This window comes from Brachyhypopomus gauderio, chromosome 15 (genome assembly GCF_052324685.1).
Source record: "Brachyhypopomus gauderio isolate BG-103 chromosome 15, BGAUD_0.2, whole genome shotgun sequence".
NCBI lineage: Eukaryota > Metazoa > Chordata > Actinopteri > Gymnotiformes > Hypopomidae > Brachyhypopomus > Brachyhypopomus gauderio.
The window spans coordinates 438,150-510,238 of NC_135225.1; the positions used below are offsets into that span (position 1 = coordinate 438,150).

At 42.9% G+C, this 72,089-nt stretch overlaps 1 long non-coding RNA gene across 1 annotated transcript; it reads left to right on the top strand.

Moving 5' to 3' along the window:
- Nucleotides 1-18,105: 18,105 nt before the first annotated feature.
- On the top strand, nucleotides 18,106-38,394 carry LOC143476865 (uncharacterized). Its single transcript, XR_013121403.1, has 3 exons — nucleotides 18,106-19,114; nucleotides 19,191-19,483; nucleotides 36,152-38,394. It is a non-coding gene; the product is annotated as an uncharacterized LOC143476865 (long non-coding RNA).
- Nucleotides 38,395-72,089: the final 33,695 nt, after the last annotated feature.

The following is a 72,089-nucleotide window of genomic DNA, read 5'->3' on the forward strand; positions in this document are numbered from 1 at the left end:
CTGAATATGTCCTCTGTGTGTGTTTGGCTTGTTAAAGTGGAAATATTAATGCTTTTACCATATTTAAAATATTACAAACTCAGTGATATTCCAGATTCATAATTAAATCTGGATTATTTTGTCATTTGTGTATTTTTTCACCCAAAGAGACTTTTTAAGAGTAACACAGGTGCCATTTTCTTGAATATGCATTATTTTAATTTTATTATACGAAGTGCACACGTTATGGACTTTTTTGACCACTAGGGGGCAGGGTTGCATTGTTCAAGTCAATGTAAACGGTCGTTGGGGATTTTTACATCTAGTCTGTGGTGTAGATGAAGAAACAACAAGAGACCTGTAATCCTTATAATCATAATAATACTTTTTTCAGTTGATAGGCTGTGAAGTACATTAGCAACAAAGTCATATGAAATCGAAGACAATAACTTTACGTTACCAGAAATGTCACATATTTAATGTTGCTAGCATGTATAATCAGGCATACTATGACAGTCTATTGAGTAATATGAATAAGAATATTGAGTAAAATGAATAAGTGAATACAACTGGATTAAAGCATTTGATGTATTGAGACAAAAAGTTGAATAAATAATAGCGAAGACCTTGAGGACTGTACACACAACTTAGAGAGTTCGTCATGGATCTGACCAACGACTCAGTTGTGAAAAATCATCAGTTATTAATTCCTGTCAAAAATGTGATGGTTATGAATTACTGAAGAATGAATGTTGTTTTCGTTTGAAGGTTGTTGAGATTGTCGATATGATGAAATAATGTATTATGGAGACACAGCATCTACACTTATTTGTTTAAATAAACACACACACACACACACACACACACACACACACACACACACACACACACACACACACACACACACACACACACACACCAGGGTGTTTAGAGCCTGAAACCTGATGTCTTTCTGTGCAGTATTTTTCTTAATTTTTCTTATAGCTGTTCATTAATAGCTTCAGAGAGTGATTGTTTGTTCAGGGTCTGTTCAGTCCTATATAGCAAACACTTATATATCATCCACACACAAGCGTACATAACACTTTAATTTATACATTAACCACAGACATGTTCTGATAACATATTACTGTGGCCTGTTATTGTGATAAGTCCCGTTGTGATAACTTGTTTTTGTGAGAAATGACATTATTGTGTTATTCTGGCTTTGGACTGAGCTGTCTGTTTGAGTCCATGGAAATTATGTTTCAATAGCAGAGACAAACATGTGATCTAGTTGCACCACCATGACAACAAGGACATTTATAATAATGCCTCAATATAAGAGGAAAATACTTCACTGTAATGTGATTTATGTTTTATGTGTTAATGTGATGAAGACTCTTCATTATGTGATCTTTGCTGAACTCTGTAACTGAGTCTCTGCATATCTGGCTGGTAGAATTTTCTTTTATCTACTTACAGTTTGACAATCGACAGCTAAACAATTACAAAAATATAAGCAAATAAATAATTCAACTGTGTCTATTCAATCTGTGTTGGAAGGTGAGGGGTTAAGTAGAAGCCTGTGAGCCTGTGTCTCCCCCTATCAGGACTGTGATGCCTCCGCAGAATGTTGGTGATTGGTGGTCCCGCTGTTAACGAGTTAACCTTGAGTTGAATTTCATGAGTGACCACATTTCACTGGCTGGTATGGTCTTCCCGGGTTCTGTGTGATGTGAAGACGTTAGTACTGATTGGACAGTTACCCGGTTTGTCCCGCCTCTCCGTGTACGCTAAAATAGTTACGGTTGGATCTCTTCTTAGCTTATCCCTACCTTTCTCAAAACTAAATCAGGTCTGATTGGATGTCGTCGCTGGCCAATATTTTCATCTGTTTTATTCGTTGACGTCCATTAATTTCAACATCGTTTTTATCCCTTCATATAGTTTTTATTTATTTATCGTCTCGTTTTCGTCATGAAAAAAAGGTTTGTTGACGAAAACTATGACAAAAATGATTCATCACCGTAATTAACACTGGTGGAACCTTATTTTGTTTGCAACCTTATTTTGCTTAAGAAGTTATCTAGTACAGATGTTATTGTTTATTGTGTTTCTAAAGTTGTACTGTCGTCTTAGTGTTTTCTTTATTGCAGTTCATTAGGAGAGGAAACACATTTTTTCAGGGAGGGTGGGGGGGTGTGAGCAGGCCCAGGTTTAATGGTCACGGTTTGCTACTGGTGTGTAGTGTTTACTTTCTGTGTGTAGTGTGTTTTTTCTCTATGTGTAGTGTGTGCTTTCTCTGTGTGTAGTGTGTTTTTTCTCTGTGTGTAGTGTGTGCTTTCTCTGTGCATAATGTGTACTTTCTCTGTGTGTAGTGTGTTTTCTTTGTGTGTAGTGTGTTTTCTCTGTGTGTAGTGTGCGCTTTCTCTATGCGTCATGTGTACTTTCTCTGTGTGTAGTGTGCTTTCTCTGTGTGTAGTGTATGCTTTCTCTGTGTGTAGTGTGTGCTTTCTCTGTGTGTAGTGTGTTTTCTTTGTGTGTAGTGTGTGCTTTCTCTGTGTGTAGTGTTTTCTCTGTGCGTAGTGTGTGCTTTCTCTGTGCGCAATGTGTGCTTTCTCTGTGCGTAGTGTGTGCTTTCTCTGTGTGTAGTGTGTGCTTTCTCTGTGTGTAATGTGTGCTTTCTCTATGCGTCATGTGTACTTTCTCTGTGTGTAGTGTGTGCTTTCTCTGTGTGTAGTGTGTGCTTTCTCTGTGTGTAGTGTGTGCTTTCTCTGTGTGTAGTGTGTGCTTTCTCTGTGTGTAGTGTGGGCTTTCTTTGTGTGTAGTGTGTGCTTTCTCTGTGTGTAGTGTGGGCTTTCTCTGTGTGTAGTGTGTGCTTTCTCTGTGTGTAGTGTGTGCTTTCTCTGTGTGTAGTGTGTGCTTTCTTTGTGTGTAGTGTTTTCTCTGTGCGTAGTGTGTGCTTTCTGTGCGTAGTGTGTGCTTTCTCTGTGTGTAGTGTGTGCTTTCTCTGTGTGTAGTGTGGGCTTTCTTTGTGTGTAGTGTGTGATTTCTCTGCTGCATCCTGTGTGCTTTGTGCACCTGTGATGAAGTGCCCCCACACTATGGGGCAAAGCCCTGCTAATGTTACAGAACCTTTATGCAGCAACACTGTCCTTAACAACCTGCCATAGCCAGTGGGAGATTGTTTTCTTAGAACATTAAAAAAAGCACATCACCCCAGGTAGAAGTTCTCTTTCTTAGTCCCTTCTCTCTCTCTGTCTCTTTGTGTGTGTGTGTGTGTGTGTGTGTGTGTGTGTGTGTGTGCGCCTGTACCTAGTACACTCCCCCAGTGCACTTACAGGGTGCAGTGTTCTTGCTTAATGGAGCCGGCGCTACAGAGTGAGCTGCAGGTAGATTGAGCCTCCAGGGCAAACACACATTAGCCTATTTCCAGGTGAATTCTAAATGATGGCATTAGAGATGAGTCTGGCCACCTTTAGCTCGGCTGCTCGAGGAGGCGAAACAGCCCTGTTGTTAGATGGGTTACAAGACCTTTCTTCTTAGGAAAAACCCTATAGTTATGGCAAAGCCAATTTAACAGCTAGAAATCGTGTGCTAGTATGGTGGTGTTTGAGTTACACCTCAAAGTGCCTTTTTGTGACACTGCTATTGAAAAGGGCACACTAGAGGATGCGGAGTTCTCAGGCAGCACCGTAAGCAGCATTTGTTTTAATGTGCTTGAAGAAAGCCGTTCTCTCCCTGTGGTGTAGTGAAACTCCACAGAACTCACTGGTTCTACGTTCGTGGGAAAGGTGATCTGTGGGGGAGCCTCAATCACAACAACCATGTATGCCCAGAGCTCCTGAACGCAGAAGCAACCAAGAGAGTTTCTTTACTGTGGGATCCTGCTACAATGAAGATGGATCTCTTAAGGAACGGAGGGCCCTGTGGGACCAGGGCCGCTAAAGGGACCAGGGCCGCTAAAGGGAGCATGCAGTTAAACCTGAAATCTCAAATAAGAAAATTAATGGAAAAAAGAGTTTGAGATGTATTTAGTGTTCAGAGGGAACTGGCCATCTGAGCACTTCAGTGGTTCAATGGCCTGATGCTCTGTCTCGGTGTCTCTGTCTCGGTGTCTCTGCTCTGGAGATAGACATGTTTCATGTAAAGATCACTGGACAGACACAGAGTTGCAATGTGACGTTTCCGACATAATAAATTGCCTAATATGTGGCCTAGGCTAGTGTTATAGCTTGGGAAGCATGGTGTTAGGGAACTATGGTGTTAGGGAACCATGGTGTTAGGGAATCGTAGTGTTATGGAACTGTGGTGTTAATGAACTACGATGCTAGGGAACTATAGTGTTAGGGAACTGTGGTGTTAGTGATCCATGGTGTTAGGGAATTATGGTGTTAATGAACTGTGGTATTATGGAACCATGCAAAGTGAAGGGGATCTAGCCTGATGGGTGTGACGATACCCTTAACACTGAACTAACACCCTTAGCAATGGCATTATCCCCAGTTTCAGGTCCCACAGATTCACGAAAACAGTAAGTACTTCTGTGTACTTCTTCCTATCAATAATTTAGTGAGCAGAATTATTTATCTAATATATATTTATTATTCATATTTAAACAAGAGGGTGGCCTTCTGGGACCAGGTCTCATTTTCACACTCTTATTTTGTAAACATACATCCACAAAAGTGACAGTTCCACAGATTTAAAGAGACAAGCTTATGTTTTGTGAGTTTCAGGCCCACCTTGAATCAAAATGGAACTATATCAAAATTTAATGTTTGTCACAGTTTGAATCAAGTGATATCAGATTCTCCTGTTTTCTCTTGATAATGGACAAAGGAGAATGGAGAATTCGCGTTTCAGATTCAAGTGGTGGCAAAAGCAAGAGGAAGAGAAAGCTACTTCATCATCATCATCATCTTCATCATCACTAACATGGGGACACAAGGAAGCTGCACCCAAAGTCTGTAATTGCAAATCTCATGTATTGTAACACTCATGTAAAACATTCATAAGCTCTTATTTTCACATTTTCTCTGATGTGTATGGATCTGCTCTGATCTCAATCAGTCAATCAATCAAATTTTATTTATATAGCGCATTTTACAACAGTTGTTGTCACAAAGCAGCTTTACAAGTGCCGAGTCCTAGCCCCCAGTGAGCAAGCCAACTGATCTACAGGCATTTAAATCACCACTGCCATTATAAATGAAAACAGATAACAGATGTTATGGTTATACACTAAAGTCATGTTGACTTGTTACAGGGATATGTTCACACATGCAGACAGTAAGGGGTTAAACAGCAGTGCTGAACAACTGTTAGTCTAGAAGGAAACTGGTCAGCATCAACAAATCTGTTGTTACAACGTTCAACCTTTGAACTGTGCAGTGGGTCAGTGGGCTGTTGGTCTGAGTTAAAATCTCTTCCAACACAGGGTCCACACGCTCAGATGCCATTAAATACACACCACACTGTACATCTGCCTACTGTAATGCCATTAACCCTAAACTAACCCCCTAACCCTCATCCCTTAATCCTAACCCAAACACTAACCTGAACCCTCATCCTAACCCCTTAACTCTAACCCTCATCCCTTAATCCTAACCCTAACACTAATCTGAACCTTCATCCTAACCCTAATCCTAACCCGAACCCTAATCCCCTAACCCTCACCCTCACCCAAACCCTAACCATCATCCCTTAACCCTAACCCTAATCCCCTAATCCTAACCCTTGAAGATTTTTCTCAAGTCTCTGCCCTCTCAGCTCTTGTCTCACTATCCTTAAAGCACCTTCAAACAGAATAATGTTGAACAACATGTCAATATATATATATATATATTGACATGTATAGAATATATATATACATACATTTTATATACATACATATATATATATATATATATATATATATATATATAATGTATGTATATAAAATGTATGTATATATATATTCTTCTCACTGCCATTAAATTTAAAGCAGCATTCTTAAGGAGGATGTCAAAGAAAGAAAAACTTCGAACTCAAAGTCAAAGGGAAAACAGACAGACTAAAGTTATGCAAATGAGCTTGACAGATTGAAGAACTGATGAGGACATAAAATTGAAAATTGAGTCTGGATTTGATGGCTGAATGGACTGGTGGACACATGTCTCAGTGCCTTCCCATGTGCAGGGAGGTGGTTTGAGTGATGGTTACTGCTCCAGTAGCTGTGTGTGTGTGTGTGTGATGCTCCTGGATTAATTTTAATGCCCTGCTCTGTGGGCTGTGTCATTCTCCCCCGTCTGAGGAATCTTCGTGGTGACACTGGAACAGGCTCTTTTCTTGGCTGGGAGAAACCTCAGTGCTGAAAGTGTTTATGAAAGATTCATCACAGATGTCGTTCTAATCTGCCATGCATTGTCAGGGAGCCGATCTGTAGCACACACTGTAAATGGATCCTTCCACAGGCTGGCTCTAGCTGTGGCTAAGAGGAGTGGATTGAGAGGAGATTGGTGGCAGAATGGATGTTCTGTGTGTGTGTGTGTGTGTGTATGCTCGTATGTGTTTGTATGTGTGTGTGTGTGTTTGTGTGATCACTAATGTGCTGCTGGTCGGCATGTCGGTCCATCTCCGTCGCCTAACGTGTGTCAAAATGACCTGAGTGGAAGTGACAGACTTTACAGTCGTCAGGAGGAGTGTGAGCAGTGCTGAAGCAACAAGCTTCATTACCCATCAGTGCTTTTGGGGATCAGAGAGTGGGAGGAAGAGGAAGAGCATAGAAACCAGCCCAGCTTGGTTCATCCACACTGTCTGAGGATGAAGCCTTTTTGCACCCTCTCTCTCTCTCTCTCTCTCTCTCTCTCTCTCGCTCTCTTTAGATCTGGACTCTGCACACACACTTTTTACATCCAGTTTCTTTCTAGAACGGGTCAGCTTTTGCACATACACAGAACAGTGACAGTTTTGACTATGATCGTGTGTAATCCAACATCTAAAATGTCTTTTGGGCTGCTTAGAAATGTCTGTATGTGGCATCTGTAAACATTTCCTCATCAGACTGCTGCTCTCTGCTCATTCTCAGCTATATTAATCTCCAATGTTTCTCAAAGAGAAAACAGTCAGAATTGTTCTTTGTGAATGTTGTAGAGTCCAGAGAGACAGCGCTGAGGAGCAACCGTGCCTGTATCTCACTAACCCAAATCCTGTATGTAGAGTCACCACTCAGACACCCTCACTAACCTTAACCCCACTAACCAGGATCCCGCTAACCTTAACCCCACTAACCCTAACCCTGTATCTACAGTAGGGGGGTCAAACTCAATGGCAAAAACATTAACTCGTGGGATGAACTTCTTCTTTAACTCTTCTACTCTCAATATCTTCTAGTTTTTCGGCTTGTCCTAAGGTTTTTCTCGAAGTGCCGTCTTAGATTAAATTACAGCCACATTTGCTCCACAAATAAGACACACAGGTTTACCAGAAATGTCGATAAACATATTATGGCAAAGAGAAGAATCCAGAGGCAGGAAAACTGCTCATTCTGTCTGTTTATTGAACCCACCATGATACCAGCTCCTTGAAACAGACCAACAGTATTGGGGAAACAGAGGGAACTGCTTTACAATGAAAACACACTGACTTCTTAAACCCAGCCAGCAATCACCATAACAGTGACGCAGTTGGAACCCAGAAGCATTCTGGGCAACATGAATACTCTGCCCCCTAATTAACGACTGAAGTGCTATGAACACGATGCCACAGTGTACTCAGATCTGTTTTCAGTATCAACGTTTCTTTGCACTGTTGTTAAGGGGCATTTACGTTACAATAGTGTTGCAGACAGTAACAGACGTATGACTTGAATGATGCATTCAGCAGCTGTTGTGCTGCATTATGGGATCTGTAGTTCTTTGTGTTATCAGCACTTCATACCGCTGGGACATTAATACCAATAATAATAGATCAATGTAAAATGACCCCTAACCCTGTATCTACAGTCAACACTCAGCAATCATCACTAACACTAACACACAGTACCACACAGTCACACCTTAGGAGAGGGTGTTTTCAACGGTACTGCAGTAGATCACCAGAACAATCACAGGATCGACAGTGCTGAGGTAGAAGTTCACCAGGAGTTTTTGTGGTAGTTGAGTCTTTTTGCAGCGTCCTTAAGCGGTGAACTCTCAGTGTCGCCCTCCGTATGAAGCACGAGGTGCAGATCTGAGTATGAATGTACCTGTGTTAGTAATGTGCTGTGGTGTACGTAGATCTGAGTATGAATGTACCTGTGTTAGTAATGTGCTGTGGTGTATGCAGGTCTGAGTATGAATGTACCTGTGTTAATAATGTGCTGTGGTGTACGCAGATCTGAGTATGAATGTACCTGTGTTAGTAATGTGCTGTGGTGTACGCAGATCTGAGTATGAATGTACCTGTGTTAATAATGTGCTGTGGTGTATGCAGGTCTGAGTATGAATGTACCTGTGTTAGTAATGTGCTGTGGTGTACGCAGGTCTGAGTATGAATGTACCTGTGTTAGTAATGTGTTATTCCTGCAGCAGAGCCAAAGTCTAATCAAGAGATTTGGGAGGATTCCCAATGGACTGGCTCATGTCACTATCGAGTTTGGGCCTGTTGGATAGAATTTTTTTTTTTTACACTTATCTGTAATGTATCTAATCTTCTTTGTGCATTCACAGCCCCTATATCACAGCTGATTAGATGGGTTCTACCATCTGAGGGAATTCTCCCCTCCCAAATGTTTGAAGTTGGTTGGATTCAAGAGTCATCTTTTCTGGAGTGGTGAAATTAAACAACAACAGAATAGCGCAAAGCAACAGCCAGTGGTGATTGAGGGCAGGAATAGTCCAGGTGAAGACGAAACGGCTGGGATACAAGAAAGACAAATAAATAAAGAGAAGGAAAGAAAGAAAGGCAGACAGGCATTAGTGTCACGGTGAGGCGGCCCCCTAGCGGCTGTTGTTGTTGTTTTGTGACATCATGTGCGTCCCTCAGGTGGGCGGAGCCCGTGATCCCTCTCACCTGAGGGTCGTTTGTTTGCCTATATATGTCTTGTCTTTGTACCAGTTGACCGCTGGTCATTATATCCTTAATTTGGAGATATTGCACAGGTTTTTGGTTTGCACACTTTCTATTAAACCATCCTTTTTACCTGAGACTTGGCGTGATCGTTTCCTTTTAGTTTGCTCACCCCGCCCGTCACAATTAGAAGGTGATGCCAAGTGCAAAATGAACGGACATGTTTTCCAGAGGACAGTCCCCAGTTGCATCTAGTAAGGAGATATAGAAATAATTATGTATTGTCAGTGTATGGCTATTGTGCAACATTTGCCACATTAACTTAGCATATTTTATTTTGTAGAGCCCAATACACATTAATATCTTGTTTCAGGCTGAAAATAATAAACATAATTTAGAAGTGTAATATATTAAATAGCCTAACTTCAAATTCCTTCTCCATGGAATAAGTGGGCTGGGTTTTGGCATGACAATCAGACTATGAATGAACCTGTGTTGGTCATGTGGTGTATATCTAAATCTGAGTATGAATGAACCTGTGTTGGTCATGTGGTGTGGTGTATGTAGATCTGAGTATGAATGAACCTGTGTTGGTCATGTGGTGTGGTGTATGTAGATCTGAGTATAGAGGCTTTACTCTGAGAGTCCAGTAAATATAATGGCTGTTATGTAATGGAAGTCCCTCGGGTTTTCAACAGTAGGGGGTTATTGTATGTTTCTCTGTGTTCCATTACTGTAGCCGTGGCTTTATTCAGTAGATGTGAAGTTATGTGTAGCGTGGGGCCAGGCAGGCACACTAATATCAAACCACATTACCTGAGGACACAGACTGAAGAGGCAGCTTTCATACTCACAGCTTTTGGCTCCAGGAAGCTGAGTGAAGGTGAGCCTCTTCATTTATCAGGGGGTAATTACACTCCCTCCCAAAGTACACACAGGCACCACTGGAACCAGTTCACCTAAAGGACGCTGATCCGAAAGCACAGTGACACAGCCAGAGACTCAACTGCCCCCCGACTCAGAGCAGCACACAGGGCCGTAGATGCTCACTCTGTCACTCTCTGTAGATGCTCACTCTGTCACTCTCTGTAGATGCTCACTCTGTCACTCTCTGTAGATGCTCACTCTGTCACTCTCTGTAGATGCTCACTCTGTCACTCTCTGTAGATGCTCACTCTGTCACTCTCTGTAGATGCTCACTCTGTCACTCTCTGTAGATGCTCACTCTGTCACTCTCTGTAGATGGTGTCACTCTGTGAGTCCTCATTGAGACAGTAATGTGTAAAACACACAAGCACACACTGCTGTCAGCTGTCAGAGCTGAACAAGAAGGACAGGAACATTAATGACCATAATAATAATTAGTGTCATTTTCACGTTGGCATTTAGATTTTCTTTCAGATTAATGTTAGTTTTAATGTAAGTCTTTTCTAAACGTTTCTAAAATAAACGAATCCAGCACAATGTGAAGATATAATTTACTATATAAGACTTCGATGGAGTTCATATATTCCTGTGTATTCATTAAATGTCAGTAATGAGATGTGCTTAGCGCACTTAGACTGGTTGGCTCTGCAAATGTAACATGAAAAGACATGATAGTTACATTTACACCAGCCTTTAAGAACTGTACACAGGTCAGTGAGGGCCGTGCAGATGGAAACATGGATGAGTGTTTCAAGGGCTTTGTCCATCAGCTGAGTGTGTTTGTGAGGGTGGACTCAAAGGTTTAAAAACACATAAACTGGATTCCTTAGTCACCCCGTATCTTAACGAGAGTCTCTCACACACACAGAGTTCACACACACGCTTCAGTCAGTCAGGTGCTGGTTAGTCAGATCATCTGAACCATGTCTCAGTGTGACTGGTGTGAGCAGTTTGACAGCATGACAGATGTGACCGGGTTCATTCCACCCAATACTGCAGTATGAAATCTTTCCAGGCATAAAAACAAAAAGGAGGTTTTTTTTATTTGAGGTCTGAAAACATCACATGGTAATTTGCTGACAATATATGCTCTAAATGTCAATATTATATTTGGATTTTGGGAAAAATATTGCCAATAATTTATTAAATATTAATATTTAAATATATTTAAAATATTAAATGTTTGCACACGCTTGGCATTAGCCATTGTACTGACACCTAGTGGCCAGGATGTTTCAGTCTGTACTAAATCTGTTGTAAACATTGTAGCCTCCATATGGACCATTGATTGGTTCAGTTGAGAACTACAAAGAAATACGATTCTTCATCTCGTTCGAGCCGCATTTAAATCAAACGAGATGAAGAATCGTATTTCTTTGCAGTTCTCAACTGAACCAATCAATGGTCCATATGGAGGCTACAAAACAGTAGCTTTTTTTTTTACAAATAATGTTTGCTACTTTATAGTGTTAAATATGACCTATTGCTCTTTTAACCATAAACTATTAGATTAATATGAGTATTAAAGTGATTTATTTATTGAATAGGTTCCAACATATTGTAAATTGTTATATGAAACAAAGTTTAAAAGATTAAAAGTTTGTAAGCATAGTCCAGGGTCTTATCAAACAGGCAGTTCAAATATACATACAGTATATCCAACATGGAAAGACAATAATAATAATAATAATAATAATAATAATAATAATTATTATTATTATTATTATTATGAATAAAAAGATTCACAACAGAAACTTACAAGACAACAAATATAACATTATCAACCAAACAAGTATAAACCAGGTAGGTACAAGAACCAAGGGTACTTAAAAACAAACTTAATGAACAACACAGAAGACCATAGACTGGGTTTAAAAACAAGACTAAACAAGAAACTAAGACACAGCTGGAAATGATGAGAAAGCAGAGTTACAAATGACAAGGGTGTGGCGGGAGAACGTGGGGATACTAGAACATGAGCACATGGAACACGAAAACAAACACACATGACAGGAGAACACAAGATTGACGGGCGGGGGCGGAGCCAAATGTGACAAACGCCTCAGCCTATCAAGGGTCCCTGACTTCCTTTTGACAAGAAAAACTATCTAGTTAAGTAGCAACTACCCATATCTTAAGTAATTAAAAGTGTAAATGAAACTATCTTCATGTCTAAGCACATACGTTGGACAGTTGTCCCCTTGGCTTCCAAAGCTCTGCTGTTGAAGGACACACGGCAGCCTGACTAAACTAGGGGCAGCCAGATGGAAGGCCTGTCTGGCTCTCTCTGTGGTATCTGTGTCTCCTACCAAAAGGCTGATTGGATGGGACACTTCTCACTCGACTGAACTCAAAAAACACTGGTTCCTCACTTTGACTCAAATCTAAAATGCACTTCTCTCTCTCCCTCTTTTCCTCTCCCTCTCTCTCCCAATCTCCCCCTCCCTCTCTCCCTCTTTCCCCCACCCCCCCTCTGTTTCTCTTTCCCCTCTCTCTCTCCTCCTCTCTTTCTATCTTTCCTCTTGTGTGTGCATTTGCATGCCCTCACATGCTGCTCAATTAAAGAAGAGTGAGTGGGCTGTTGGGTGCAGGAGGAAGAACTAAAGGGGAAAGAAAGAAACACATAATGTGGTTTGTATGTCAGCTCCAATTTCCCATGCTGACTGAAAGTTAAGCAGACTGCCTGAATTATTTGACAGGGAGTACTGGAGGGGTGCAGCCGTGACAGAGTGGAGAAAATGACATTGTTATTCATCTGTCTTTTCGTCACTGAATTCGGAACCAAAAGACACATGAAAAAACATCAAGCCCAAGCGTGCGTGCCTGCCCCCTCCCCCGGGGGGCGCCAGCCAACACGGTTCAAACAAAGTAAACAACTCATTTTTCTCAGATGCTCTCTTTAGTGTTGCTGCAGGCAAACTTTGCTGCTATCCTACAGCAGCTGTGGCACTGCGGGGGTCTGTGAGGTGTGTGTATGGTGTGTGAGGTGTGTGTATGGTGTGTGAGGGTGTTTGTGGTGTGTGAGGGGTGTTTTTGACGGTGTGTGTGTGTGAGGGAAGTGTGTGGAGGTGTGTGGTGTGTGCAAGGATGTTGTGGTGTGTATGGGGTGTGTGAGGGGTGTGTGTGGTGTGTGCAAGGATGCTGTGGTGTGTATGGGGTGTGTGAGAGGTGTGTGTGGTGTGTGCAAGAATGCTGTGGTGTGTGAGGGGTGTGTGTGGTGTGTGAGGTGTGTGCAAGAATTTTGTGGTGTGTATGGGGTGTGTGAGAGATGTGTGAGGTGTGTGCGAGGATATTGTGGTGTGTATGGGGTGTGTGTGGTGTGTGAGAAGTGTGTGGGGTGTGTGTGTGGTGTGTGATGTGTGTGCGAGGATGTTGTGGTGTGTATGGGGTGTGTGAGGGGTGTGTGTGGTGTGTGCAAGGATGCTGTGGTGTGTATGGGGTGTTTGTGGTGTGTGCAAGGATTTTGTGGTGTGTATGGGGTGTGTGTGAGGATATTGTGGTGTGTATGGGGTGTGTGTGGTGTGTGAGAGGTGTGTGAGGTGTGTGCAAGGATGTTGTGGTGTGTATGGGGTGTGTGAGGGGTGTGTGAAAGGATGTTGTGGTGTGTATGGGGTTTGTGTGGTGCGTGCAAGGATGTTGTGGTGTGTATGGGGTGTGTGTGGTGTGAGGGGTGTGTGAGAGGTGTGTGAGATGTGTGCAGGGATGTTGTGGTGTGTATGGGGTGTGTGAGGTGTGTGCAGGGATGTTGTGGTGTGTATGGGGTGTGTGAGGGGTGTGTGAGGTGTGTGCGAGGATGTTGTGGTGTGTGAGGGGTGTGTGTGGTGTGTGAGAGGTTTGTGTGGTGTGTGATGTGTGGGCGAGGATGTTGTGTGGTGTGTGAGGGGTGTGTGTGGTGTGTGTGGTGTGTGCGAGGATGTTGTGGTGTGTGAGGTGTGTGTGTGGTGTGTGTGAAGATATGTACATCCACATGCACACATACAGACCATCGCAGTAGAAAACAATAGAAAAATACTCTAAAACTTTGTTTGTAGTCTATGCCATCTTTAACTATTCTACATAGTTCATACTCTATAGTTAGTATTAGTATGCAATTGGGACAAAACCTATATACGTGTTTTCCAGGGCTTTATACAATACAGACACAAATACACTCCGTGTTTAAGCAATATTTGACCCCCATTTATTGTCCATCAGGTTTGGTTTGGTTCTTTATCTGGACAACAAACGGGGAACTGCCCTGTGTTTAATCACAGCAGCAGCAAACATGAATGCTTGAGTATTAATAAAATGTTCTTGTATAAAAAGCAAAAAAGACATTAACTCTGAACTGCACTTGCTCACTGGCAACACCTTGTGGACAAAACCTCCATTGGGCAGTTAGTTAAAATAATGGTTAATCGCAGATTCTTGGCCATGTAATTGTGAATTATACTGTTGTGGACTGCAAAATATAAACATTAATATAAAGATAAACAAACACATAAAGATAGACATAAAATCAGCACAAACACAAAGATAAATAAACAGACAAACACAAACACAAAAATAAACACGGATGAACAAATATCAACAAACAGATAATCATGAAGATAAAAATAAACAAAGTTAAACAAACAAAGAAAAACATAAACCTAAAGACAAGCATAAAGCTTGTGGATAAAGGTGATTCGGCAGATGTGTGGAGCAGCAAAACTAAAGCTTTTTGCTTTCCTCTTGTTTCTGTCTGTGAAGTGATGATTCCACACATACTGTAGATAATCCAGCTATGGAACAACGGATTGTGCATGTTGGCTCTAGTGAAGTTTACAAACAACAGTCTGAGATTCTGAAACATCTGATCAACATTTTGGAGTTCTCCCCATCTGAAGTGTTAATCTCTGGACCGATACCAACTGCGCACATCAGGAAAGTGGACATTTTAGCAGAGTGCTGGATCTAAACAGCTGGCTTGCTACAGCCTGTCCACATCAGAAGGTAAACTTCATTGACAATTTCAACATATTTTGGAAGTGTCCTGTGCATTTGAGACTCAAATGCTTGTGGATAATCTGCTATTTGGCATCACTCACATGAAGAACCTGTACCCAACCACCAGCAGTAATGTCAGTCACAGGAGCTCACAGTCCCCCATCAGAACTACAGGAGATTGATGAGCTTCTGCAGAACTGCAGTCTGGTAGGAACTCACCCACATCTCCTGCACACAGATCTGACATGCCGGATTATTCCTCTGAGTCAGTGTTACATTCCAGTGCTTTTATTTTTTTATGATCAGCATTTTATTTAACATTTTCATATTGGTACAATTTACAAAGCCCACTCACAATACTATATAATACAAATAATATAGTAAATATCACCAAGAGTGACGAGTAGGGAACATTCCGGTGCTTTTAAATAGCTGGTGGCTCTCACAATAAAAATGTATTCAAAGGCAGAAAACGTAATAGAAAACAGTAATGTTCACTATATTGATAAATCACATCAGGTCTAATTGAATATTAATGTCTTATTTTTTAAAAACACACATTTTTAATGAAGTTTCCCCTTCTAATTTTAACTTCCTAAATGCCTCTTTAGTAAATAAGTGAGGTGGTGGTGTTGCATGTTTGTACCATAAAGCATTTATTTGTACTTTGCCAGTCCCCATATAACCACAGATGTTACACTTCCTCATTGCTTGCTGACTTTTGTTTCCAAGTATCTCATACTTGAGTTAAAGATAACCAAGTTGAAACATTACTCCAGTACAAGTAGAAGTCCTCCCTTTAGTCTTCTACTTGAGTAAAAGTACAAATGTATTGGCCTTCAAACGTACTTAAATATCGAAATTAGAGGCTCTAATATTTTGCGCAATGCTATGTTTATTATTTCACAATGTCAACGCATGTAGGTAGCTGGAAGGTCCAAATACTATGAACTATGGTAAAACAAATAACTAGCTAGCTAGCTAACCTAGCTAGCTACATGCTAAGGCAGTTTTTGGTTGTGTACTAGCAGTAGACTACTTAGCTAGGGTTAACTACAGCGCCGCGCAGAAGCGCGTGTTTTACTTGTAGTGCGCATCAAACTGACAGTGAATAAAACAGGCAGATGATCTGAGAACACAGGGTCATACGTTTCCACAGTGGTTAGCTAATTAGCTATGTTTACAATGCTAATGTCAGACTAATTTTAGCATACACAAACAAACCGTTTACTGCAAGATATTGTTAAGATTCTCATTAAGATCAGGGCTCTCAAGTTTTGGATTCATGCCAGAGTGTGAGAGTTGTTGAGGGGGGGGGGGGGGGGGGGGGGGTTGGCGAACGTCAGTTGTTGTGGTAAACTTAAGTATATTTCCCAAGTATACTTTATGTAGTAAGTATACTAATATCTAAATACTACTAATACTAAAATAAATCCTCCTCCCATTCTGTATGGAAGTAGTAGTTTTTAGGCTTCTTGGACCACCTACGGCACTCATTTTTATACCCTTTGTTGTAGTTAGTTTAAATTAATTGGAGGCTAGCTACATTTTAATGTCATGCGATCTACCCACACTTCCTTCGCGATCGACCAGTAGATCACAATCAACGTATTGGGCACCCCTGCTTTAAGTGAAAGAGTTGTAAACTTTGAGTACACAACTAGTTTACAGTTACACTGTAAAAATATTACCAGTTTCAACTTAAAAACAATTTCAGATCTGCCTGAAAGTTAAGTTAAATCAAATAGAAATTAATAATTATTTCAACTTATGAATTTGAGTTCAGATTGGCTTTGAAATCCTCTCTTCAAGTTGTTTTGACTTTAAAGCATGTGTTATTTGAATTTAGCAATGAAAGTTTATAATACTGATGACTTATTAACTTGAGTTTTGTTAACTTGTCTTACTTATTGACTTCAACTTACATATTTAATGTCAAGAAATTCCTGACAATATTTTTGATAAATAAATATGATAAAATGAATATGAAACTATGATCATGCTCTTATTGTTGAAGATTTTGATATACATGTATGTTGTCCCGATAAGCCACTGGTAAAGGACTTCTTAAACCTTCTTGATTCTTTTAATCTGGTACAGGCCGTATCCGGCCCTACACATGAGCATGGACACACACTGGACTTGGTTTTTTCCTGCAGTCTGTTTGTAACCAACGTGGAAACTTATGACCCTGTGTTTAGAGGTCTGCACTTCCGCGGGACCCGACAGAATATCTTGCGGCGCGGGACAGAATTAAATTGTTATTGGCGGGAGCGGGAGTTGAATTAGTCCAGGCGATGCGGGAGCAGACCACATATACATGTAGAAAAATCCCGCAAATTAATAGTATAGAAAATTATAATAATAACAACGCAATGATTTCCATGCATAAGGAACAGGACGAAAACAACTACTCATTCAGTAAGTAAGCAATAAACTAATTCAAAATATTGGCTAAGCAACTGATCACGTAAACATGACGTGTGAGTCATTTTGTCATTTTGATACAGAAATGGCAGAGACTGTAGACCAGGGGTCGGCAACCTTTGAGACATTGAGTGCCAAATTTAACATGTCCAGTCAATGAGTGTGCCACTATGGCGGCGAGTTTAAATTGTTGACCGAGGAGAGGAGGGAGGTGTGTGTGTAAATGGACACAAATTAAGTATTATATCGCGATCGATCGCCAAGTATAAACGCCTCCGCCGTTCGCGCGAGGTGTGCGTGCGGAGTCGCGCGCTACGGTCACTCGCGAAAGTATATCCATTAATATAATAATTTATATTAAATTATATATATTTTTGCTGATTCTGGTCCAGCGTGTCGCGTGCCAGTGACTATGCCTCGGCGTGCCAATGGTGGCACGCGTGCCATAGGTTGCCGACCCCTGCTGTAGATGGTCAACCAGTTTCAGCTGTGGAAAATTCTATTAAAACAGGCGAATACACCACAATTAAGCCAACTACAGGAAAGTCTGATGTATGGAAGTCATATTCCATTGTAATTAATGGAGAGGGAAATCGGCATGTTGTGATAGATGTCAGAAAGTGTTGGTGTACGTCACCTGACGGCATGTGTTTGGACTGTGGTAAGAAATGGGACAGCGCGATCCATCGCTATATTGCTGTTTTAATAAATACATAAGAAAATTTCAAGTACTAAATCTAATTAATTCAATTCATATTAGGATTGGGGGCGACAGAAATGTGTATGTGGCAGGCGGGTGCGGGATTAAAACAAGCGATTTTTGGCGGGAGCGGGTCTAAAACAAGCGGGAGCGGGATTAAAAAAGCAGTCCCGCGCAGACCTCTACCTGTGTTCACGGGCTTCTGCGCGGCGCTGTAGGCTTATTAACCCTTCCACTGCTCTGCTGTCTTTAACCAGTTTGAGCTTGTAACTCCCGCACTGTTAGACACTGTGGTTGGCCATATTAAACCAGGTTCCCCCCATTATCCTGTCCCTCCACGTTTTTTAAAGAAATTTTTGTCAGCATAAGGGAACCTGTTCTTGCCATTATAAATAGCAGCCTGTTAATTCATGTTGTGGTGGACTGAATGACAAGTTGAATTTAATAGCAAACATGCAGTAGTGCAGCCTCTGCTTAAAAAACCTGGCCTTGACCCAACAGTGCTGGCAAATTATCGGCCCATATCCAAGCTGCCTCTTCTTTCTAAGGTCCTAGAAAAAATTGTATACTTGCAGCTGAAACAGTTTTTAGATGAAAATAGCACCATGGAGGTTTTTCAGTCAGGTTTAAAAAATCTTCACAGCACATCCTTCTGGCATGTGATTCTGGTAATCATGTTGTTTTGGTCCTACTTGACCTAACGGCAGCATGTGATACAGTTGACCACACCATTTTATTAGCTTGTCTGCACGATTTGGCAGGTATTAGTGGCACTGCTCTAAAGTGGGTTAGGTCTTATCTTGAGGAGATAACTTTTTTCCGTGAGCATGCTCAACAATGAATCCTCGGTTGCTTCACTCTCTTGTGGCATCCCGCAGGGCTCAATTTTGGGCCCACTGCTTTTTTCACTATACTTACTGCCTCTGGGCTCTATCCTCAGAAGACATCCTCGCCGCAGTAGAGGCAGAGACTCTCTCGAATCCGACAAGCTCTCTCTCGAGGGATAAGTGGAGATCAGTCCAACTGCGTGCGTTCTGGGGAGTCACGCGACGTCTCATCTAGGGAACGGGATGACCGGCGGGACCTCCCGGAAGCAGGACAGTGAGTAGTCAACACTTTATCTACGTTTACTGCTGCTAGATTAAAGTCCGTAAGTGACAGGTTGTTGTTCCGACAGGCTAAATCTTGTTGGATTTCGCAAAGTTGGGTGCCGATATCACGTCCGGCAGCGGGATGATCAAACACAGACCTAAACAGCGTTGAGAACTGACTTTCTGACGCTAAGGAGGGATCCCCACTATCCCAGAGGGCAGTGCCCCAGGCGCCCGCCTCTCCAGTGAGAAAGGTCAGGATGAAGTCAACCCTTTGGCGTTCGGTCTGGAACTGGGCAGGATGATACATGAAATACATTGAACACTGCATTAAGAAGTTACGGCAACGTTGGCAACACTGCAGTCACCATGGGCAAAGGTAAGGCAGTATTTATGTTCTGGGTGGGTGTGGTGGCTTGCAAAATGGCCTCAGAGAGAGCTAAGATGGTGGTCTCCTGATGACGAGTCGTCTCGGTGAGCTGTTTGATGTTCTCAGTCATCGCAGCGATGGTAGCCTCCTGGTCTACTAGATGTGTTTGGGCTTCCGCAGGATCCATGTAAATGGCGAAGTATTTTGTAACGATTGAAAGACATGGAGAGGGATCCTTGTACGAAAGCTCGAGGCTTTTATTTAAATAGACAGGCACAGTAGTAGCATACGAGGAAGCAACGGTGGTGTGAAGAGCAACTCTCGCAGCTACGTAGCAGTGGTCAATTCGGTCCGAGGTCGGGTAGGCAGAGTCCGTGAGGTATCCGAGGGCTAGGCAGGAGACGAGGTCTAGGAAACAGGCAGAGGTCGGTACACAGGATAATCAACACTAGGGAATAACGCTCTGTATGCAACATGGTTGGCAATACTTCGTGTCTGGCTGGTGGAGCGGAAGGGTATAAGTATGTGAGGAATGTGGGCGTGGTGATGGGGAACAGCTGAGCAGGGTGGCAATCAGGTGACATTCCTGACACTAGGCGTTTTATTCATGCCATTTTATTCTCCAACTAACACAACCACTACACATGTCTTCAGCCACGCTAAAACTCTCTCTTGTTCTCGCTGTGTCTCCAATAAGCATATCCTAGTCTGGGAAGGTAGCTTCCTCTAGAGGCAATTACTATAATCGTTCTGACTTGTATTTCAGTCTAACACATCCCTCCCCTCTAGGTTTAATGACCTTAATTACTCTTAGCCATTTACACTAGACATTCTGGAACTCCCAATTAACCCATAAGAGTTACTTTTTTAAATAACTTCTGCCAACCTATGTGCCATAAATATAATTTCTGTTATATATACAACATTTCTAACTAGGGATTTGGGTTGACTACCGCATCCCAGTGAGGTTCCAGGACACATTCTTGTCCTGTGGCTGGGGAACTCAATAGTATAGTCCTTCAAGTAATCTGGAGCTTGTCAGTAGATTCAGTGGAGACGGCTACCTCAGGTTCTACCTGAAGTGGTGGTTCAGCGACGTCCTCCTCAGGCGAGGAGTCAGGCAACAACTCTGGTGTCATTGCCGGTGGGGTGGAGCTTCTACCACGTACTTGGTCAATGTGTCATCTCACAATTCCATTACCTAAAGTCACTTGGAATAACACAGGGCCTGTCTTCTCTGTTACTACTCCTGGTACCCAGGTTGGTCCTGAGCCAAAGTTGCGTGTGTAGACCAAATCTCCCTCTCCCAGTGTTCTCACTTGTGCACGTATGTCATGATAACCTTTTTGTTTCTTCTGTTTGTCATGTACTCTGTTTCTAAAGTCTGAATGTATTAGGTCAAGGGTTGACCTCAACTTCCTACTCAGCTGGTGTCTTGCCAGTTGTAGATTGGGGTGTTATGCGATAGCTGAACAGGGACGGGACATTTTAGTTTCAATGGAGTCTTTGGCCATTTTCTTCATGAGTGACTTGAACATCTGCACAGCCCTCTCGGCTAAGCCATTAGAAGAAGGATGAGATGGCGCAGTCATTATATGATGTATGCTGTTATGCGGATGACACCCAGCTCTTCTTTTCCTTCCCACCTTCTGACACACAGGTTTCAGCTCGAATCTCTGCATGTCTGAAAGACATTGCCTCTTGGATGGCAGCTCACCACCTAAAGCTTAACCCAAGCAAGACAGAGATGCTGTACATCCCTGCAAGAGCCAGTCCTCATCGTGATCTTTCTATCTCATTCGAGAACACCGTGATCACTCCATCCATGGAAGCGCGTAGCCTTGGTGTCAACTCAATCAACTCTCCTTCACGGCCCACGTTGCTAACACAACACGATCATGCAGATTCGCCCTTCACAACATTCAGAGGATTCGGCCATTTCTCTCTAGGGAGGCCACTCAGGTCCTTGTCCAGTCCCTTGTTATCTCAAGACTGGACTACTGCAACTCCCTACTGGCTGGTCTTCCTATGCATGCCATCAAACCCCTGCAACTGATCCAGAACGCTGCAGCTCGGCTGGTCTTCAACCTTCCCAAGTTCAGCCATGTCACTCCCTTGCTGTGCTCCCTCCACTGGCTTCCGGTAGCTGCCCGCATCAAATATAAAACCCTGGTGCTGGCCTACAAAGCAAAGAATGGTCCAGCTCCTCCTTACTTGATGGCCATGGTAAAACCCAGATGCATACCTAGAGCCCTCCGCGCCTCAAGTATGTCTCGTCTTGACCCTCCATCATCCAGGACACATGGGAGACAAGCATCCAGACTTTTCTCTGTCCTGGCTCCAAGGTGGTGGAATGAACTTCCCTTGTGTGTCCGAACATCGGAGTCACTTGCTGTCTTCAGACGCCGACTGAAGACCCACCTCTTTCAAGTGCACTTTGCATAATTATTCTTTGTCTATTGTACTTCATCGTCTCTTTCCTCAGGTGTTAGTTACAGGTATTGCTTACTGTCTTTTTCTCAGGTATTGTGCATAATTGGGTTATAGGAATTGTTTACTGTCTTTTTCCTCAGGGGATGTGTATATTCAGGTATAATTGTTAGGTATCATTTGACTTTCGTCTAGTGGTCTTTCCAGCTTGGAGTACCTTGTGTTCAGGACTATCTATTCTACCTTGGAGATTCCAAGCAACTACGTAGCACTTTTGTAAGTCGCTCTGGATAAGAGCGTCTGCTAAATGCCATAAATGTAAATGTAAAATGTATGCCATTCTTTCCAGCAAACTCTTGGAACTGTTCACTTGTAAAACAGGTACCGTTATCTGACACTATGATTTCAGGTATGCCGTGTTGACTGAAACTCTTTCTAAGACATTCAATGGTAACTACAGATGTAGGGCTACTCATAGAATATGCATCGATCCACTTTGAGTACGCATCCACTATGATCAGGAACATTCTTCCCATCCATGGACCTGCATAATCGATGTGGATTCTCTTTCATGGTTTATCAGGAACTTCCCAGGGATGTAATGGGACCACTGGAGGACTGTTCCGGTTTTCCTGGCATGTCACACATGCCTTCATAAAGAGCCTCCACCTCTGCATCAATGTTTGGCCACCATATGTAACTTTTCACCAACCCTTTCATTCGGGTGATGCCGGGGTGTGCTTGGTGTAGTTGTTTGAAATGAAATGTGCCATATTTGTCAATTGTGATTTTTCACCGCAATCGAAATTTGTCCTCTGCATTTACCCATCTGTGCAATTAAAACACACACACAAACACACACTAGTGATTACTAGGCGGCTGTGGTGCACACATTCCCAGAGCGGTGGGCAGCCCTAGCCAAGCCCTCACGAAGCAGTTGGGGTTATGTGCCTTTCTCAAGGACACCCCAGTCATGGCCTCAGGCCTGGGAATCAAACCTATGACCCTCCGGTCACAAGACCAGTTCCCTACCACTGGACCATGACTGCCCCGAGTAAGGCATTGCGTCCTGGTGATGGAACAACAACACGGCCTCCCCACAGAATACATCCTTCCTGGGTACTGAGCTCATCATGGGCCTCTGCTTTTGCCTTTTTGCCCTTTGAACGTTGCCTTCTGCATATGTGAATTTCCCACCTTCTATCTACACGCTTTCTTAATGTGCCCTCGTTTGCCACAGTTATGACACAGCTCCATGGCAAACTTGCATTCAGCGGCCTTGTGCTAGCCTTTGCAGCGATAACGACTGGGGAATTTGCGCTCAGTTTTGTCAGCAGATACTTTGTGGACACCTACTTGGGACTTTGGTATGCATGCATGCTGTGTCATGTCCTCAGCTAGCTTTCCTTGCATTTCTTTCACATCCTTTGACGCTTGGCATAATTCCAAAGCCTTATCAAACGTAAGTTTTGTTTAAGATAAAAGTCGTTAGTCACAATGCAGTGCTAGTTTCCTCAATTCAGCCACATACTCAGCTATTGACTCACTCCTCTTCTGTAAGCATGAATTTAATTTAAATCTTTGCACAATTTCACTCGGTGTGGGGTCGAAGTGCTTCTTAAGCTCAGCAGTAAGCTGGTCATACGTTTTTGCTTTTGGCAATTCTGGACTGATTAAATTCCTCAGCAAGCTATAAGTAGTAGCACCAACTCCACTTAGAAGTACGGCCTTACGTCTTTCTGGCTCCTTAATATCATCCGCTTGGAGGAAAAAAGTCCAACATTTCACTATACTCCTCCCAAGACTGACCCGATTACAGCTGCCATCTTTTTGCTTGCTGCAGCAGTGGTGAAAAGAGGCAATTACTATAATTGTTCCAACTTGTCATTCAGTCCACCACAAGAACCAATGAATCAGTTTTCAGTCATTTCTTACAGGGAAATTCGATTTGGAACTCGACAGCATCAGTTGTTGACGCGAGTTCTAGTACAGATTACTGTTGACTTCCGGGGTTCTACTGTATGTGGTTGACTTTGACATTTTGGATGTTGTGGAATACTGTGTTTTAGAGTATTGTGTCACAATGTATTTCAGAGTGTTGTTGGTTTGTTCTTTATCTGTTCCAGATACAAGTATAGGAATGAAGTCTCTGCAAATATATGGCAGCAGCACGTTGTACTACACTTGGTTGTAAAACACCAACATCTGTCCCATGATCCTGTGCTGGTGCAGATCAAAGTTTTCTTTCGTGTGTTTGTGGAGTGGAGACCTGAGTGGTAGTTGTGTTGGATGGACTCTCCTGGCCAGGGCCTCTTGCAGGCTGTCACCTCAGGTCTGCGCTCTGGAGAGATGTCACCTCAGATCTCTGTGCTCTGGAGAGATGTCACCTCAGGTCTCTGTGTTCTGGAGAGATGTCACCTCAGGTCTCTGTGTTCTGGAGAGATGTCACCTCAGGTCTCTGCACTCTGGAGAGATGTCACCTCAGGTCTCTGCGCTCTGGAGAGATGTCACCTCAGGTCTCTGCGCTCTGGAGAGATGTCACCTCAGGTCTCTGTGCTCTGGAGAGATGTCACCTCAGGTCTCTGTGCTCTGGAGAGATGTCACCTCAGGTTTCTGCACTCTGGCTGGCATACTGTTCCCCGCTGCCCCCTGGAGGGCTGTGAGGGCATAAATGCTTTTAATGTGAGGGCACTGTCTCAGCTCTCATTAGCACTCCATGATGAAATGAACTGTAACGCATGTCATCGGTCCACAGCCTGTGCTAAGTGAATCAGACAGCCCACCTCCTGAATCATGGATGACCCCTGTCTGCAAGGATGCCACTGGTCAAACCACATGGGTATGGAGCCACACACTTCGCTGGGGGCATCAAAAATGAAGTCCCTCACAACCCTCCTTCCTCCTCCCTCCTTCAGCATGGGACCTGTACTCCTTTATGAGATCTTCACTGTCCTCACAGGACTTCTGTCATCTTCTCTCACTGCTCTAACTCTCTACTTTAGCTGCTTGCTTCCTTGTTTTCTGGTTCTCACTGCCATGGTCTGATGAAGTGGAGTTGGAAAAAGAGAAGAATAGACGAATGCATGAGAAAGAAAGAAGGAAAGATATGTAGAGAGAGAAGACAGTGGGAATGTGTGTGTGTGTGTGTGTGAGAGAGAGAGAGAGAGAGAGAGAGAGAGAGAGAGAGTATGTGTGAGTGAAAACAGAGCTCTTGAGATTACATGAGTGTTACAGCAGTGTCATTAACATTTTAGTGTCATTAACATTTTCGGCCCCAGAATGTAACTGTCCATGTGGAGCTACGAATGTCTCGAAATACAACTCAACACCCACCCACATACTCTGCATATTCCACATCCACCCACATACTCTGCATATCTGCATATTCCACATCCACCCACATCTACCCACATACTCTGCATATTCCACATCCACCCACATACACCCACATACTCTGCATATTCCACATCCACCCACATACTCTGCATATCTGCATATTCCATATCCACCCACATACTCTGCATACTCCACATCCACCCACATACTCTACATACTCTACATCCACCCACATAATCCACATCCACCCACATACTCTACATCCACCCACAAACTCTACATCCACCCACATAATCCACATCCACCCACATACTCTACATCCACCCACAAACTCTACATCCACCCACATAATCCACATCCACCCACATACTCTACATACTCTACATCCACCCACATCCTCTACATACTCTATATCCACCCACATAATCCACATCCACCCACAAACTACATCCACCCACATAATCCACATCCACCCACATACTCTACATACTCTACATCCACCCACATACTCTGCATACTCCACATCCACCCACATTCTCCACATACTCTACATCCACCAACATCCTCTACATACTCTACATCCATCCACATAATCCACATCCACCCACATACTCTACATACTCTACATCCACCCACATCCTCTACATACTCTATATCCACCCACATAATCCACATCCACCCACAAACTCTACATCCACCCACATAATCCACATCCACCCACATACTCTACATACTCTACATCCACCCACATACTCTACATACTCTACATCCACCCACATACTCTGCATACTCCACATCCACCCACATACTCTACATACTCTACATCCCCCCACATCCTCTACATACTCTATATCCACCCACATAATCCACATCCACCCACAAACTCTACATCCACCCACATAATCCACATCCACCCACATACTCTACATCCACCCACATAATCCACATCCACCCACATAATCCACATCCACCCACATACTCTACATACTCTACATCCACCCACATCCTCTACATACTCTATATCCACCCACATAATCCACATCCACCCACAAACTCTACATCCACCCACATAATCCACATCCACCCACATAATCTACATACTCTACATCCACCCACATACTCTGCATACTCCACATCCACCCACATACTCTACATCCACCAACATCCTCTACATACTCTACATCCATCCACATAATCCACATTCACCCACATACTCTACATACTCTACATCCACCCACATCCTCTACATACTCTATATCCACCCACATAATCCACATCCACCCACAAACTCTACATCCACCCACATAATCCACATCCACCTACATACTCTACATCCACCCACATACTCTACATACTCTACATCCACCCACATACTCTGCATACTCCACATCCACCCACATACTCTACATACTCTACATCCCCCCACATCCTCTACATACTCTATATCCACCCACATAATCCACATCCACCCACAAACTCTACATCCACCCACATACTCTACATACTCTACATCCACCCACATACTCTGCATACTCCACATCCACCCACATACTCTACATACTCCACATCCACCAACATCCTCTACAAACTCTACATCCACCCACATAATCCACATCCACCCACATACTCTACATCCACCCACAAACTCTACATCCACCCACATAATCCACATCCACCCACATACTCTACATCCACCCACATCCTCTACATACTCTATATCCACCCACATAATCCACATCCACCCACATACTCTACATCCTCCAACATCCTCTACATACTCTATATCCACCCACATAATCCACATCCACCCACATACTCTACATACTCTACATCCACCCACATAATCCACATCCACCCACATACTCTGCATACTCCACATCCACCCACATACTCTACATACTCTACATCCACCAACATCCTCTACATACTCTACATCCACCCACATAATCCACATCCACCCACATACTCTACATCCACCCACATACTCTACATCCACCCACATACTCTACATCCATCCACATACTCTACATACTCTACATCCACCCACATACTCTACATCCACCCACATAATCCACATCCACCCACAAACTCTACATCCACCCACATACTCTACATACTCTACATCCACCCACATACTCTGCATACTCCACATCCACCCACATACTCTACATACTCTACATCCACCAACATCCTCTACATACTCTACATCCACCCACATAATCCACATCCACCCACATACTCTACATACTCTACATCCACCAACATCCTCTACATACTCTATATCCACCCACATAATCCACATCCACCCACATACTCTACATACTCTACATCCACCAACATCCTCTACATACTCTACATCCACCCACATACTCTACATACTCTACATCCTCCAACATCCTCTACATACTCTATATCCACCCACATAATCCACATCCACCCACATACTCTACATACTCTACATCCACCCACATACTCTACATCCACCCACATAATCCACATCCACCCACATACTCTGCATACTCCACATCCACCCACATACTCTACATACTCTACATCCACCAACATCCTCTACATACTCTACATCCACCCACATAATCCACATCCACCCACATAATACACATCCACCCACATACTCTACATCCATCCACATACTCTACATACTCTACATCCACCCACATAATCCACATCCACCCACATACTCTACATACTCTAGATCCACCCACATAATCCACATCCACACACATACTCTACATACTCTAGATCCACCCACATAATCCACATCCACCCACATAATCCACATCCACTCTCATAATCCACATGCACTAGGTACATCCTCCAAATAGATGGTGGATGGGAAGGTGTTGACACCTCATATTATGCTGCACTCCTGAAGCTCAGCGCCGAGTCTGTGTCTCCATCTCCTGTTATGTTTGGTCACAGATAAACTTTGACATTACTGTCTCATCAAACCTTATGTCAGACATTAATATTGCATAATAATTTGGAAAAACTCACTCTCACCTCCATAATACAAAAACTGTTTCAAACCTCCCTGTTTTCTGGGTTTTATGACCACATAGAGATCATGCTCCAAACTGGGATTACAAAAAATAGCTATGCACTGTAGTTTGACTGAGGCGAAATTAAATGCAAATTTATTACAGGAGGTTCCCATTAGTTATCCACTATAAAACGCTGCAGTAAGGTGTTTAAGATGGTCCTTAGTAATAACGTTTTAATATCTTTAGGCAAAACATTTCTTTACCCCTCTCATTTACACCTTGACTTAAACCATAATTCTAAGATTAAAGCCAGTTTAAGGAACCCTAATGTTATATTAAAACAGAGTTAATCAGTGCAACGTCTCTGAAAATCTCTTACCATATATTAGCATACAGAATAGAATGATATGCTAAAAAAGAGAAAAGGAAAGGTTTTTTCTGGTTCATAAAAAGATTAGTACATATATTACTACAGGTTGATGAATCCTTAGACTGCTTAATTTTTCATATGGTGAGTGCATATGTAAATATTTAGTGGTGGCCTTGTGCCCCCACATTTATCAAAAAAGAGTTGCTAAGCCTTAGGAGTGTTCACTTCAGCAATAATGGGAGGTTGTTCCTGGGGCACGGAGAGGAAGGACAGTGTGAACAGAGCACTCTTTACACTCTTTACACTCCTGCCTTTTAAGGACGCATTAACATAAACACAGAATTAGCATGAATGTTAACATTTCTATTAGCAGAGGCGAAGGCTTCATTATTGGGTGAAGCACTTCCACACTCTGCCCATGGGAATTAGCACCATCCTCATACACCAACGCATGCATGTCTCTTCTTTGTATGTATAGGGGAATCCGCACACCTTTTCTGTTTGGTATGCTGACCCTGACTTTACTGAGAGTGTAACAGGAGATTCCATAGCTCTCATTATAGAGCAATCCGTGCCTACAGGTTACACAGAGAGCATTTTGATCCAGCTAAGAGCTTATAATCACTCTTACGTTTTCTTTCCTTGAACAACCTCCTATCTGGGGGTTCACAGTTACATGGCACTATAAGCACTCTAGTGTGGCATATTTTAACACCAGTATATATATTTGTATATTTTCACCTAAGTACCTATACTTCCAATGAACTCATTTTCTGATGTAAACTGAAAAGCACAAAAACACTAATATGGTTGGTGGTTTTGGTTACTGATGAATGTCAGCATGTTCTCATCTGCCTAATGTTTACTGGCAGTTGCTCAATTAAATTTTACCCTCAGTGATTGGATGTTGGGTCAGATTGTTCAGTGATTAGATGTTGGGTCAGACTGTTCAGGAATATTAACAAAGCAGTTTTGAATGAGCATTTTTTATTAACACTCAAGCTGAACATTGCAGCATTGCAACATGACGTGGAATATTAATATTAATAATCAATATTTTAGTTCCCACTTCACTTCTTTTTGGCCACTTTGCTTATATGGAAATGACACAAGCGTGGCTGACAAGCTCATAAAACACGCACCAACTGCTTAAAACACATATGAACCGCTTAAAACACGCACCACCTGCTAAAAACATGCACAACCTGTTTAAAACACAGACAGCAGATCAAAACTCCCCAGAGAGGAATCCTTCAACACACGAGGAGTTTGGACCTTCTTTTATAATGGTCTACTAAAATGGTCTTATTGTTGAAAATAAAAGTCTGTGTCTCTCACCCTGGGCATGTAGGCCTACATACTGACCCAGAAGACAGACAGCTTGATGGTGAAAAATTATCTTCTTTTAAATCTTATTCCTCGCAAGCATTCTTCAGATGAAATTTGTGCTTAATAATTTACTGGTCATCCATTCATCAGGGTCTTCATAATCTCATCTCATGTTCTGCACAGCCTTCGTCACCCTGAGCTGGAGTGTGGGGCCGCTCCACTCAAGCAGAGGGGTGAGTAGACATGTCAGAACAGGCCTGCATCTGTAGGGCCTGAACAGATCGTGTCCCTCTTAGAGAATAAGCACACTACTAAGATTAGCAGAAGGAAGACTGTGCAGAAGTAGATGTGGTGTGTGTATGCTATTAGTGCATGCATGGAGTCTTCATCTTGATTCTAAATGTGACTTGTGGATATGGCAGCTCAGATCTTGTATGTACAAATAATGTCTGTGTAGATTTTTATTCTTGGAGGTTTGGTGACTAAGACCAGACTATAAGCTGCAAACTCATTCCAACCATTCTGAGTGTCAGTTACAGTAATACATATGAAGGAGTTATAATGTAATAATAATTTTTATTGGTGGTGATGGTGGTGGGGTTGGTGGGGTTAGTGGCGGTGGTGATGGGAATGATGGTAATGATGGGGATTGTAGTGGTGATGGTGGTGGGGTTGGTAGTGCATGCGGTTGGCGGTGGTGCTACTGGTGAACCCCACCAGGGTGGTGGGGTTGATAGTAATATTAGAATTTTATTTATAAATCCTAAACAGACACATTTTTAGATGCTTCTCAAAAGTGGAAACAGATGTGCAAGAACGGAGGTACAGTGGGATGGAGTTTCACAACGTTGGACCAACTTCACTAAATGCTCTTTCGCTTTACTGTAAGGACTTGCCCCTCCCCTTGTGTCATTATTCCTGTCACTCACTTCTTGTTTTTGTGAGTTTTTGTCTTCGTTTGCATATCCTCCTCCTAATTAGATATTAGGTTCACCTGTGTTTGTTAATTCACGTTTTCGGTGTATTTAAGCCCCTCAGTTTGTTCTTATCTTGGCAAGTTCTGGTGATCCTGTCTTCATGTTTGGTTTCCTGTCCAAGTTTTTCAATGTTTTATTTGTTCCTCGTTTTCTAGTTCCTCCCCTAATCTAGTTTGGCATTCATTCCCTGTTCCCTAGCCGCGTTTTCCCTTCATCTGCTGCTTTTGCGATCGGTTCTGCCAAGCGTAATTCTGCGTACGTCTTAGCCCTCAGGTCTATAGGTATTGTTGACTTTTAGTTTCTTGTTATTCGTTTACGTTTTATTATAGAACAGAAATCTTTAGATGTTTCATGATTTTTTTTGTATTTCTCTATTGTCTAGTTCTTAATGTATTTCTGTGTTGGTCTGTTTTCGTGTCATTCGGTTACTTTTGTCAGTTTCTGTGAGTGTTTTGATATTGTTTCTGTCTGTAGAGGTTCTTCTGTGACTTGGATCTGTGGTTAAATGTGTTATCTTACGTTATACAGATTTGGTCTGCTTGGTTGTTTTGTATAACTTATTTCTTGTTTTATTCGTGGTAATCTGGATACCGTTTCATGACACACTTGTAACGGGCGCGAGGGAGTCGAGGATGCGAAGACGAGGTGCGTTCAAAGGCTACGTTTATTAGGCTAGACGCTGGAACACTCACAGCGTATCGCACAGCAGTCAATCACACTGAACAGGACACGCTCACGGCGTGCTGAAATCCAACACACAACAAATGTCACGTTAAAGACGAGCACCAAACGATACAAACACACACACTATATACACGTAGCCTAACAAGCACCGCATGAAACACATTAGTCTAACGAGACAGGTGAACACACACACACCCACCCACACCCACGGACGTACATATACAGACATGGACAACATTAACACACGCCCGAAGGGAGGGGTTCGGGGCTGTAGCGTGACAACACTCATAATTACGGTTTTCTCCGTGTTCTGTGAAGATGCCTCGTCGCTCACCAAAGATCGGGTCAAGTACTTCTGCGTGCACTTTATTCCTCTCTTTGCCTCAAATGTTTTGCCGAGCTCACTATTAAACCAGCTGTTTCTCAGCATTCGTGTCCGCCTTCTGAATCTTCTCCGTTACACATACATGCGTAATGATGCAGGAGGAGCAGACAGATGAGCATCAGCAGACTGGTGTGAATGTGAGGGGCAGTATGCAGAAAGATGAGGAGGAGACATGCAGAGATTTAAAAACTAGAAGCAGTCATTTCATCTGTATAAGGTACTGTGCTGGAAGCCAATGTAAGTCTTGTAACGTTGGTGTAATATCCCGATTCGCGAAAGAACTCTGGCTGCCGAGTTCTGTACATACAGCAACGTATTTAGAGTATTAACCGGGAGCTCTTAAGGTGGAAAACGGTTATCTAAGTAATGTTAATGATGTAGGCATCTAGAGAAAGTGAGGAGTCTAAAATAACACCAAGATTGTGAACCTGGGCCTCAGAGGATGTAAAGAAACACGGGTTGGATAGTGTTGGTTGACCAATCTTTTTGAATGTGGAAGGGGATGTAATCAAATGGCTTCAGATTCGTTGCTGTTTATTTTGGGAAAGTTGTTCATCCACCTTTTTATCAGTTAGGCTTGGTACTAATGTAAATTTGAGTGTCATCTGCATACCAATGGAGCTGAAGACCATGATGTAAAATATCACCAAGTGATAAAAAAAAGGGGGACCCTGCTGGTGGGGTTGTTGGTGATGGTGTTGGTGAAGGTAGTGTTCAGGCTTTCTGATGCTCTGCTGCTGTTTTGACCTCTAAGGCCGTAGAGGTTGTGTCATGGCTGACAGCTGATCATTCAGTCTGGAAATTATTCAAAAAGCATTTCAAAATCCAGAATAAATGGACCTGTAATTCTATGTGCTGGTGTGCTGGGTTGTATCTAACTGCTGACATCCAGCAGTCCCACCACATTCCCTCTGGACCCATCCCATCCACACTCCTCCAGACAATCTCCCACGAACTCCTCCACCATCATCAACAACTCCTTATCTTCAGGAATTGTGCCATCATCATTCAAGGCGGCTAGGGTGGTGCCAATCCTAAAGAAACCCAACCTTGACGCCACCAACATCAGCAACTATAGACCGGTATCTCTCCTCTCATTCCTCTCTAAGATCCTTGAACGGGCTGTACACAACCAGCTATCCTCTTTTCTCTCACAGAACCAGCTTCAGGACTCCAACCCTGGCATTCCCCAAAGAGGAGTCCAGTGAGCCCATAGTGGTGGGGGTAGGCGCCTTTGAATTCGAGTTTGGGAGTGAAGACTCCGGAGAAGAGGAGAGTCTCCCCCCCTCCAGGTGCTTGGATGAAGAGAGTGAGGAAGAAACCAGCAGCTTTCCCTCCGTGTCGGTAGCTCCCAAAACGTCTGAGGGGGAAAAGGGCAGCCCCACGCCATCCGTCCACTCGGCACCCACCGAGCACTCCGGTGAGGAGGAGGAGGAGGAAGAGGTCAGTCCCCCTCTGTCCATATACTCGGCCCCCACTGAGTATTACGATGAGGAAGAAGAGGACGTCAGCCCCTCTCAATCCGTTCACTCGCTCCCCTCTGAGCACAATGGCGAGAGTGATGAGGAGGTTAGCGACGCTGAGTGCTCAGAGGGCACCGTGCAGTCTGCGAAGGACGTTCCTCTGGCCCCCTCAGAAGGGAGCAGTATGGACTGTTCCCGCTGCCCGACCACGGAGGAACCCATGTCACTGGGTCGGGGCATCTCAGAGAGTGAGGAGGAGATGAAGACGTTGAGGGGCGAGGTGATGGTATCCCCGGGAGCGCGTAGGGGTCCTGGTGTAGCCAGCGGCCCGAGGTGGGGGTTCAGAGCGCCCATGGAGATGTTGCGGATACCAGCCAGCGCGCGGCGCAAAGCCAGGACTCCGGTAGCGCACAGAAGGGCAGCCAAAGCTCCCCGATGGAAGCCACCGGGAGCACGGCCAGCGGGAGCCCCGGGCAGCACAATGCACGCTTGGAGTTCCGTCCTGAAGACTGGAGGGACTCTGCCACCTGTCTCGCCCGCTGAGTTTGCGACCCCAGGAGGGGCCGCGCCGCTGCTTGCACTTTGGCAAGCAGCCAGAGCGATGTCGTGGCTGCCGGTGCCTGTCCCCATGTTTTTCCCAAATCCCCTTTTCCCTCTTGTGCCATTCGTGTTCAGTGTCCCAGTATGTGTGATTGTGAACGTGCCCGTGTTCAATGTATTTTCCCCTGTCTTCAGGGAGGGTGTTTTAGAGCTGTTCGCGGCGGTTCCCACCATCGGGGCTCGTGATCCCCGCGGCTCCGGACCTGCCCGTCGGTGTAGGTTCGGGGCTTTCCAGCTGCGTGGGACGCTCCGGGAGTAGCGAGCCCCTGGTGGCAGGCTCTGTCACAGTGACAGCTCCGGACCCTTCCCTGTGGGTGTGTCGCTATGTCGTCTGCATTCAGTTATGTCCATGTTTGTAGTTCCGTGGGTGTGGGTCGTTTGTGAGCGTGTTCGTAGTCTCACCTGTGCCTTGTCTCGAGATCATGAGGGTATGCGTTAATCACCTATTTAATGTGTGTTCACGCAAAGTCTTGTGCTCGTCTTTGTCTAAAGTTTTGTGCCTGTGTGAGAGTGTCTTGTTGTGTTTGCCCTCTGTACGGAGCTTAACGTATTTATGGTCACATTAAATGTTTTATGTTGCACCGTTCGACGTTTGTCGTGCCTCCTCCTTTGAGCGTCACAGGTATCATATGGTTTTTCCAGCTTAGAGTACCTTGTGTTCAGGACTATCTATTCTACCTTAGAGATTCCAAGCAACTACGTAGCACTTTTGTAAGTCGCTCTGGATAAGAGCGTCTGCTAAATGCCATGAATGTAAATGTAAATGTTTACACATTGTGCATTTGAAAATAAGCTCCAAACTACATTTACATTTATGGCATTTGGCAGACACCCTTATCCAGAGCGACTTACATTTTTATTTCATTTTTTTTTTATACAAGTGAGCAATTGAGGGTTAAGGGCCTTGCTCAGGGGCACCTCAGTCATGGCCTCAGGTCTGGGAATCAAACCCATGACCCTTTGGTCACAAGACCAGTTCCCTAACCACCAGGCCATGACTGCCCCACTAAATACTAAATATCCAGAAACTGACAATGGTTGCAGTAAAGAGCTGGCAGACTTATTGTCATCAGGTTGGTGATGTCATCCAACTGGTGATGTCATCAAGCTAGTGATATTTTAGCCTGGTGTCATCAGGTTAGTGATAAATACAAGCCAGTCGTGTTGTAGGTTGATATTATCTTCAGGCTGTGTGCACAGGATTGAACTCTCACCCCCTCCCATGTTGAGTAAGGGGACTTGCCATGTCTCGCCTCATCCATTACATTTACATTACATTTACATTTATGGCATTTAGCAGACACTCTTATCCAGAGCGACTTACAAAAGTGCTACGTAGTTGCTTGGAATCTCCAAGCAAAGACTTATGTACTTCATAAAGATCACTATGTACTTCATAAAGAGCCCTAGGTACTTCATAGAAACTACTATGTACTTCATAAAGACCCCTATTACTTAGAATAGTAAGTGACGCATAAATGGTGAAGTTGATATCTCTATTTGAAATTATTTCATGTGTTTTTTTGTTTAGAAGTTTCCTTTTGATTATACCGGTTGTTTTTTCATGAATTACAAATGTGCCAGCACCTCCAGACGCTTCTAGAACCTCTAGAGCCTCATATTGAAATTATGAATAAACATGTCACGTAAATGCTGATGTATAATTATTCCGCAAGCCTGTGGTACAGAGTCACTAGTATATTGTTGGAGTACCAATGTCCACTCTGTTGGATAGAAAGGACTGGGCTATCAACCAGGAGAGGAGATAATTCTCACACACACACTACTGGAGAATCACAGTGCAATTACTGGAGAACCACATTGTCAGCAAAGTTATTTTTTGTTGTTTTATGAAGGGGCAGGAGGTGCTGGTTTTAGGAGGCAGAGAGAGACCAAACCCAAGCTCTGACATCTCAGGGAATTTCACACGAACGGCTAATCGAAGTTGATCAGCGGAAGACTTTAATATTTAACTAGGCGGCAGTACAACCCAAAGTTTCTAATGAAATTATAACTCATGGTTGAAAAGCAGAAGTGCATGTGTTGTGGGAGCATGAATAATTCAGGACACTCATAACTCCTCGTTTCTGTGAACCCACAGACATGTGCCACTCGCAACCAAGTAACGGCAGGGGTGACAAAAAGAGTGTGAGGAACAACAGGATCTCATCTGCTTCCTGATGAAAGAGACTTTCTGGCTGAAGTTCAACCAGGAGAGGACTGGGGAATGAGACTTCGTCATTAATTGATTTGTTCAGTTAAAGGGCACAGTGCGTTGCTGAAGGATTACATCACTGGATCACATGGACCACTGACAAAGAGATACTGTACCTCTCATCCAGCCTACCTGAGATTCCTTTTTTTTTTACTTGAATATGTTTAAAAAAGTATTCAATTATCAAAAAGTCAATTAATTAGCTCTTCTTTGAGAGGTTGAGATGATGGCCCCGTGTATCCATGAGGGCTAGTGAAATATTTAGGCTGCCAGCATTCATATTAATGGTAACATTACACATACGTCTCGCAAAATTCAATTAGAATTCAACTTAACATTGATGTCAGGGGCACGTCAGGCATATAAATGGCCCGTGGCTTGGGGTTATAGTGTCTATTTTCATACCTTATTTTTCAGGTGGCTTAGCTTTTGGCTACTCAACCTCCCTCATGGCAAAAAAAAAAAAATTACATATTTGATGGGAACTAATTAGACCAGTCCTCACCTACTGGGGGCTCCAGGCACTGTATGCAGAGTTATTGGTGATATACTATTCAGTAACTTTTTAAAGGAGGTGTCCACTTCTGTCATGCATTTTCATAGACAGAGACAGAGAGAGAGAGAAAGACAAAGAGAGAAAGAGGAAGAGAGAGAAAGAGAAAAAGAAAGGGAGAGAGGAAGAGCAGACAAGCAAACAACCCAGCTAGAATGAACTTATTCCAGAAGGCTTGAATACAGTCAGTGCCCTGCTCCAACTGACAATGACCACGCCCCCTTTATGAGTGTCAACACCTCCCACCCCCCTGCTGGACACGCCCCTCCCCCCTGCTGGAGTCCTGCAGTTTGCTCAGAGCTGACTGCAGATCACAGGTTAGGGATGTCTGGTCAGTTCAAAGGTGAGAGACGTCTGGTCAGTAGGCTATGTGTTTTGAATATTTCCACGAAATAATTGAAATTATGCAACTTTTTGAATTATTAATTTGAATTATGAATTATGGAATTCATCAGATCGGGTTTTAATCTGCGTCCTAATTTTGTTACAGTTAAAAATAAGAATGAGGACTCTACTTATGAACCATATGCTTGTTTTACTTGTAGATTAGCCTGTGCAGAATGTTTAACTAGAAACTTTAAAAGTTTTTACAAGGGCTCTTGGTCTTACTCTTAATTCACCATATTTGATTATTTGATATTTAATGGTTTGTCAGCATTTAGTGCTATACAGTACTAGTTCAATGACATTCCAGAAAGGGGTGTTTTTCCATCTTTTATATGTAGGAAGAGCTCATTTTGAAAATTTGATCGGTTCTCACACAATGTAATTGCTCCAAACTGACCCCTGTCCCTGACAAAAACTGTGTGTGTCTGCTTATCTGAATGTTAGATGGTTTCTTTCTTCCTTTATATACAGTTACTGTGTTCTTCATAAGGCCAGAGAACAAGGCGTCGATGTGGGTGTGGTCACACAACAACACACAAGTACACAAGTGTCATTCATGGCTAAGTTTCTAATTGTTTTGATGCAGGGGAGAGAAAACCTTTCAAGAAGCTTCTGTTTCAGGTTCGCTGATTAAAGAAGATGTGTTACTGCAGTGACAGGGCAGTCATTATTAATTCATTGCAAACAGTGGAATTTGGGTGCATTACTTTGAAAACTGTTCAAAACTGCTGGTCTATAATATAAACGCACTGAGTGGGATGAGAGACTGAGTCGTACTCATTAACTTTTCATCGGTAGATTCCCTTTTAGATGAAGTGTCCCCAATATACGGCTGTCACAATCAATCAGGTGTCCAGAAAAGAGAGTGTGACAAGAGAATAAAGGGACAGGGAGAGTGTCAGCGGTGGCGTCCCTGTTTCTTCTCCCTGTCATGGTGCCAAGGCCCAGTGTTAAACAGACTCCAGTGCCAGAGCAACTGGGAAGGGTGAGGCTCTGACACAGAGAGAAGAACAAGGAGCAGCTTCCTGCATTCATTTCCATGACAGAAGTGCCTGACTAAGATTACCTTGTGAAGCAGGAGAGAGCTGTTCAAAGCTGACAGGATTTTCAGGATCTTCTGGGATGTGTTCAGGAAGAAATTATGTGCTTGGCTCATAACCCTGCTGTAATCTGGAGAGAGTGTATTTGGTACGGGCCCCGTTGTTATCTGGAGTGTGTTTGGTACTGGCCCTGCTGAAATATGGAGTGTGTTTTGTACTGGCCCTTGAAAATTGCCTTATTTCAAGGCCACAAAAGAAGATTTTTTTAATAATTAAAATTTATTCATACATGTAAAAAACAAAAGAGAAAGGAAAATGATATAGTAAAAATAATAAAACCATTTCCATGTTTGACTACCTATGAATTCTGTATGTAATTTTTTATACATACATGCAAAAAAGTTGCATGTATGTATAAAAGTTGCTATACAAAGAAAGTTTATTATTATTATTATTATTATTATATTTTAATCTGTAAAGATTAAACACACCGGACATCCAGAGGTATGCAACAGAGTCATCATCTCCAGCATATTACTATTATGTACAACATATTTTACAACTATCTATGAAGAAAAAAGCAAAAGGGAAATAGGCTGCAGTTTATCCATTTTATAAATACAGTACACATCTTTACATTATAAATCCAGTACACACCTTTACATTATACAGTACACATCTTTACATTATAAATCCAGTACACACCTTTACATTATACAGTACACATCCTTATGTTATAAATCCAGTACACACCTTTTCATTATAAATTCAGTACAAAACCTTTACATTATAAATCCAGTACACACCCTTCTTTCTCTTCTCTTTTCTTCAACCTAAGGAACAGACACACACAGGTTTGTAGGTGGTATCAGTACATCAGCAGGAACCCGGGAAGATCTCATGCCTATCGGGCAGGAATTATTCCTACTGTATATCATTAGTGCTGAGCTTTTTTTCTAATTAGCACAAGGCCAGAATAATGAATACAGCTCCATTAATCAAAAGGTAATATATGTAAAAGCGGAGTTTCTGGCCTTGGGAGAGACTGGAAAAGGTGGATGGAGATAAAAAAAATCAAAGAAGAAGACAGTATTCCTCCAGTGCAGGGAGCATTATTTTAATATTCATTTATACACATTTTTCTTTATTGAACACACAGAGTTTGCATGCTGGCACTTGACTAGGTAGAAGGGAAAATAGAAAAGTAAATCAGGCTAGAAGTGGAATAATAGATCATTAGCTGCTAATGAGTTGACGTTAGCGCTCTTATTGTGTCTGTGTGTGATTTTTAAGCCCTTGTCTGCTCCTTTTTGGGATTTTCTTTTCAATATCCAGCAGGAATTTCATTCTCTGTGTTTTTAATATTTTAGTATGCTAATCTGAAAATAATTAGGACCGAATAAAATTTGATTTACACTTGTACTCTGAGGTGGCCTGCACCCGCAGACTAAACCGAATCAGACATAAGGGATCATGGGGTGACATTACTGCTGGGATTTGAAAAGGCCTAAAATGTGTAATAACCACAAAATTATAGCATAACGACAAACGTTTGAGTTCAAACATTTTCCAAGGGGTCCAGGACAAGCAGCCGATGTTGTTACACTAAGTGACAATCACAGTTACAGTATGAACTTCACCGTTAAATGTAAGACGTGCATCTGATATAAATAATTTTTCTGCTGATAATCAACTCGGGGTGACCTAAAATGTCTACAACTAATCATACTAATCTAACAACTATCCTGTCTCTCATTCAGACTATACGTAAAAATTTTCATTTAACGTGGTGTTCGTCGCAAGACTTCTAAAAACTGTACGTCTCATGACTGGAGCAACAGAGCAACAGAGCTACTCCGCGTGTTGTGAAGCTCCTACATGTTCTGCTCAGCACTGTATCCACCTCCAGTAGATTGTGTATGAAATGGTATGAAAATACAGACGTAGACGTGCGTATTGATTCAATTATTGATGTAGCATGTTATTTTTGTATTTTTCTGTAACATCAACACTACTGCAGCATCAACACTACTGTAACATCAACACTACTGTAACATCAACACTACTGTAGCATCAACACTACTGCAACATCAACACTACTGTAGCATCAACACTACTGTAACATCAACACTACTGCAACATCAACACTACTGTAACATCAACACTACTGTCAACATCAACACTACTGTAGCATCAACACTACTGCAACATCAACACTACTGCAACATCAACGCTACTGCAGCATCAACACTACTGTAACATCAACACTACTGCAACGTCAACACTACTGTAGCATCAACACTACTGTAACATCAACACTACTGTCAACATCAACACTACTGTCAACATCAATGCTACTGCAGCATCAACACTACTGCAGCATCAACACTACTGTAACATCAACACTACTGCAGCATCAACAGTACTGTAACATCAACACTACTGCAACATCAACACTACTGTAGCATCAACACTACTGCATCATCAACGCTACTGCATCATCAACACTACTGTAACATCAACACTGCTGCAACATCAACACTACTGCAGCATCAACACTACTGCATCATTAACACTACTGCATCATCAACAGCATCAACACTACTGTAACATCAACACTACTGCATCATCAACACTACTGTAACATCAACGCTACTGCATCATCAACGCTACTGCATCATCAACACTACTGTAACATCAACACTACTGCAACATCAACACTACTGTAGCATCAACACTACTGCAGCATCAACACTACTGTAGCATCAACACTACTGTAACATCAACACTACTGCAGCATCAACACTACTGTAACATCAACACTACTGCAGCATCAACACTACTGCAACATCAACACTACTGCAGCATCAACAGCATCAACACTACTGTAGCATCAACACTACTGCAACATCAACACTACTGCAGCATCAACACTACTGCAGCATCAACAGCATCAACACTACTGCAACATCAACACTACTGTAGCATCAACACTACTGCAACATCAACACTACAGCAGCATCAACACTACAGCAGCATCAACACTACTGCAACATCAACACTACTGCAACATCAACGCTACTGCAGCATCAACACTACTGCAGCATCAACACTACTGTAACATCAACACTACTGCAACATCAACACTACTGTAACATCAACACTATTGTAGCATCAACACTACTGCAACATCAACACTACTGCAGCATCAACACTACTGTAACATCAACACTACTGCAGCATCAACACTACTGTAACATCAACACTACTGTAACATCAACACTACTGCAGCATCAACACTACTGTAGCATCAACACTACTGTAGCATCAACACTACTGCAACATCAACACTACTGCAGCATCAACACTACTGTAACATCAACACTACTGCAACATCAACACTACTGTAGCATCAACACTACTGCAACATCAACACTACTGCAGCATCAACACTACTGCATCATTAACACTACTGCATCATCAACACTACTGCAGCATCAACAGCATCAACACTACTGTAACATCAACACTACTGCAACATCAACACTACTGCATCATCAACACTACTGCATCATCAACACTACTGCAACATCAACACTACTGTAGCATCAACACTACTGCAACATCAACACTACTGTAGCATCAACACTACTGTAGCATCAACACTACTGCAACATCAACACTACTGCAACATCAACACTACTGTAGCATCAACACTACTGCAACATCAACACTACTGCAACATCAACACTACTGTAACATCAACACTACTGTCAACATCAACACTACTGTAGCATCAACACTACTGCAACATCAACACTACTGCAACATCAACGCTACTGCAGCATCAACACTACTGTAACATCAACACTACTGCAACGTCAACACTACTGTAGCATCAACACTACTGTAACATCAACACTACTGTCAACATCAACACTACTGTCAACATCAACACTACTGTAACATCAACGCTACTGCAGCATCAACACTACTGCAGCATCAACACTACTGCAGCATCAACACTACTGTAACATCAACACTACTGCAACATCAACACTACTGTAGCATCAACACTACTGCATCATCAACACTACTGCATCATCAACACTACTGTAACATCAACGCTACTGCATCATCAACACTACTGTAACATCAACACTGCTGCAACATCAACACTACTGCAGCATCAACACTACTGCATCATTAACACTACTGCATCATCAACAGCATCAACACTACTGTAACATCAACACTACTGCAACATCAACACTACTGCATCATCAACACTACTGTAACATCAACGCTACTGCATCATCAACACTACTGTAACATCAACACTACTGCAACATCAACACTACTGTAGCATCAACACTACTGCAGCATCAACACTACTGTAACATCAACACTACTGCAGCATCAACACTACTGCAACATCAACACTACTGCAACATCAACACTACTGCATCATCAACACTACTGCAGCATCAACACTACTGTAGCATCAACACTACTGCAACATCAACACTACTGCAGCATCAACACTACCGCAGCATCAACAGCATCAACACTACTGTAACATCAACACTACTGCAACATCAACACTACTGTAGCATCAACACTACTGCAACATCAACACTACAGCAGCATCAACACTACAGCAGCATCAACACTACTGCAACATCAACACTACTGCAACATAAACGCTACTGCAGCATCAACACTACTGCAGCATCAACACTACTGTAACATCAACACTACTGCAACATCAACACTACTGTAGCATCAACACTACTGCAACATCAACACTACTGCAGCATCAACACTACTGTAACATCAACACTACTGCAGCATCAACACTACTGTAACATCAACACTACTGTAACATCAACACTACTGCAGCATCAACACTACTGTAACATCAACACTACTGCAACATCAACACTACTGTAGCATCAACACTACTGTAACATAAACACTACTGCAACATCAACACTACTGCAACATCAACACTACTGTAGCATCAACACTACTGCAACATCAACACTACTGCAGCATCAACACTACTGTAACATCAACACTACTGCAACATCAACACTACTGTAGCATCAACACTACTGCATCATCAACACTACTGTAACATCAACGCTACTGCATCATCAACACTACTGTAACATCAACACTACTGCAACATCAACACTACTGCAGCATCAACACTACTGCATCATCAACACTACTGCATCATTAACACTACTGCATCATCAACACTACTGCAGCATCAACAGCATCAACACTACTGCATCATCAACACTACTGCATCATCAACACTACTGCAACATCAACACTACTGCAACATCAACACTACAGCAGCATCAACACTACTGTAGCATCAACACTACTGTAGCATCAACACTACTGTAGCATCAACACTACTGCAACATCAACACTACAGCAGCATCAACACTACTGCAACATCAACACTACAGTAACATCAACACTACAGCAGCATCAACACTACTGGAACATCAACACTACAGCAGCATCAACACTACTGCAACATCAACACTACTGCAACATCAACACTACTGCAGCATCAACACTACTGTAACATCAACACTACAGCAGCATCAACACTACTGGAACATCAACACTACAGCAGCATCAACACTAGAGGTGTGCCAAAAAATCGATTCATATATCAAAAATCGATTCTCATTTACTACGATTCAGAATCGATTTTAAATGTCCCAAAATCGATTCTAAGTCGTGGTGAAGTCTCGCGTTACGTAATTACAAAATTACGCGAGACTTTACGCAACATGTTCTGGGACACACTCATGCGCGGAAAAGTTTCAAAACACATGGAGGAAAGAGATATTCAACCTGTCTGGTCATCATTTAAGGCAAAAATATGGGTTCATTTTGGTTTTTACCGAATGCCAGGGAAGACCGAACTGGACACAATGTAGCTCGTGTGCAAGGCTTGTGTAACGCGGTGAGCACGGGAGCGTTAATATAGAGAAGGGTGAGAAATAATATAGAGAAGGATGGACCCAAGTGCCGGCTCGCAAGAGCAAGACGTTTGACACTCAAATGTAATTAGCGAGAGGGAAACGCGCACAGCGACCCAGAACGAACAAACAAAACAACACGGAAGACTCAACGCGCAAGAGAATAGAAAGCAAAACCGTGAGGGCACGGAGTAAATAGAAACAAAAAACAATGCGGAAAATACAACGCGTGAAAAATATCACTCAACCGTAGTGAGACGGGAGGAAGAAACAAAACAACAACAGTAACTAAACAGCGCGGATAAATGCAACGCGAAAACGAAACCAAAGACCAGCAGAAGTAACTGGCAAAAAACGCTGCAGCAAAATAAAACCCTTCCAAAAAATAAAGGCAAAACGGATAGAAAGACATACAGGATTGGGAAAACTTGAGATGGGTCAGAAAGCGACGCATGAGATACTCGAATAAGTAAAGAGAAAGCATAACAGAGAGAGGTGGCGAGACACCATTAAACGATAAGCAATCACAGAGAAAGCAGAGACTGGCTGAGAACGTACGGTTACGTCGGTTTAGTCTGGGACTGACTCTGGTGCCCCTAGCGACGGCTGGGGGAACTGCATCCGAGCCAGCCCTGACAGCTTGCAAAATGAAGCTCAAGAATTTTGGTAACAACAAAACCATATTATTTTACCAAAGCACTTAATTTTTGTTAATTAAATGTGAAAGACACTTAATTTTCTGTATTTGTCGTTCTGTCTTGCAAAGCAGACTGTAGTAGATCATGCAGATTTTATAGACTGAAGCAGACATTTTTATAAATCAAATCGTTTTTTGAATCGAAAATCGTTTTGAATCGAAAATCGATTTTTGAATTGAATTGTGGCCCCCAAAATCGGAATCGAATCGAATCGTGAGATAGTAAACAATTCCCACCCCTAATCAACACTACTGCAACATCAACACTACTGCAGCATCAACACTACTGTAACATCAACACTACAGCAGCATCAACACTATAGCAGCATCAACACTACTGTAACATCAACAGCATCAACACTACTGCAGCATCAACACTACTGTAGCATCAACACTACTGCAACATCAACACTACAGCAGCATCAACACTACTGCAACATCAACACTACTGTAGCATCAACACTACAGATGAATGATGACAGAAGGTCCATCAGAACATGAATAACGACAGAAGGTCCATCAGAACATGGATGATGACAGAAGGTCCATCAGAACATGAATGATGACAGAAGGTCCATCAGAACATGGATGATGACAGAAGGTCCATCAGAACATGGATGATGACAGAAGGTCCATCAGAACATGAATGATGACAGAAGGTCCATCAGAACATGGATGATGACAGAAGGTCCATCAGAACATGGATGATGACAGAAGGTCCATCAGAACATGGATGATGACTCTCTCTCTCTGTATCTTATCAGCCACATTTTATGCTGCAATGAATGGAACAGCTGAATATATAAAAGTGGCACTTTAGTCCAGCATCAGTGTCCTGTGTCTGCTGAGTTTGTTCACGGATCATTTTCTCACCCTCACCCTCACATTCACCCTCACATTCACCCTCACCTTCACCCTCACCTTCACCCTCACCTTCACCCTCACCCTAACCTCACTAACTCTAACACTAACTCTAACACTAACTCTAACACTAACACCAACATGAACACATCCTCCTTCATCTGTATGATGATGTCAGAATCTGTATTCATAAGGGAGTGTGTTCTGTGTTATTGAGATCTCATAAAAAAACTCCATAACATTTTTTGGCCAGTCTTTGGCTTAGCTGATTTTTTTTTACATGTGGTAAATAGACTTAAAATACTAAGAGTGCTCTTACTTTTGCTGTACAGCAGTATAATTAGACAGTTAATTTTGTGGCCCCTAGATGGCGATGTAATCCTTTAATTCTGATGTCCACATATCGCCTGCAGCCCATCATTCTTGAATGAAGGGAAAGATGGATACAAGGGAACGAAATACACTCTCTCTCTCTCACGCTCTCTCTTTCTCTAGTCTCTCTCTCTCTCTAGTCTCACTCTTTCTCCCTCTCTCTTTCCGTCTCTCTCTACATTTTCGTGTACAGTTCCATCTTTTTTCATACTAATACATACACCATGTTCACATTAATATGTCTCAAATAACTTTTACTGGTGAACAAATGCAATTGTCCTCAGTGTTTATTTTACATCTGAATATTTTTAGAATGTTTTAACAAAGAACAGAATTATTTTAATTACATGCTCAGGATTATTTAAATTATATACTCAGGATTATTTTAATTACTCACAGGCTCAGTTTTCAACAGTTTTTAAAGTGCACCCTCATGCTGCAATTTAGGCAATTAAATTTCAAATTATTTTCACAATTCAAATTTTTTTCTTCAGTCTGAAAGTACACTGGTCAACAGTCATTAGTTTCCTTCAAAAATCTCAGTTTATTGTGAATTTTTGCAGAATGAATGCAAATATGTTCTCAGAATACACACACACACACACACACACACATATATATATAGCACCGAGAAGTCATGCAAAGGAAATTGGAGCCTCTCTGTGTTGGCAGACACTGGACACTGAGGAGAGATTTTCCTGAGATCACAAATAGGCAAAGATATCATAAAATCAATGTACATTATAGAAGTATGTACACATTTTAAATGCAATACTAGCCTTATTCAGCAATGTGTAATGTATATTTAATGTAAAATTTATTATATTTTAAAAGTAAAATTAAAAACCAAATATGATGGAATTCATATATGACATATGTCATATATGATAAATGTAATTTAATAATGACTCTCTCCAGTCTAGAGTCACACTCCAGTCTAGAGTCACTCTCTTCAGTCTAAAATCACACTCCAGGCTAGAGTCACTCTCTCCAGTCTAGAGTCACACTCCAGTCTAGAGTCACTCTCTCCAGTCTAGAGTCACACTCCAGTCTAGTCATTCTCTTCAGTCTAGAATCACACTCCAGTCTAGAGTCACTCTCTTCAGTCTAGAGTCACACTCCAGTCTAGAGTCACTCTCTTCAGTCTAGAATCACACTCCAGTCTAGAGTCACTCTCTTCAGTCTAGTCACACTCCAGTGTAGTCACTCTCTTCAGTCTAGAATCACACTCCATTCTAGAGTCACTCTCTTCAGTCTAGAGTCACACTCCAGTCTAGAGTCACTCTCTTCAGTCTAGAATCACACTCCAGTCTAGAGTCACACTCTCCAGTCTAGAGTCACACTCCAGTCTAGAGTCACTCTCTCCAGTCTAGAGTCACACTCCTGTCTAGAGTCACTCTCTTCAGTCTAGAGTCACACTCCAGTCTAGAGTCACTCTCTTCAGTCTAGAGTCACACTCCAGTCTAGAGTCTCTTCAGTCTTCAGGTGTTTCTTCAGGACACCTCAGTTCCTCAGTGCAGATGGAGTTCCAGCCACGCTCACGTCTCTGCTGGAGGCTCCTTGAAAGTTTTGGACCACGGTGGCGCTGGAGGACATCGGGCTCCTGCTGACCTCACGCTGTGTTTGACTTGAAGTTGTCGGTAGTTAACTTGCACCTGCTCCACCCTTTTGGTGACCCCATTGAATATTCAGGTGTTTACCTGTATTTGACTCTTGGGACTTCATGCTCTACTCTGCATCGTCTCACATCCCTCTGATTAGCATTTTTAAATGTTTGAGTTTTCAGTCTTTTTTAAACCTTTTTTTGGGCCTATTTTCCTGAGATAGAGAAAGTGCCTAATAATTATGCAAATCCGACATAGAATATTAATTACTTTAAGCCACACCCTCCCATATTAAATAAACTTCACCTGAAAATAATTATACCCAGGTAGCATTTAGGTTTATTGTGTTAAGAGTTGAACACTATGTATAGAGACAATGATAAAAAAAGAATATAATAATAATAACATCAACCTGCACGCACACACACACACACACACACACACACACAGAGACTTTTGCGGGCTACCTGGTAGTCCCAGGTGAGTCCCAGGTGAGGATGTCCCTGATGGGTCTCTCCTCTAGGAGGTCTGTCTCCTCTAGGTCTGTCTCCTCTAGGAGGTCTGTCTCCTCTAGTCTGTCTCCTCTAGGAGGTCTGTCTCCTTTAGGAGGTCTGTCTCCTCTAGTTTGTCTCCTCTGCCATCACCTACCAGTAGAGCAGCTTTAATACTGCACTGAACTACAGCATTTCAGAGGGTCAGAGATGAACTCTACTGTGTCTTATATCTCATCATAGTTGGTATTTGTAGATGGTCAAAGGTCTCATAATGTCTTTGATATTCAGTAAACAGGTAGGAGCTGTCATGTCTGATCAGGAGGGTGGAGCAGCTTAGGTGGTGTTTTCACACATGATGAGAGTGTCACCTCCTCGGAGGAGTGAAAGGCAGAGGTCAGAGGTCAAACCCATTACAGAGTTAGTGAAGGACAGCGACATCCGCTTGGCCGAAGCAGATGAGGCATGTGTTGCCATGGGAACAGGCAGGGGGTGTGAACTGTGCCATGGTTCAGCTGTGTTCTGGGGTAAGAGAATCAGTGTGCCGGGTCCTCACCTCTCCTGCAGACGTCCTCACCTCTCCTGCAGACGTCCTCTCTCTCTGCAGACGTCCTCACCTCTCCTGCAGACGTCCTCTCTCTCTGCAGACGTCCTCTCTGCAGACGTCCTCTCTCTCTGCAGACGTCCTCTCTCTGCAGATGCCATCAAACCCTGTTGACTTCAGGCATTGGATATACAAGGAAAAAACTGTCTACTGAATGCAGGACTCAGCACAGATGATTCAGACTGTGATGAAATGTACAGAAATACAAACCTAGGATGGAAATGCGTAAAATGAGGTGAAGCCCATGACTTCCAAACCACATTCACTCTCTGTGGCATCTGTATTACACCAGACACACGGTCAGAGAGGCAGACGGCTGGACTGCCAGACAGGCAGACAGACGGGTGAGTGTTGTTGTGGTTCAGACACAGAGATCTGAGACACGGAGAGAATTCTATATTACATGTGTAGCTGTAGTGTGCTGTAGTGTCAGACCTGACTCGGACCATCAATTATGAATAAAGATATACAGCTACTGCACAGGAGCGCAGTGTCGCTGGATAGCTCAGGATCTCTCCGAGAGGAAAAGCAGAAACAAGCTTATCGTTTGGTTGCCTTTCTGCTCTGCTGTGTTTCTCAGCTAAGCATTCCTCTTTTGTCCTGAACTCTGATAGCAGCCATGGTGTTATGTTGTGAATGAAGATCAACATTGTCTTCTTTGTAAAGCTGGTGTAAGGGAGTCTGTGGTGAGAGTGCTGGCTACTGAACTACTAATCCCATAATCCTCGCTGTCATGGGCAAGAAAAAAAAAACAAAAAGAAAAATTACACACCTGTGAGATCCGATCCGTCATTGTCTCTGTTTACTTACATATTCATCTGTGTATTGGTGCACTGTGTATTGGTGCACTATAATGTTGTAATAATGTTTACCCTTGTGGCTTTGCCCTGTAGAGATGCGCTACAACAGTGCAGCTGTTTACAGTCTGAGCTGCAGTGTCTCATATACCTGCGTATGGAGAATAGCAGCAGTAGCTGTTACAGTGACACAACTGTAATGGGGAAGAGAGTGTGGAGGTGAACTGCCCTGCCCCCTCCACATACCCCCTAACCCCACCCCCTCCACATACCCCCTAACCCCACCCCCTCCACATACCCCCTAACCCCGCCCCCTCCACATACCCCCTAACCCCACCCCTTCCACATACCCCCTAACCCCAGGGGGGTATGTGGTGGTTAATTGCTGGTGATTAATTAATTAATTAATTCATTAATTCATTTAAGAGTCATGCTATGTCACACCCCATCACATCTCTACTATGAGTGCGTAGTGACACAGGACCAGACATGCTGCTCAGATCCACCTGCACACCTCTGGCTTGTGGTCTTCACGCCACGCACAGCACAACCCAGCCATATTTCAAAAGGTCACTATCATTATAGTTGCTTAGCAACCTGCTTCACAAACTGTAGACATAAACATCAATGAGTTTGGAGGTGCAGTCAGTGTGAGCATGTGAGCTGCTCAGGTGATGGTGTAGCTGCACCTGTTTACACCATCAGCCTGAAGACTGAAGACTGGACTCACGGGTCACACCACACCCAGCGTGAAGACCTGTGTAAACAGCATGTGCTTAATCCAGAGTGGTCCTTATGATGCATGATCTGATCACTTCAGTGGCTCACACTCGTGTTAAGGAACAACTGAACAACTGTAATGATACTGATAACTTAATGAGCTCAGAGCCAACATGCCTGTCATTTCATCAGTGGTTAGAACATGGACTAGTAGTCAAAGTCTAAAAATGAAACTGGTGTTTTATCACCATTATCAGGCCTTTCAATCCCACACCCGAATACCTAAACACCCTAACACCCTAAAACCATAAAACCTTAACACCATAACAACCTAAAACCACAACACCACAACACCATAACACCCTAACACCATAAAACCATAACACATTAACACCATAACACCATATCACATAACACCATAACATGATAACACCATAACACCCTAACACCTTAACATCATAAAACCCTAACAGCATGACACCCTAAAACCATAACACCATAACACCATAACATGATAACACCATAACACCCTAACCCCATAACACTCTAACACCATAACACTATAACACCCTATCACCATAACACCATAACAAGACAAGTTTATTTATATAGCACCTTTCATACACACTGGCAATTCAAAGTGCTTTACACAAGAAAAGAAAGAAGGTGTGTAAGGTGTTGCCCATAATACATAAAAATTAAAAACAAGATTTTAAAGAAAATCAAATAGAAATTAAAATGATTACAATATAAAAATAAAAGATAAAAGGATAAAAAGATAAAAGAATTAAAGAAGATAATAATAAAAGGCAAAAAACTGGAAATATAAAAAATAAGAATAAGTAAAAGATAAATAAAATAATTTAAATAGGCTACGTTTATGTTACCTACACCCTACCAAAAGCCAGTACAAATAAATACGTTTTAAATTACGTTTTTACTCTAACACCATAACACACTAACACCCTAAAACCCTAAAACCAAAACACCATAACACCCTAACACCATAACACCCTAACACCCTAACACCCTAACACCCTAAAACCCTAACACCCTAACACCATAACACCATAACACTATAACACCATAACACCGTAACACCATAACACTGTAACACCATAACACTGTAACACCATAACACTGTAACACCATAACACTACAACACCATAACACCCTAACAACATAACACCATAACAGTGTATTTGACTGATATTATCCTTCACTGACAGACACTAAATAACACTTCATAACACTTCGTATCACTTCATAGTTGTCATCTGATGCATCCACTTGGTAAGTCCCTTTGTTCTGTGCTGTGTGGCCTTATGGATTGCCGTGGTGATGCAGGCCTTCATTCGCAGGGCGAGATCCTGCCTCCTCTCCCTCCCCACATTCGAGCTGTGATGGATTTCCCTGACTGCTCTGTAGGGGAAGGCAGGCCTGATACAGTGATTTATCTCAGCTTCACAGCTTCTAATGGATGGACTACTCAACACCGCCTGAAGTTCATCATCAAGGCCCGACACACTCACCATGAGGGGAGGAAGGGAGAGAGAGAGGAGAGAGAGAGAGAGAGAGAGAGAGAGAGAGAGAGAGAGAGAGAGAGAGAGAGAGAGAGAGAGAGAGAGAGAGAGAGAGAGGGCGAGAGGCATAGAAAGAGAAGAGAGAGATTTCACTTGAATCAGTTATGCTCAAATTAGAAGCTGATCTAATAAACTTGATCAGGTAGCAACATTGAGAAGAAATTTGGCTTATTACATAAATAACATAATTACTGAAGGGTTTAGAGTTGTGGTTTTGGAGTTGATGGATTTGGAGTTGAAGGGTTTAGAGTTGTGGTTTTGGAGTTGATGGATTTGGAGTTGATGGATTTGGAGTTGAAGGGTTTAGAGTTGTGGTTTTGGAGTTGATGGATTTGGAGTTGATGGATTTGGAGTTGAAGGGTTTAGAGTTGTGGTTTTGGAGTTGATGGATTTGGAGTTGATGGATTTGGAGTTGAAGGGTTTAGAGTTGTGGTTTTGGAGTTGAAGGGTTTAGAGTTGTGGTTTTGGAGTTGATGGATTTGGAGTTGAAGGGTTTAGAGTTGTGGTTTTGGAGTTGATGGATTTGGAGTTGATGGATTTGGAGTTGAAGGGTTTAGAGTTGTGGTTTTGGAGTTGATGGATTTGGAGTTGAAGGGTTTAGAGTTGTGGTTTTGGAGTTGATGGATTTGGAGTTGAAGGATTTGGAGTTGATGGATTTAGAGTTGGGGTTTTGGAGTTGATGGATTTGGAGTTGAAGGGTTTAGAGTTGTGGTTTTGGAGTTGATGGATTTGGAGTTGAAGGGTTTAGAGTTGTGGTTTTGGAGTTGATGGATTTGGAGTTGAAGGGTTTAGAGTTGTGGTTTTGGAGTTGATGGATTTGGAGTTGAAGGATTTGGAGTTGATGGATTTAGAGTTGGGGTTTTGGAGTTGATGGATTTGGAGTTGAAGGGTTTAGAGTTGTGGTTTTGGAGTTGATGGATTTGGAGTTGATGGATTTGGAGTTGAAGGGTTTAGAGTTGTGGTTTTGGAGTTGATGGATTTGGAGTTGAAGGATTTGGAGTTGATGGATTTTGAGTTGATGGATTTGGAGTTGTGCATTTGGAGTTGATGGATTTGGAGTTGAAGGATTTGGAGTTGAAGGATTTGGAGTTGTGGATTTGGAGTTGATGGATTTGGAGTTGATGGATTTGGAGTTGAAGGATTTGGAGTTGTGGATTTGGAGTTGTGGATTTGGAGTTGTGGATTTGGAGTTGTGGTTTTGGAGTTGATGGATTTGGAGTTGAAGGGTTTGGAGTTGATGGATTTGGAGTTGATGGGTTTGGAGTTGTGGTTTTGGAGTTGATGGGTTTGGAGTTGTGGTTTTGGAGTTGATGGATTTGAAGTTGATGGATTTGGAGTTGATGGATTTGAAGTTGATGGATTTGGAGTTGTGGTTTTGGAGTTGTGGTTTTGGAGTTGTGCCTGTGCTTCCCTTGCTTGATTCATGTTGGCTCTTACTCAAACTGATTGATTACTGAAGCTGAACTGATCCTGATCAGAACTGCTAAGATCAGAACTGATCAGGAATGCTTCACACATATATGTTAATATAGCAAATCATGAATGAAAGCTTCTGACATCCATTTAGCATGATTTAAGGTGCATATGTCTGTCTGGCTCAGCCGTTCAGTAGCCTATTAGCATTATTATTAGTGGGTGAAGTTGTGCTTCAGAGGTTTGAGAGATGAACCTCAGCTCTTCACACTTTGTATTGCTACTCTGTAATCTGGGTTTCTTTGAGCATAATTAGCTCTTGTGGCTGTGCGCTGGAGGACGTCTCTTAGCCCCCTGCTAGCAGCCCAGCTGTAATGCTGCTCTATTCTCAGCACCGACCCGCTTCCCACCAGTGACTACGCACCAGGCCAGGGAGCCTGAATCAATACCAGATCAGAATGTTTCAGCTAATGCTCACAAGGAGGAGCAAACATCTAATCACCCAAGACACTGTTTACATAGGAAAGGTTCCCATAGCGACAAAAGTATACCCACAGCTTAGAGGCGATAATGCAACTCTTTACTCAGAGAGGAAGACCATGCTCCCACACACACTCCTAACAGAATGATTGTAGAATGACTTTTCTGAGCTGCAGTTGGAATACAAGCTCTTCCCATGAGACTGACCAACTGTCAGCTTACAGCGTGCTCACAAAGGCACCTGGGAAATATGACGAGGTTGTTCCTTCACCAACACTCTATGAAGGAAACACAATAAGCACACATGCAGAAGCCGTAACCTCAATTCTTTATGTGTGCTAAACGAGCAGGAATGTTTTTTGATATTTATTTGATCAGCCTCAAACCCTGCAGTGTAGGTCTTGGGATGATGGCCTCTGTGTCTCAGTCAGTGGTGGATGAGCGTGTCATCCTGAGAGATCTTCCCTTCAGTGGCCTGTGTGGCTCCGTAGAGGTGACCTCTCCTGTCTCCACAGAGCTGTAAAAAGCTCTCAGAGAGCACAGAAGCTGAGAGGCAGCCAGAGGCGAAGGCCATGAGGCCCTGAGGCAGTGCTGAGGCAAAAAGCCCCTCCCTGGAAAAGCATTCTGTCCAATGGGAATGAGACGCAATTCCATTATGTGTCGATCATTTTGGAAGCAGCTTTTGGGTGGAGTGTGAGCCTTGGGTCGTTCTGGGGGTGATGTCACACAGCTGTCTCTCTTCCTCTTCCACTTCCTCTCTTCCCTTCTGCTCAGTTTTCTGTCCTCCCTTATGTCTATTTGAGCTGCACTTGGACCTCACAATACCCACTCAGCTCCTCATCCCTCCCTCCTTCTCTTCTCCCCCCCTCTCTTTCCCTCCCTCCCTCTCTCTCTCTCTCTCTCAGAGCTGAAGTGACCACACATGAGTCTCTATCCTGCCAAACAGAGGAAACCAGCAGTGATTTAGTAAACAAGCTGAATCAATGGTGCACAGAGGCGTGTAACACATGCCAGTCTAAATCTATTATGTTCAAAAGGACCTTGTTGAGTTCCACTTGAGTGAACTCACCCTGTGGTTGGTGGCCAGAGATTCCAGGGCTCTGAGGACAGTGGTCAGCACCTGGGAGCAAACTGACCCTGGACCTGTCAGAGGTAGGATAGACCATTCAGCCACATTCTGCCCATCAGTAGTTATATATATATATATATATATATATATATATATATATATATATATATATATATATATGGGTTTGAAATGATATATATATCATTTCAAACCCAGTTTTTGTTTCCACCTGACACTGAACTTACACTAATACACCGATACTTACATTAATACTTATGTCTACACTAATGCTGGTTTAGACTAATCAACAACTGTGTACAAAACTTTGGTGTACAAAATAATTACATTTACTGACAATATGTTCATATATGGCATGAATACATGGTGAAAACACCTTAACAAATCTACATGAGTACACTGTAAAATACCTGAACATCAATACACTATAAAAACACCTGACCAAAGCTACATGAGGTGTTTGAGTCTAATCTAAATGGCATGTTTTCACTTCCCTAACCCAGATGTATCATTCATTCATTTCAGCGAGCTTATACTGTACAATTACATGGATTTATGTCACAGAGAAGAACAGCTCCATATTCCAAAGTCTATTATAAACACCAGCTCCGCAAAACACACACACGCGTGCGTGTCCCAGCCAGGCGCAGAAAGACGAAGCAGTCCGGGTGTGTGTTAGCGGCTCATGCGAGCGAGAGCAGTCTCGGTGAAGCGAACGCTTTGAGTCAAAGAGGGGCTGGGGGCGTGCTGCAGGCGAGCTCGCAGACACAGACACACCCGGCAGCCCAGCGCGCTCCCTCTGACAGCTCCCTCTGAACATCTAACGCAGGGAGACGGCCCTCGCGGCCGCGCGCTTCCCCCGCGCTCGCGTGCCTCCTGCGCTGCGTTTAGCTGCCCCTTTTAAGCGCATTTGTAAATATGATGTCAAACCACTATTCATATTTTAGCGCTAACAGAAATAGCTTTTAATTCCATTTTTAAAGCTAGTATGGAATGCGGGTCTTTTTCACAGAAGAGCGTCACTGATTGATTTTTGGAAACAATTATTTCCCATGAGTGCTTGAACTTCAGAACACGGTGATCTTTACAGAAACACATATCATCCCAACTGCTGACACAGACTGTGATGAACAATGTTCACACTTGCCTCACTTTCACAACTTAAACCATAATATAACTAAGACAGACAGACAGACAGACAGACAGATAGATAGATGGATAGATATTGATAATTGAAGTTCTAAAAACAGCAACATATAATTGAATTCATGCTTAATTAGGCAGTAACACAAACATCTAATATTTGATTCCAGATGTAAGGAGAGAGCTAACCTCCTAGCGCTAGGATGACTGCAGGATCCAGGGCACTGAGATCACTCTACTGAACACTTAGCCAGAGTGGCTTGGTACCATTATCATAAACACAATCTGCCTCATTAGATAAACAGTTCTAGATTATTTACATTAGTGGTAAGAATTCCAGAAGTTTGCTTGTCGAACATAAATCCTTATAGAAGGTGCCTGAGAAATTCACTGTATTAGGGAACAAATACTGCAGTGTTGTCTGTGGGCAGGGGCGGGTTGGGGGGGCACTCATGCTTTAAGGAAAGAGAAACAAAAGGACTTGTCCTCTGTCATCCTCTGGCACTGGAGTAAAGGGTCTTTGATGAGGGGAGAGAGGCGTTGTGCCTGCAGTGGGGAGGAGGGTGTCTCAGGGAAGCCAATCTCCTGTATGCTAGCAGAGCCCTAACAAGTGATTATACTAAACCACTCGCCTCCCCCCCAGGGCACGGAGGACATGAGAGTAGGAGGTTGGTGCGGGGAGAGAGAGAGGGAGGGAGAGAGAGAGAGAGGAGAGAGAGAGAGAGAGAGAGAGAGAGAGAGAGAGGGAGGGAGAGAGAGAGAGAGGGGAGGGAGAGAGAGAGGGGGGGGTAGTAGTAAGGAGAGAGTGTTATGTGTATGTGCTGTGTGTGAGAGAGAGAGAATTATGGCATGTGTGCCAGACACACTCTCCCTCCTGTTTTAACCTCCTGCTTGTGTGTGTGTGTGTGTGTGTGTGTGTGTGTGTGTGTGTGTGTGTGTGTGTGTGTGTGTGTGTGTGTGTGTGTGTGCGTGTGTGTGTGCACGTGCGTGTGTGTGTGCATGTGTGTGTGTGCGTGCGTGTGCATGTGTGTGTGTGTATTGTGTGTGTGTGTGTGTGTGTGTGTGTATGCGTTTGTTGTGTGAACATCCTGCCTGTTCCAGCATATTGTGCCTCAAACACAAAACACTGATTAGTAAGATTCTCGTGGCTTTAAGAGGCAGACAGCTGGTAAAAAGGCCCTGGATGAAATGAGCATGGGGTCCCCTTGTAGCAATTACACTTGAAGTGAGACACTGAAGGCCTCTCAGGCTGTAGGTCTCTCTTCAATCCACTTGAAACAAATTAACTTAAATTGTTGAGTATTGAGTAGCGCTGCAGCAGTAAGAGAATCAGAATTCCCTTTTTGTTCCATAATCTTCACAGCTCATGTGTTGATATTCAGCCTTCCCACTGATTTTTGTGGCAAATATAATTTAACCGCACAACTGTGGTGTTTGGTTCAGTTCAGTATTATTATTATTATTATTATTATTATTATTATTATCATCATCATCATTATTATTTTTGTTGTTGTCATTGCATTTATATATTTTTTCAAATATATGTATAGAAACAAGAAATTATGGTCTTTTTGTGTGAATGAAAATGTGAGGTTCAACGTTTTCATATATAACAAAGAATGTATGCAGCTTACGAGTAATAATGATTTATATATTTCTCTGTGTAATGCTTTTAATAAACACTCCGCCGTGAAAACCAAATCAATGTGGGCTGAGAACACATAAGGAAATCAATTAAAATGAAGTCAGAGGCTTGGCTAGCGAATCATCTGTGGCAGTTATTTGATATAATACAGTTAATATTCCTCACTGGGTAAATTAACACAATTTTGCCACAGTAGATTTAGCCAAGCGTGTGGGTGGAGGAAGTGAATGTGTTTGTGTGTGTGTGGGTGGAGGGGTGTGTGTGTGTGAGGGTGTGTGTGTGTGTGTGTATTTTAGGTGGGGTTACGTGTGTGTCTGTGTGTGTGGGGGGTGCATGTGTGTGTGTGGGGGGGAGTGCATGCGTTTGTGTGGGGTGGGGCAGGGTTTATTATTTACCCTGGTAGTATTAGTAGCATTAGTAACATAATAATAATAATCTTTATTTGTATAGCACCCTTCATACATACATGCAACTCAAAGTGCATTACAGAATAAATAAAAAAGAAACATTAAAAGGAAGCAGCATTGGCATCATTAATAACATTAGTAGCATTAGTAATATTAATCACATTAGTAGCATTAGTAACATTAGCACCATTAGTAGCATTAGTAATATTAATCACATTAGTAGCATTAGTAACATTAGTAGCATTAGCACCATTAGTAGCATTAGTAACACTGATAATATTAGTAACATTAATAACATTAGCACCATTAGTAGCATTAGCACCATTAGTAACATTAGTAGCATTAGTAACATTGGTAACATTAGTAGCATTAGTAACAATAACATTAGTAACATTAGTAGCATTAGTAACATTGATAATATTAGTAGAATTAATAATAATAATAACATTAGTAACATTGATAACATTAGTAACCTTTAGTAACATTACTAACATTAGTAGCATTAGTAACATTACCACCATTACCACCATTAGTAACATTAGTAGAATTAGCACCATTAGTAACATTATTAACATTAGTAACATTAGTAGCATTAGCACCATTAGTAGCATTAGTAGCATTAGCACCATTAGTAACATTAGTAGCATTAGTAACATTGATAACATTAGTAACATTAGTAACATTGATAACATTAGTAGCATTAATAACATTGATAACATTAGTAACCTTTAGTAACATTACTAACATTAGTAGCATTAGTAACATTACCACCATTAGTAACATTACTAACATTTAGGGTTGCCACCTTTCACAAATGAAAATAAGGGACGCCCACCACAGGCCGTGACCAACATGGTTGCCAGACACAAGTTGCCAGACTCGCATTTTATGTTGTGTTTTTTTGTAAAGGGGTGATCAGGAAAGCAATTAGCCATGAATAAAATTAAATACTTTTTAATTTTTTACTTTAAAATAAATAACAAAGTGCAATGAACTTTTAAAATATAAACTAAAGAAGTTGAGAACTGAATGTAACGGTATATAACTTTTATAAAAAATGTGTGCAAATATGTAAACAGTTTTGTAACCCTGGGGACATTTTTACCTAAAGAGGAAAAAACCCAAACAAAAAAACAACAAAAACACTTGTAAACATGTCTACCTACTTATCAAATAAGTAAACGGTGCAAAACAACTCCTTCCCTTAACAGTTTTGGACTATTTAGAAAAAAGTTTTTCTCTTCTCTTGTGAGTAAAACCGAATTTAAACATTCAATAAATCCGCCCCTCTTCCTTACATCTTCTTCCAAGTGTATTTTTTGTTACTCCTTGCAGCGGAGAGTAACTCTTTGTCTTTCAGAGCACTGTAGTAAAACTCTGAACAGGTTTGCTCAAAGTTGAGAGTGATCAGTAACTCACTCCTCATGAGCTCAATGGAGCACCTATTCCTGCAGTCACTCCACTTGTTGGCCATTCTGGAAAATATTCTTTCGACATATCCAGTGGAGGCTGGGATGCTCAGGATGTGGCTGATGATAATCAGCATGTTAGGCAGGTCAGCCTCTTGAAAGAGAGCCACCCATCTGGCAGCCACTCCTTTGGACTTCCACTCATGTTCAGCATCTGCTTTGAGCCTCTTCAGAATGGCTTTTGCTGTAGAGCATTCATCATAAAGTTCATCCATGCTGACTTTATGGATGAGGTTAAGCTCGGTGGTCACCCTCTCGATGCCACTGAAAGTGCAGGTGCCATGGTATAGAGAGAGAGGTTGCACTGAGAACAGCCAGTTGTCTTCTGAAAAGTTGAACCATTTCTCAACATATGAGAGTGCTGTGTTGAGAAATGCAGTAAAATCTGCCCTTGCCATGTCTGCGTCATGTGGAAGGAGATGCTGCAGCTTCATTTTAGTTAAGTAGCCATAGAACTGGTCATCTCGTCTCTGTGTGAGTTTTTCTCTGAAGTTATCCATGATCGAATATAACTCAACACAGGTGGTTTCATCACTCTCCAGCTTCTTTACAACTTCCTCAAAGAGTGAGAGGATATTATTGCAGAAGAGAAGATAAACCTCCACAATGTCTCCATCTTCCTCAGTTGAGTCGTCAGTGAGCTGTAACAAAGCTCGAAGTTGTTTGGGACAATTCTCCCCCTGGCTGATGAAGTAAGACTTCACTGCAGTCCAGGTTTGCAGTAGCCGGGTGATAGCTGGATTAAGAGAGAGCCACCTGGTTGTGACATGTCGCAGAATTTCCTGAAACTCAATATCACAAAATCTACAGAACTCTGACTGATTCTCTTCGTTTGGCAGATGTGGAAAAGAAGCCATAGACCTTTAGCACAATATTTTCCACATCTACAGTGAGATGGTCCAGAGCATGCTTCACTGTGTTGTGTACAATGTGGGCATGGCAGTTTCCTTGGAGAAGATATTTTTGTTTCTTCTTCAAGCTAGTGAAGACAGAGTTGTGAATTCCATAATTCACATTGGTATTGTCTGCACTAAATGCTGTCACTTGATCAAATGATAAACCAAACTTGTCAAGCGACTGCTCTATCAGAGCTACAATCCCAGCAGCAGACTCATCTGGTTTCTCCATGAAATCAAGCATTTTGTTGGTGATCTCACATTCTGGACTAAAATATTGAACAGCGAGGGGAAACATCTTCCTGTTGCTTTTATTTGATGCATCTGTCTGTAATGAGAATGGTCGGGATTTATCTGATGTTAGGGCCTTGACAACATCACCCACTGCCTTTGGAGCAAGGACATCTTTAACCACTGCCTCTGCCTTTGTTCTCCCTAAAGTCATTTTTTTTACAGTTTTAGAATCTGAAAGAATCTTTTGATTCAGTTTATGTGCACAGTCAGCACTGTTGTAGCTGAGGTTGTGTCTGACTGTGTGGTACACCTGTGTCACCTTAGCTGCGGTAACCTGTAGAGAATGAGTGAGATGACAAATCCTTAATTAAATTGAATCAGATCATTCAAACAGTTAAACAGGTTTAGAGTTAATCTATTGGCATGATTTTTTCTTTCAATATACTAATACTATTGTATAGTACAGGGGTCACCAACATGATCACATAGATGAATATCATCAATATTAATAATAACATATAATTAAAGGTAAATTGAGCAAATTTGTGATTTTACAAGTGTGTATCCAACTGGTAGCCCTCCGCATTAATTGGTCCTCAAGAAGTAGCTCTCTGTTTCAAAAAGGTTGGTGACCCCTGGTATAGTAGTTTCAATAGGAAACTGAATCAATAAAACATAATGTTCTGTACCACATCAGTGTCTGATGACTGTGGTATGAAGAACTGTTTCACTGATGCCTGGCTTTTCTCAGCTTTTACATTTTTGCCGTGTTGCTCTCCTGATCCATGCTGCCTGATATCAGTCAGCCCGCCGTGCGACACTGAAAATACTCGCCGACAAACCTTACAATTTGCTTTAAATTCATCCCCAATAACGCTATTCAGCCATGGATGCACCTCTTCCCAGTCACGTTTGTATCTCTGCAAGCGCTTTCGTTTCTGGGGACGTGGTGGAGTGTCGGGTGTAGCAGAAGACATTTTTTCAGAGGCGCGGGACGGGTGTGTGGCATGACGCCTGCTAGGAAACGGTGACAGTAGCGCCAGCAGCAGGTAACACTGGTCCGTAGCAGGCCGGGGGTCCTAAGAGGATCCACGACCATTTTGCTGGCCTTAGTATTTCCCGGACAGAGATGAGCATTGGACACTTTTGAAAATACGGAACAAATCGCGTCCCGTATCGGTTCAATACGGGACGCAACATTTAACTGCCAAATACGGGACGATTCCGTATTTTACGGGACGGGTGGCAACCCTACTAACATTAGCACCATTAGTAACATTAGTAGCATTAGTAACATTAGTAACATTAGTAGCATTAGCACCATTAGTAACATTAGTAGCATTAGCATCATTAGTAACATTAGTAGCATTAGTAACATTAGTAACATTAGTAGAATTAGCACCATTAGTAACATTAGTAGAATTAGCACCATTAGTAACATTAGTAACATATTAGTAAACAGACAGAAGTGGCAGCACAGAGCAGCACAGTGTGGAGATGCTGAAGATGCAGGACCTGACCAGGCAGAGCAGGAGCATTGTAGATGCTCTCTGTGTCTCTCTGTGTTTCTCTGTGTCTTTCTGTTTTTCTCTATGTTTCTCTGTGTCTCTCTGTCTTTCTGTGTCTCTCTGTGTCTTTCTGTGTCTCTCTGTGTCTCTGTGGCTTTCTGTGTCTCTCTGTGGCTCTCTCTGTCTCTCTGTGGCTCTCTGTATTTCTGTGGCTTTCTATGTCTCTCTGTGGCTCTCTGTGTCTCTCTGTGTCTCACTGTGGCTCTCTGTGTCTCTCATCATTCCTGTGTTTCCATCCCTAGCTGTCTTTCTGTCTATTTCTCCATCATGCTGCATGGCACATGAAACAGCTCTTTCCTCAGTGTGTGTATGTGTTTGCATGGGTGTGCGTGTATTTCTGTCTGTGTGTGTGTGCATGTGCGTGCGTGTCTGGTTGTGTGTGTGTGTGCATGTGTGTGCGTGTCTGGTTGTGTGTGTGTGTGCATGTGTGTGCGTGTCTGGTTGTGTGTGTGTGTGCATGTGTGTGCGTGTCTGGTTGTGTGTGTGTGTGTGTGTGTGTGGGTGGGTGGGTGGGTGAGTTGAGCAGTGTGGTAACTGCTCGTTTGTTTTGTGTCACTCTGTTATCGATCCAGGAGGTGCTGAAGGAAAAAAAAAGGGGGAGCCTCCTGTGCCAAAAGGCAAGCTAGGGGGCGGTGCTGGGGGCGGTGCTGGGGGCGGTGCTGGGGGCGGTGCTTAATGTCAAAACATATTGCTGCCTCTAACTGGCAGTCTGGGGGATGAATCTATCACTTTATTGATGGGGAAGAAAGTACAGATTAAAAGAAGCTGAGAAGGAGAGAATCACAGGCAAATGTGATCTATGCCACTTCAGTTTAGAGCAACAAACAGGTAGAGGCCATACTGAACAGGACATGTGAACCTCAACCTCAAAATACATGCCCTCACCTATCCAGAGTTATAGGTCATTGTAATTACATAAAGCAGAGAATAGCAACAGGTTACTAATGCTATAGCCTACACGTGGTGTCATTTTTTAAACATTAATTAAAAAGATTTTAGTAAAAAAATTATATGACCCGTTTTGCACAGTTCAGTGATATTGAACTGATAGTGAACAGCTGAACTGACTCTAAATGTTTGCACTAAAGCCTATGACAAATACTTTATAAGCAATATTTTACAATCATCCTCCATTTACAGTAGTTGCAACTGTAGTGTGAATCAATTCAAATATGATAGTTCTGTTTTTTCATAATGTTGAACAATAAAATGTTTTTTATTGCTGCCTGTATTCAGTCAATGAGTGACTTTGTGGAAAGCAGAAGACTTTTGAGATTTAGATATTAGTGAACACACCCACCATACCACACACACCACACCACACACCACACCACACACACCACACCACACACACACACACACCACACACACCACACCACACACACACCACACACACACCACACCACACACACACCACACATACACCACACCACACACACACCATACACACCACACACACACACACCACACCACACACACCACACCACACACACACCATACACACCACACACACACACACCACACCACACACACCACACCACACACACACCACACCCACACCATACACACACAACACACCACACCACCCACACACCACACCACACACACACCATACACACCACACACACACACACACACCATACACACCACACACACACCCACCATACACACACACCATACACACCACACACACACACACACCATACCACACACACCACACCACACACACCACACCACACACACCACACCACACACACACCATACACACCACACACACACACACCATACCACACACACCACACCACACACACACCATACACACCACACACACACACACCATACCACACACACCACACCACACACACACCATACACACCACACACACACACACACCACACCACACACACCACACCACACACACACCATACACACCACACACACACACACCACACCACACACACCACACACACACCACACCCACACCATACACACACAACACACCACACCACCCACACACCACACCACACACACACCACACATACACCACACCACCCACACACCACACCACACACTATACACACCACCCACACAACACACCCACACCATACACACCACCCACATTACCCACACACCACACACACCCCACACCACACACACACCACACCACACACACACCACACACATTACCCACACATCACCCACACACCACACCACACACACACCATGCACACCACACACACACAACACAACACTATACACCATACCACACACACACACACCATACACACCACACCCATACCACACACACCACCCACACCACACACACACCATACACACCATACCACACACACCCACACACCACCCACACACAGTGGCGGACTTAGCAATTTGGGGGCTCAAGGCGAAATTAGCTAGGGGGCCCATCAACATTAATATGTGAGAAATAAGTTAGCTAGTCAGGGGGCCCCTACAGTGGGCTGCAGTGGGAGGGGCCCAAGGCAGTTGCCTAGCCACGCCTCTATGCAAAGACCGCCTCTGCCCACACACCACACCACCCACACACACACCATACACACCACACACACACCACACCACCCACACACACACCATACACACCACACACACACCACACCACCCACACACACACCATACACACCACACACACACCATACACACCACACCACCCACACACCACATCACCCACACACCACACACACACAACACTATACACCATACCACACACCACACCACCCACACACACACCATACACACCACACACACACCACACCACCCACACACACCATACACACCACACACACACCACACCACCCACATCACCCACACACCACACCACCCACACACCACACCACCCACACACACACCATACACACCACACACACACCATACACACCACACCACCCACACCACACACACAACACTATACACCATACCACACACACCACCCACACACCACACCACCCACTTCACACACACCACACCACACCCACACCATACACACCACACATACACACAACACAACACTATACACCATATCACACACACACACCACACCCACACTATACACACCACACCACTCACACACCACACCACACCATACACACCACACACACAACACAACACTATACACCATACAACACACACCACACACACACTATACACACCACACACACAAAACAACACTATACACCATACCACACACACCACACCCACACTATACACACCACACAACCCACACACCATACCACACACAACACACACACCACACTATACACCACACCACCCACACACCACATCACCCACACACAACACCACACACACCACCCACACACCACACCACTCACATCACACCACTCACATGGCCTCAGGTCTGGGTATCGAACCCACGACCCTCCAGTCACAAGACCAATTCCCTACCACCAGGCCATGACTGCCCCCCAATGTTCACAAGGCACATTTAATGTGGCCTGGTGGTAGGGAACTGGTCTTGTGACCGGAGGGTCGTGGGTCCGATTCCCAGACCTGAGGCCATGACTGAGGTGCCCTTGATCAAGGCACCTAACCCCAACTGCTCCCTGGGCTAGGGCTGCCCACCGTTCTGGGCACTTGTGATTCACAGCCCCCTAGTAATCACTAGTGTGTGTGTGTGTGTTCCAATTGCACAGATGGGTAAATGCGGAGGACAAATTTCGATTGGGGTGTAAATTCACAATTGACAAAATATGGCACATTTCATTTCATTTCAGCCCGTCCTGTTAATGCATGTGATGTAAGAACATACAAGATAAGGTCTGAACAGCTGATGCAGTGTCTTACATCTCAGTGGGTCCAGGCCAGTGTGTGTGATTGGGTGTGTAAGAGTTGTATCTGTATAAAAATTGTAAAGCGACCTTGGGTTCTAGAAAGGCGCTATACAAGTTGAACAATTCATTCATTCATTCATTCAGTGGGTGGAAACGTCTAGGCCAGCGTCTCCACCTGCCTCTACAGAGTCATGTTGCAGCCCACACTAGCCACTACCACTCCAATAGTTTCTATAATGGTTCTCTAAACATCCCACCATGTCCAGTGGTCTGTGTATCATAATATGAGCAAACAGGTTTTCCAGATAACAGCGAGATGGACTGGGAGCATCAAGGAGCTGGAGCACCCCTAGCTTTGGAATGATGGGAATACTGGGAATACTGGGAGATGAAGATACTTTGAACTGATGTGGGTACCAGTGTGGAACACAGAGCTGTTTCCACTCACAGCGTGCTGTCAGTCAGCGTTATCCTCGTGGACGGGTCAGTTTTATCACTTGCCAAAACTGCCAACTGTTGAGGGGAAAGTTTCTAAATTTCATTCCCCCTGAGGAAATGTGTATTAAGAGTTGGCCAGAATTCACAATGAGGTGTCTACAGGCAAAATGTTGGAGCTGTTTTATGTTCTCTTGTAGCATAAAAGGGGAAACTGGAAAAACTACAGGAACACACACACACACACACACACACACACACACACACACACACACACACACACACACACACACACACACACACACACACACACACACAGGCATGCGGTGATTGATCTTTCACTGATGCTGATGTGGAACTACAGCACATTGTGGTATGAATGTACACGGTCATTGGCAGACACTGTTGGTCTACTTGCCATGAAGTGTCCATATTGTTTAAGGTGTCGCAGTCTATTTTCTGACATAAATAAGGTAGCAGCAGGTGAGAGAAAAAGAGAATGATGGGGAGAGAAAGAGAGAGAGATAGAGAGAATGAGTGAATTACATAGAGAGTGAGCAATAGGGAGAATGAGAAAGAGAGAGAGAATGAGAGAGAGATAGAGGAGAGAGAGAGAGGAGAGAGAGAGAGCGAGTGAGCAAGCATTAAAGAGCATTCATCCATCAGTCTGTCCCGGGGGAGGCCCACAAATTAAAGCCTATAAAAGGGCTCATTACTGGAACTGCTCTGGAACACACACACACACACACACACACACACACACACAGTCAGTCATTCTCTCACTCATGCACATGCAAATAAACACACACAAACACACTCTTTCTCTCTCTCTGTCTCTCTCTCTCTCACACACACACACACACACACACACACACACACACACACACACACACACACACACATTTCACTGCTTATACCCACAGGCAGTGATGAATTCTCATTGATCCACCCTCTTCAGTATGCTGTAATGATTCTATTCATTCTTTCAGGCATTTATTCTATTGACACAGTTTGATTGTTATTACACATTTTGGAGTCCTTCGCTATCAGTGCCCTGCAGGCTAAAAGTCATGCAGCTAGTTCCAGGATCAGCTAGTTCCAAGATCAGCTAGTTCCAGGATCAGCTAGTTCCAGGATCAGCTAGTTCCAAGATCAGCTAGTTCCAGGATCAGCTAGTTCCAGGATCAGCTAGTTCCAGGATCAGCTAGTTCCAAGATCAGCTAGTTCCAAGATCAGCTAGTTCCAGGATCAGCTAGTTCCAAGATCAGCTAGTTCCAGGATCAGCTAGTTCCAAGATCAGCTGGTTCCAGGATCAGCTAGTTCCAGGATCAGCTAGTTCCAAGATCAGCTAGTTCCAGGATCAGCTAGTTCCAGGATCAGCTAGTTCCAAGATCAGCTAGTTCCAGGATCAGCTAGTTCCAGGATCAGCTAGTTCCAGGATCAGCTAGTTCCAAGATCAGCTAGTTCCAGGATCAGCTAGTTCCAGGAGCAGCTAGTTCCAGGAGCAGGAGGAGGAGACACACATCAACACACACAGCTCATGTCATCCAGAGAGCCGAATCTCCTAACAACACAGGTCAGACTCAAACCTACATTAGACCAACGTGACTGAATAAAGAAACACCTGGGGATGAACAACCACTGTGTGGGATACTATTCCACATGCTTCCCTGGAGATTTAAGTGTTGACTTGATCATGAATCCATGCAGAAACTTGAGATCTGGAGATCTGGAGATTACACGATCTGGAGATTACACAATCTGGAGATTACACGATCTGTTTTTCTTTAAACAAATCTGTAAACCTACAACAATGGGGCGCTTATTATAATCCTAGCCTAAAACTAGTCCAACCTTCATTGGAGCTCAGCACTACCATATTTGTTAACCAATGCTTAATACTATTACGAATGAAAGCTGCCATTTTGTGTTTGTGAGTGTGAGCGATACGTTCAGTTTCCATGACGCCCCCTCAGTTGTGGTTACAGTCTGACTCCAGATTAGTTCAGGCTCTGAGTGATCTATGAGGTGCCCACACTGTACCCTAGTTTACCCTAGTCTACCCTACTTTACACTTTACCCTACTTTACCTTACTTTACTCTACTTTACACAACTTTACCTTACTTTATCCTACTATTGATACTATTGATTTATTACTACTGAATAATTCTGACTTACAGTCTATTACTACTGAATATTTCTAATGACTTACAGTCTATTACTACTGAATAATTATATGACGTAGTCTATTACTACTGAATAATTATATGACGTAGTCTATTACTACTGAATAATTCAAATGACTTACAGTGTATTACTATTGAATAATTCTCCTAATGACTTAACAGTCTATTATTACTGAATAATTCTAATGACGTACAGTCTTGTCCACAATTCCATGTTGTTCCAGAACCCCTTTTTCTGTCTCTGTCTGGCTCTCTCTCTCTCTCTCTTTCTCTCTCTCTCTCTCTCTTTGATGTAAGAAGCTTTTCATGTGAAAGTTGAAAACAACTGTGTCCAACTCATGGCTCAAATGCAGAAACAACACAGTGCAGTGAGCTAAAGAAAAACTAGGGGCTGGACTATTACCTGGACTAGGGACTGGACTATTACCTGGACTAGGGACTGGACTATTACCTGGACTAGGGGCTGGACTATTACCTGGACTAGGGGCTGGACTATTACCTGGACTAGGGGCTGGACTATTACCTGGACTAGGGACTGGACTAGGGACTGGACTATTACCTGGACTAGGGGCTGGACTTCAGATACAAATTAGTACAAAGTAAGATCTGAAGGGGCTTCTGTTAATCTGAATAAGTGCAAGCTTCTATCGGCATGAACATCACTGAACATCACTGAACAGACAGAGGCAGGTATAAATGATACTGGCTGCCCAGAGAGCAGCGAGTGATAAGTGTTTGAGTGGTGAATGTGTGAGAGTGTTGAGAGTGTGAGAGTGGTGAGTGTGTGGAGAGTGTGTGAGTGTGAGAGTGGTGAGTATGAGTGTGAGAGTTGTGAGTGTGTGGTGAGTGTGTGAGTGTGAGAGTTGTGAGTGTGAGAGTGGTGAGTGTGTGGAGTGTGTGAGTGGTATGTGATGAGTGTGTGAGTGTGTGGTGAGATTGCTGTGAGTGTGAGAGTTGTGAGTGTGTGGTGAGTGTGTGAGTGTGAGAGTTGTGAGTGTGAGAGTTGTGAGTGTGTGGAGTGTATGAGTGGTATGTGATGAGTGTGTGAGTGTGTGGTGAGATTGCGTTGAGTGTGTGAGTGGTGAGTGTGAAAGTGGTGAGAGTTGTGAGTGTGTGGTGAGTGTGAGAGTGGCGAGTGTGTGGAGTGTGTGAGTGGTGTGTGATGAGTGTGTGAGTGTGTGGTGAGATTGCGGTGAGTGTGAGAGTTGTGAGTGTGTGGTGAGTGTGAGAGTGGTGAGTGTGTGGAGTGTGAGAGTGGTATGTGATGAGTGTGTGAGTGTGTGGTGAGATTGCGGTGAGTGTGTGAGTGGTGAGTGTGAGAGTGGTGAGTGTGTGGTAATAAATATCTGGTAAATTTATATATATCATGGGTTAAAGTTCTCAGTCACTACGACGGATTTCCGTCATTTGATTTTTTTGGGGAAAAAAATCCGTCAAATCATAATAAACCACACACGCGCGTGCTATCTGTTTTGTGGCCGAAATATGATCCTCTCACTGGCGCTCATCAGCGCTGGATGGATGACGGGATGGATGGATGACGGGGCAGTCATGGCCTGGCGGTTAGAGAACTGATCTTGTGACTGGAGGGTTGTGGGTTCGATTCCCAGACAGGCCATGACTGAGGTGCCCTTGAGCAAGGCACCTAACCCCAACTGCTCCCTGGGCGCCGGGCTAGGGCTGCCCACCGCTCTGGGTACGTGTGATCCACAGCCCCCTAGTAATCACTAGTGTGTGTGTGTGTGTGTGTGTGTTCTGACTGCACAGATGGGTTAAAAGCGGAGGACAAATTTCGATTGGGGTGTAAAAAATCACAATTGACAAAATATGGCACATTACATTTCATTTGATTGACTTGTGGGTCATCCTACCTTCTGATTTTCGGACATTACGTAGAAAAGTGACCTCCCTCCTGCCTGGCTAGATTATACTTTCGCGAGTGACCGTAGCACGCGACTCCGCACAAAAGTGCTGGAATTTAGGTTAAACTAGTTTAAAATGCTTGAAATTGTAACTACTTCGTTTCACAACAAATATCTGTCTGACTGATCAGTTCTCTTGTATAATACGAGCCTCTTGTAATTCCAGGACGAAACATGAGAGAACGTGAAGACGTTAAAGCCTGGTTTATACTTAACGCGTCGCGAGCGGCGCGAGGGTCCGCACGGCGAAAATGACGTAATCGCTGTGGCTCCGCCCGTGCGCGAGGGCCTCGCACGCTGTCGATTCGCGAGGTCGTGCACCTCTGGAATTTTGTAACTTCGCGCATGCCGTGCCTCAGCGCAATGAACAAAGTCATGTTTGCAGGGTTCATACACCTATACAAGGTGGAATTAAAGCACTTGTATGTCACTTTCAAGGTCCAGTTCAATATTTCCCAGCATGATAAACTTAAATAAGTTAAATATTTATACAAAAAAGTTAAATTTTTATCAGAAATATAAGAAAGGGTTGTTTTTTGAGCCGGTACAGGTGGTCAGACGATAACTTACGGAGTAAGGCGTAAAACAAAATCACAGAATTTATGTCCTAATAAACCAACACAAAATATTTATTAAATATTTTATATATTAAAACTAACTACAATCATAATAGTTGCAATTCTTTTAGACTTTATTGGCATAATTTCTTGTTGTCTTGTATCCGATAATTTTAGTAACAGTAATAAATAAATAAATAATTAATTAATCATGCCTGTCACGTTGAGGACCCCGGCCCCTCCCTTCTGGGCGTGTGTCAACGTTGTCCACGTGCTTTGTCTGCGTCAGTGGAATTCCGTGGTGATGGCTATGTCGTGTGAATAATGTGTCTCACCTGTGAATCGTCTCGTAATCACGTGGGGCTAACGTGGTTTGTCTATTTAATGTGCGCTCGCGCAGTGTCCTGTGCTCGTCGTTGTCTATGTCTGCACGTTGTGCTGAATGTGTTAGTGTTTATCGTGCGCTATTGCGCAATACACGTCTTTATTAAACGTGACGTTTGCTGCCATCGAGGGATTCTGTGTCTCGTCCTTCGCGCTGCACCCACCGTCACAATGCCTATATGCCTGTTTTTAACATATTGTGCCTTAATTGTGTTAACATAATCTTTAGGTTACAGCATTTTCTCAGAATATTAATTTAGTTTTTTTTTTATTTCTCCATAATGATTACCTGACTTATTTATTAATTAATTTAAAGATTAATCATTAAATATTCATTTGTTCATTCATTTTGAATATTATAATGTCATGTCCATACTATAAAGTGATTTTAATTTGTAGTGAAATATAGAAGTTATTGTTATTTATAGTGAAGAATTTCTCCACCGATCACAGACT